Below are 72089 nucleotides of genomic sequence, written 5' to 3'. Positions count from 1 at the left end.
TTCTCACACCTCCGGTCAAAGGTGTCAAACAAATCTGCCAAGATAGCCACCACTGGACTTTCCTTGCTATGGTGATATGCGAGGAAAGCATCAATGGCGGCTAAGTCTACCAAACCGTCAACGTTCGGAAAGAGGACAACCCCAAAAATCAACAAAGCTAATATATCCGCAAACGGGCCCCACTTCTCTTGGCTTGCCATATCCCTTGCCTTGCCTTCCAAGTATTTCCGAGGCAGGCCCACTACGCCATTCCGAGTTTGCTTCATGCGATCCAACTCTTTTTTGAATCTCCAACCATAGCTGCAATCTTGCTCAAGGAAGGAAGAAAGCTGGAGAAAAGATATGGTTTTCTCCCCCCAAGAGGGCATCCTAATATTTCCTCAAACTCTTCAATAGTTGGTACCATTTGGAAGTCCCCAAACGTGAAACACCTCAACGGCTGGTCATAGTATTGGGCGAGGGATACGACAGCTTCCGTAAATACCTCTGCTGCGGTCAAATCTAGAATCTTCCCGTACACTTTGCGGAAGGCTTGCCTTTGGAGAGGTCCCATCAATCGTCCCAATTCCTTGAGGCTAGTGACATCTAGACTTTTAACCTTGACTTGATAAAACCTTTTGCCGTTTTGATTTGTCCCCATCATTTACCTAAAAAAGAGGTGGATCAAGACTCCGACATGAATGATGCAATGCGTATGCATGAAACAGAAGGAAAACAACACAAAGGGGTAATTCACACATACGAGACCGCATAGATCCAATTTTAATGCTATGTTTGGGCATGATGGCGCCTCGACGTAGCATTAAAAAGGTTACGTATTACTCTAAAGAAACCAAACACCACTAGCAAAAAACTATAAACTAGTGCTATTTATCAAAAGATGCACGAGAACAAATGGCACGGAGCGTGTTTGCTCTTTGCCCCTATTTGGGAACCTATGGGATAATATCTAGGGGTCTCTAATAACTACTTCCCAACAATTTATAACTCACACGGCCATTCTCTAGAGGTATCATCACTCAAGATAATAATATTGTGGCGGTATGGAATACCAGCGACAACACATTATAAAGAAAGAAAGCTCTAGACGAGGTTTCACTATTATCAAGCAAGTCGGAGACCTAGCATGATGATAGATTCACCTCCACTCCTTAAATTCCCATGAACCCGGGTATAGGGCCCCTTTTTTACTCAAACCCGTGGGTGCTTAGAATGCAGTGTAAAGAATGCGAAATAGACAACAGTTATTTACATTTTACACAGTTCAACAAAAGCACACATGAAGTTTCACAAATCCACAATTCCTTAAAATAGGCCTAACTCACAAAAATAGTCCCCAGTGGAGTCGCCAACTGTCGCAACGTGCCCTATTGCGGGCGAGCGAAGGCGAGGCTCACGGGTGCGCTTTCCAAAGGAGGAAAGATGCGCGGAGTCGCCACCAACGTTTATTTGTGGAAAACGTCGGGAAAAACCGAAGGAAACTGGTCAAAATGAAAATTCTAAGTTCGGGAGTTGTATTTACGCTTGAGGAAGGTATTAGCACCTCTCACGTTTGTCTCAAAGGACAACAGCCTATTTTTCAGAATTGTGGAAATTGTGTTATCTTAATTTTTAGTTCTTTTTATTTTTTTGAGGTCGACAAAAGCGAGGCTCTTGCTCCTACGTACCCCCCATCAAAGAGGAAATCAGACCTACGTAGTTCTTTCTTATGCGTGAATCAAGTGATTCTTTTTACTTGAAAGGTAATCATTTTAAGGCGTTGGACCAAAAAAAATGATCCATTTTACTTGGTAAGAAACTGAAATGATAAACTTTCAAAACCCTATTTTTGTGGACGAGCTTGACTAGGTGAGTTGATTTTAGCCTTAGTTTCACTTTAGTTATTAGTCGATTCAATTAAGAATGAGAAATCCCAAAGAGAAAACGTCCGATTGATTTTTCGCTTTATTTTACTAAAAAGGTATTTTTTGATTATTATATTATTATTTCACCTCTTTTTTGATTTCCAACGTGGTTACGGCACGACCGAACGGTCGGAATTCATTTTAACCGAAATTAACGAATACTACAATTCAAATGATCGGTGGAAATTTGTTTTATTTTTAGATTAGGCGAGAAATGACTTAAATAAATGACTTAAGCACGTCAAAAGGGGGTATAAAAAGCGAATGAAAACGAGAATAAAAATACATGAAACAAAATGTGGACCACCACGGGTACATAGAATGAATTGAAAAGCTCGGTTTGAGGTACTTACCCGTTGAAGACTGAAGAAAACGAAGAACGAACGATGAATGTTGAAGAACAGTCGAGAATCTTCGCGTAATTACTCACGGAAACGTTACGGAAACGTTACAGAAGCGCCTCGGCTTGGATTTTCTTCACGGAAATAATTTTCCTCAGTAATTTCGAGAGAATGAGAAGTGCCAAGAAGGCTGAACCCCTTCTCCCTTCACTCCTCCCCCTATTTATAGCAAAATAGGGGAGGAGCTTGCCACCCAGCTCGCCCAAGCGAGCTCAGCTCGCCCAGCCGAGCAAGGTTGCTTCCTCCAGAAGCAACAGCCTTCTGGAGGAAGAATCTGGAAGGCCCAAGTGGGCCTGATTGCTATTTGTATCCCCTCTTTTTACTAAATGCACCCCCTCTACCTTTTTTGGTAATTCTTTTTCTATAACGTTACGAAAATTTACGAATTTCGTAACGATACTTATTTTCCTTCCGCAAGGTTACGAGTCCTTACGGATTATGTATTTACTCTTTTTTAGCTTTTGAAGAAGTTACGAAAACTCACGGATTGCGAAAAATACCTCCTTTCGATTTCCGTCACATCACGGAATTTTCACGGATCGCGTAAGCCTGCTTCCTTTTGATTTTCTCACGTCTCGGGACTTCACATATTGTGCAACAAAGGGTGCCAAACATCTCGAAGCGGCCAATCAATGGTTGTATATCATCAAATTATAATCCCCGGACGAAATTAGGGTATGACAGTCGTCCAAGGTATGTTGGTCTAACAAGGATGTGATTCACCTAGGGTGCGCTGGTTGATCGTGTGGGCAGAATGTTCGTCCTTTTAGGGGCATTTCACACGAGCCTCCAACTCGTTGTGGTCAACCTTCAATTTTCTGAGTTCTTCCTCGTGACAACGTTCCATCTCTGTGATGCGGGCTTGAAGTTGACAGAGAGCATCATTGTTCATCATTGTCGTCGGGGAAGGATTAGAGTTTTCTGGAAGTGGCTCTCACCAAAGGGTAGAGCGTGTGCTGACCATGGATGCAGGTGGCCAACGGGGACATTTTACCGCGACCCCACGATGGGTGCCAAATGTACTTACCGAAATCTAGAGCTAACTGACGTCTGGGTTAACATAGTGAAGGTGGACTCCTTGATCCCCCCCCCCCCCCCCGGTTGTATTTATAGGTGTCCTTCACCAGGGTAACAAAAGGGGGACCTGCAAAAAAAGGACTCTGACGCTCAAGTAAGTATATGAGTGAGTTGTTAATGGGATGAAAATGGAAGGTAGAACTTGGTATTTTAACGTGAGACATGAGCTCGGGTCCTTGATTGTCAGGGTTGTTACAGTAGCATAACAACCTTATAGATAATTCACTACTACTAGATAAGCAGTCACCTACAATTTGATAAAGAGGGATAGTAACATTGTCAATAAAATTCAAATATATTAATAGCTTCTCAGCCCAATAGCCCGGCTGCTAAAGGAGTAACATTTGTGTTCCTGTATTAGGGCTAATGTGTATAGCTCAACGCCACGTCACTTGCCACATCAATTTGTGGACTGCAAATAGGACAATTTAGTTGTATGTTGTTTATTATATTATTTTAGTAAATACAGTAAAATGTTTTATAATAATTATAATATAATATATTAGTATATTTTTGTAAAATTTAAAATATTAATATAAAAATTATAAATATTAAATAGGCAAAAAATTTATTATATTATAATTTTTTATTATATTTTTTAATATTTAATAACTAAATTTATTGTAGTGTCAATTAAATATTGTTGGTATGTGAAAATAAACTATTTTGAATATAGGTGTTTATTGAGAGTTGAAAAAGGCACAAAATAGGCATAATGATGATATTTATTTTTGTTCTATACATTGAAAACAATTTTGTTTAGGAATGACAATGGACCAAGTTGGGGTCAGACATAGGTAGTAGTTACCTGCTACCCCACCCATCAAATAAATATACATCCCATACCCGTCTCATACCCACAAAGGTATCTATTACTTTTTAATATATGCATATATCCATGGATATTTATTGAAAATAAAAAAATAATTTTAAAATACAACTAACTATAGTTTTTATTTATTCTAATATTTTTTCAAAAAAAAAAAGTTTCAAGGTCGAAATTAAATTTAACCAAATATTTTACTCAATTACTCTACACAATTATACTAAAAAAGATTATTCAATTTAGAAACTAAATTTAAATTTAAAATGCTTTAATCTCATAAGTCTAAACAAAAGTTAATAAAATAAAATAATTTCATCTTATAAGTCCAAACAAAAGTTAATATCTTCAATCTCACAAGTCCAAACAAAATTATTTAAACAAAGTCATTTAAGTTCATTTATTAAACGAGTTTTTAATGGGTGGGTACCTTGATATAAGTCCCCACCCTATATTTTAACTAGCATCAGATATATCCATCAAAATTATCCATGGATACCCATTTAAGATCCATCTTATCCATTACAAATTTTATCGGCAGATATTTGAGGGTTCGAATATTTTTGTCATCCTTAATCTTGTTTGAGTTGGATAAGACCAATATGTACAACAAATATTCCCCTCTAAATATTTTAATGTAGGTGCATACTATAACACAATGAAGATAATTTTCCTATTATTTATATTTTATTTATTAAATATTATCTTTTGGCTTGTTTAAAATAATATGTGTTGTGGAATTGTTTAAATTAAGTAATTAAGTAAGTGATACTTTGGGTTATAATTAAAGGGGATTAAAATGGGTTTTATGTAGATGAACCATAAAAATATAAGAGTTTAGTGAACATGTTTTAACAAGTTAAGTATTGGAATTTATGTGTGATAGTAGGCTTTCCCTTATCACCCATTAAGAAAAACTATATCTTCACCCAAAGAAAAGAAGTCTCATTTCTAGCCAAAAACAAAACTCTAACTTCTCTTTCTCTTCTTCTCCTCTCTTTTGGATTGTGCCTCCATAAAGCTAATGGAGGAAGCGCTGCAAAGGATCTCTCTAGAATTGTGTATCATGATTTGAAGGAGTGCCCCTTCTTACTTTTCTCTTCTCAAGGTAAGAAGGAGTGGGTTCCCTTTTTCTTTCAAGTTGGGATTTTGTGGTGTTTGGGTATTTTACCTCTTTCTGGTTTTCTTGAAATTGACCCATGTAATTGTTGTTTGATGTTCAAATCCGTGTTTTTTAGTGTGTATCTTGCTTTGGGATGATTGGTTTTATTGTTAGGACATTCCTATGTTGGGAATTGGTGTTGGGTTGTTAAGAATCGAAGCTTAGGTTGTAGAAGTAGTGTTTCTGGATGTTGATTATGATAATAAACTTGATAGGATTAGTACAACTCTAGATATTATAATTATACTCAATGAAGGGCATAGACACATAAATAAGAAATTGCCACATCTAATGACATATGCTTCTTTTCTTCAAATTACTTTTTTCCTTGTTTGTATTACTTGTGTTTGGGTTAATTTCCATTTGCAGGTAAAGCTCAACCAAAGGTTGCTGATGTGGCTAGATAGAGGCTTAGACCTCACTTATAGTACTTTATGTATATGCTTTACTTTGGGACATAGTGCTTTGATAGACTGTAACATCGAGGTAGGAATATTGTGTGGTCTAGGGACCAAAATATTAGAAATCTCATCACTATTAACTGGCCTTAAAGATGGTGGCTTGGGGTTGCAATCCATTCACTAATTAAATGAGGTCAATTCATTGAGAATGTAATGGTTGTTTGCGCATTCAAAAAGCACCGAGTTATTTTCTTATGCGCTAGGATTTTAAAGAAAAAGACTTCAACCAAGTGTTATCAGAAATCTTTGATCTAGCTAGCTATTAAATGTTATTGGTCTCAGGTGTGTGAGAACACAACTTGGATCCTGGGAGATGGTCAAATTCATGAAATGCTTTGTTTAGTCCCTCTCGACTAATTTTTGGAGGTTTAGATGCACAAATTGTGACGATTTTTTACTACAAGGTGGGCTAAAAAAATATTTCACGAATTTGTGTACTAATAAATGCAAATTTTATTTTGAGAGACTAAACAAGATACCTCCATAAAGGCAAATATCACAAAATGGGGCATTGAGTTGTGGTTAAAAAAATTTCACAAACCTCTTTGATATAGAAAGCTATCGTCTAGTGAAGTATAAAACAAGGAAACAAAGTTTTAAAAAAATAGGCATAGTCATACGGTACTTGGCTTGAGATTATCTCACTTGGAAGTCTTCAACTTGTCTTCATCATGCTCTTGGATATCCTCTTAAAACTCTAAAGAAGACCTTTCAAGTGGGGACCACTCAACAGACAAGCTTCTAGAGGAAGTAAATAAAGATGACAGTTGTCATGAAATGATAGCTAGCAAAGTCATTCTGAGGAACTTTTCTCATAAGCATTCTGAAGAAACATTAGAATACATGAAGTAGATCCTTTTGATGAAGATAAACTATTATGTCTTTTTGAAAAAGTATAGCTTCCTCAATCTTAACACATTGTCATAGCTCAAAGTATTCTGAAGTAGACTGCCTCATAAGGTTAAAGTGAAGGTAAATTTTTGGTGTGTTAGTGTTCAGTCCAAGATTTAGATCATGTAATGTCTTTAGTCTTTCATTTTGATGCTTCGCATCAGTTCTTCTCATGGACAACTTCAACTTTCAACTTGTGCATCTTCAAATGCAATTGGCATTCAATTTCTAATGTGCCCTCAGTGAAAGTGGTGTCATATGGAAAGTGGGATGTTGTCTTATGAAGTGAATTATGAACCATTATGAAGTTCAGTCTTTAGAATCAAGTTCTTCATCATTCTAATATAGACTCTAATACAACTTCATTCTGATGTTGGATGCTCTGTTTGTAGCCTTTGATAAGTCCCTTATGTAAGACATTGTTATTTAGTAGTTTGCCAAAAACAAGTACTTGGAGGGAAGCATTCTTCACCATATAAATGGGCTTCAAGGAATCTTCTGAGTTTTTCATTCATGACAGATGTCATGAGATAACCTTTTTGAGCACCTCAAAATAAGTGGACATGTTTGCTTCTTAATAAATATAATATTGAAACATGTAAGTAGAATGTTAGTCATCAGATAGGCCCAACATCCTTACAATTTGCAATTTTAATGGTTTGTCATAATTAAAACCAGGGAAAAGGATTCAACAATAGCCAATAGCCTTTCTGTAGAAGAAATTTGTGACTAGATATTACATCTTGGCTTTCTCCTCAGTTTACTTCTTATCCTCAAGATCTTTCCCAAGAGCCTATCTAGTCCTAGACAATTTTGCTTCTAGAGCCTCAACATAAGCTCAAGAGGGTTGAGGCATAAAGGGTTTTAGGATTATACCAGGTCTTCTTCAATTATCAAACGCACCAGACGCGTAAAGAAAAACATTGAGTAAGATAGATAGACAATGAAAGAATAATCACGATCAGACTCAGCGAAATATTCTATTATCCAAGGTCTAAGTATGTTGTCTTTAGATGCTTTAACAAAACCTTGATGTCCATGACAGATGGAGAATTTTCCATTTTGCCAATGAACTATTTTTGTATAAGGCTTTTCATGAGGTTCCAATCCTGATCAGTTCCCCTTGAACTTATGCATCCTTCTCAGAGTGCACTAGTCCAAATTACTATGGTTAACAGTAGCAAACTGAATGAGGTCTAGCTTTGCTAATTCTTCCATCTTCTCCTCCCCTTTAGATTGAGTCTTAATAGATTCTAAGACAACATATTCAAGAAGAGCATCATCTATGTCCATTTTTTCTTTTTTCTCTTAAGTTTTTCTCTAAATCTTTTCAGCAAACAAAGTCTTTAAAGATTCCAGCACCACATCCTCTAGAATTTCTTCATCTTCCTTCCCAACCAAGGCAGCCAACAAAGTTTCCTTTTCTGCCTTCCTCTTTTTTTATTTTTCAAGAGACATAACCTTGATAGATTCAAGAATCCCTTCATCAACCTCATACTCCTCCTTTTTCTCTAAGGACTTATCCAGTTTGTCTTTCTTCTTTACTCCATTTAGAGGTTTGGGTAGCTCTGTAGCTTCTTTCTTGGTTGTAGGAGGGGAGACAAGTTTAAGTTCAGGTTAAGAGGGTAAGGAAAGGAAATGTGAAAGAATCTCAACCTCAGATTCTGATTGTGGAGAGGCAGGTCTAAGAGAGGACAATGCTTCAGACTGGATAGAGAGATGAATGATTTTGATTATGGGTTTATTGGTAAGGGGTTCAGAGTAAGGGGCAAATTGAGTGTTTGGAACCTTTCTATTTTGATTTGTTCTAAGGTCTAAGAGTTTTGGATCAAATGGAGGTTTTCTAGATTTCTTAGGTAGGTCTCGGGGTGGAAGTTTTGGCTTTTCTTTTGGTGGGTAATCTGGTTTGTGTTTGGGAAAGTTTCTTTTAAAGAGTTTTTTTGCTTCTAGTTTTGGGTTGCTTCCCCCACGTCTATTGAGATGTTGCTGCAGACTCAAGATCAACTAGTTGATCTTCAAATCCTTCTACATTCCTCTATAGACTGTGGTTCCTTCTTAACTTTCCTCTTGATATGATGTTTTGTCCAATCTAGAAAAATCTCAACAATCCCCATTTTGATAAAAGTGGAACTTGTGAATTGATTAAGTCCTTCAAATGGAGCAAATGTAGACATATCCACCCTAATATTTTTCATGATCTGAGTGAAGTACATGCAATAAGGGATGGGTTTCTCTTTTCGCTTAGAGTTGAAATGATCCTTCAACGCCCGCGACCAGTAGTAAAAAATAATATTAGGCAGATTAATTTTCTCCTAATCATATAGAAGTTTATCTATAATTTCTTGTGTGATAGACTTCTCCTTATCTTTGTCAAACATCAAGCCCTCTTTAGTGCATCCAGACGCAACAACAATAGTGGTTAGAGAGATAACCACTTTTGTTTTGTTGACGATGCCTTTGATGCTTCCATCTTCTTCAATAATTCCCTATCCTAATGCCAAGGCATAAGGATCATGATACCAAGAACTACGCTTTGTGGGAAAGCTCACCTATCCTGGTACATCAAAGAGGTCTCTGACAAGAAAACCCTCTTCTAGAAGCTCATTGAAGTTTAACCATCTTCAAGGGATGAAGGTGCCCACTGGAAATGTCCTTTTGGCATCTTCCTCATTTATGATCCTAGGGATTCTTGTAGATTCTTGCTTCTTAGGTGTCATTGTTCACAAAGTTCAAACCCTTATCAAAACAAAGAAGACATTTTTTAGACTTCGATTTCTCATAGACAAAAAGAGAAATAGGGTTTCTTAGAGTTCAAATTTCAAAGAGTCTCTTTGAATGTCTGCCTTGCCTTTTTATATGTTCAAAAAAGAATGAGAGACAAAAACATGCAATAAAGGTTTAAATCCCATTAAAGGCTTTTTGAAAAGTGTCATATTAATCATGACACAAAGGGCACTGCACATTTTGTGAGAAATGAAATATTTTTTGACTTTTGTAACAACTTACTCCTATCATCTGTACACTTAAACAAACATTAGTCCCAACATCAATATTTTCAAACACCATTCCTTTCACAAAATGATTTGAACTCAATATTTTCAAACTTTGTTCCATGGTCACTTCAAATAAAAGAAATACAAAACCCTTTTACATTTTGAACTCATTTACATAATATCTCAAAGACCTTGAAAGACTTATTTTTATGTGTTAGAAAGTATAGCCATGTATATCTATTGTAGTAATCAACTATGACTAAGCCATATTTTTTTCCTCCCATACTCAACGTTCTAGTTGGTCCAAACAGATCCATATGCAACAGTTGTAATTGTCTAGAAGTGGAAACAATATTTTTGAATTTAAAAGAGGTTTTGATCTGTTTCTTGCTAACATGTTTTACAGAGAAGATTAGTTTTCAAGAAATCTTAGGCAGTCCTTTTACTAAATCCTTTTTAGATATTTTCAAAATATGTTTTAGATTGACATGCCCAAGTTTTTTGTGCCAAATCCATCTTTCATCTACTCTAGATAGTAGACATGTTACATTTTGTTTACTAAGATCTATCAAATCAATCTCATGCAAATTTTTATGTCGTTTGGCAGAAAAGGATGTCTTGCCACACATGTGTCTTTGTTAAAGGAGATGATATAACCAATATCACAAAATTAACTTATGCTTAACAGGTTATACTTTAGACCTTCAACATATAAAACATTATTTATGGAGGCTAGAGAGGACATACCAATTTTACCTATACCAATGATCTTTCCTTTGTTCGTGCCTCCAAAAGCAACTACTCTACCTTCAACTAGTTTTAGGTCTAGGAACATAGAAATTTCCCCCATCATGTGTCATGAGCAGCCATTGCCTAGGTATCAACTTAAACATCGACCTTTTCCTACCAAGGATATTTGTCGTGGGAATAATTTCAGACTTTGGTACCCAGATCTTTTTGGGTTTAGTAGCATTAGTACCCATGACCTTTCTATACATTTGTTCCTTCTTGTGAATGCATCTAAACTTATAGTGTCCATACATACCATAGAAGTCACATTTGTTTGGATCAGAGTGTGATTGAGAAAAAGATGATGCATCTTTTTCTAAGCCTAGGCCAAAGTTATCATGAAGATGTTGATGGTATTTTAAAAGCATAGTTGAAGTGTTAGAACTTTCCAAAAAATTTCAAGCCTTGCAAACCCCTAAAAGTTTGTCTTCTTTTAATGAATGCCCTAAGCCTTCTTCAGTTGCACAACCCTCCCTAGCAGCCTATGAATGTGTAGCGGAATCTTGTTCGTATTCTTCCTCAAATATGTCACTTTTCCTTTACCTGATTGCAAGCTATTGATAGGATTTACTGTGCATGGATATCTTTACTAATGATTCCACCTCCTACTCCTTCCCCGACACACAAAAAGAATGCTAAAGTCGAAAATCACTCTCTTTGGTAAGAGAGGTTACTTTCTCTCTTAATTTTTCATCTACAGAGGATTTGTTTGTGGTACCAAAAGTACTTTCTTAAATCAAACTCTCTTTTAAAGTCTTGGCCTTCTCTTTTAAAACTTCCTTTTTAAGGCTAGTATTTTAGCAAACAAATTGTTTGTATTTTTCTTTATACTTTTTTCTCTATAAAGAAATCGTATGACAATTTTGATGAAGAACATCATATGGCTTCTTTTCTTCATCACTTGATGAAAAGCTACAAGAGATATAGGATTCAGAACAAGTTTTTGCCTCAACTTTTTTATCTACATCTGCCATCTGACAAATGTTAGCTTGCTTTTTTCACTGTCTAAATCATCCTAGGTGACCATCAAACTTTTATTTTTCTTGTCACCAAAGTATATTTTCTTTTTGAGCTTAGGACATTCAACTATAATCTTAGTATCTTTCTTTCTAGAAGAGTGTTAAATCTTTCCTTTCTTCTTCAACATATGCTTGAACATTTTTGGACATAAGGTTCATTTCATCATCTATAGATCCATTAGAACTATCATCTAATGCTTAACACTTAGGAAAGCAATGAGCTTTGGAGCAGTTATTCTTTTCTTCTTTTCTAGAGCTCGTTTCTCCAAACTTAAGGGCAATGGAATCCTTGTTAGTAGATGGTCTCTATTTTGAAGGTGAACCTCATGAATGCGAATAACTCCCAAACACTCATTCTAAGATAGGGTTTTCATGTTTTTGGCTTCTTGGATGGTTGTTGTGTTTGGTTCCCACATCTTGGGAAAGTTGTCTAGCATGTCCAAGTTAATCTTGGCCTTTGTGAAGGTGTGCCCTAGAGCTTCCAGACCTTTTAGGAGGACTTGTTGTATTCCAAACATATTATCAATAGATTTTCCTTCCTTCATGAAGAAGCTATCAATCATCAAAGTGGTAGTTTTCCTCAACTTGAAATCTTATGCTCCTTCATAATTGATGCATAGTGAATCCCATACTTCTTTGGTTATTTTTAGTCTACAGACTTTGTTGTACTTGTTTTTTGACAGAGTGCATGTCAGTGTGTATCTTCCCTTGATGTTGAGATCATCCATAGTCCATTCTGCTTTTGGTCTGGCAATAGGTATGTCTCCATTCATGATGATCAACCAAAGCTTACATTGTGCATACTTGACGTACATCACCAAATAGTTCCTCCAGCTTGGATAATCATCTCCTGTGAATCCTAGAGTGATGTGATCCTTACTAGGAGCGGATCGCTTGATACATCACCAAATAGTTCCTCCAGTTTGGATGATGCCACTTTCAGTGAAGGAAGATAAGTCAGGATAGACGCCATAAAGATTACCTTGATAAGTCTGAAATTGGTTCAACAAGGAACCCAGGGAGAAGCTTTCACCAAATTTTATAAAATGCCAAAAATCCCTTTATTGAAAACAAAAACCAATTCATATAGTGTATATGAACAAAAAGATAAGAATAGACATGGGCCTTCAAAACAGTTTGGGCCAAAATTACACGAAAAAGAAATTATAAATGAAAAAAAGAACATATTTGGCATGGACCTTCAAATTAGTCTGGGCCTTCAGCAACAATTAATAATAGTCTTGGTAGTGCCTCTGCCTCTAGGCCTTCATCCTTCTCCACTTGGGCCTTGTTAAGTATGTCTGCTACCATTTGTTGGAGGGTATCCACTGACTGTTTGGTCCTACTCCTGGTCATAGGTCCCTGTATTTGACCAGTTTTAGGATTCTCATCATAGAGGCCTTGTAAAAGGAAGCTCCCTCTAGAATGACTATTATTGTTTACCATCAAGATCTTTTCCTCTAGACACTGTTAGGTGCTCAACCCCTAGAGGTTGATCCATGATGCCAAACTATAAAGGCAAATATCACAAGAAAGGAGGTTGAATTGTGATTTAAAAGTTTTTGCGAGCCTTTTTGACAAAGAAAGCTATCGTCTGATGAAGTTTAAAACAAACTAAGTTTTCACAAACAAGCAGAGTTATGCAATACTTGACAGATTTTGCAAACATTTTTAAAGATGAAATCAAATTCAAAGAGTTTTATACTGGTTAACAATACATAAGAGAAATAATCTAAACACAAAAAGTTTTATATTGGTTCGTCTCTACCACTAAGACTAACTCTAGTTATTGGCAACCCACCAAGTTTCCACTAACTTTCACAAAGTTACAATTATTGTTCATTGATATTTTTGGCTCTTACAACAAGGCCTATCCCCCAAGCTTTTACAACCCAAATATTCTTTGTTCTACCAAGTTATTTCTAGCTCTAAAGAAATTAAAAGATTTAATGGTGTTTGTTTGCTCATAAACTAGTCTTACCGTCTTAAAGACAAATTTACAAATGTAGCACTAAATCTCTATCTCTGGATTTTCAAAGTGTTTTAAGAGCTTTACAATTTAAGAATTTACAAAGAGTAAGCTTGAAGAAGAAAAGGAATACATATTTCAAATTTTGACTTGTATATTCGTAATTGAAACCCTTCAAAGTTTCCTGTATTTATGACTATCTCTAGAAAGTGTCTAGTGTCTCTAAATGGTCCAAAAATTACGTCTGAGGTTGAGTCTAAAGTAGGTGTCTGTTGGTGCATTAAATGCATGTCTAATCCATGCTGGTACACCACTTTGCTTATCTTCCTTGAGCCATACTCCAATAGTGGTTAAATCACTTTAGCATATAACAGGTCTACTCATAGTAGGTAACATGTCTTTTTAGAGAACGAGACAAGTTGATCTTTTGATTGTTCTCTTACTTCCTTGGACTTCAACATGTCTTTGAATTCTTTGACAAGAGAGACACAAAAAGAATTCAGGCGTTTAGTCCTTGGCGAATTCTTTTTGGAAAAGGGAGAAGAGAATGAAAAGATGAATAGCACAAGTTTTCAAGGTTTGGAAAACCAGAAAACTTCAGAAAGCTTTTGGTACAAAGAAGAAGAAGAAGTTCAAAGAGATTCAAGGCTTGTAAAGGATTGATTAGAAAAGTAAAGTGTGAAGGAATGAATTTATTCAAATGCAAAACAAAGTCTTGCTTTTATAGACTCTTCATGTCTGGTCAAGAAGACCATTTAGAAGAGTTATAACTTTTAGAAAAACTCAAAACCAATTTGAAAAAGTCAAAACCCTTTTGAAGAGTTACATCTTTTGATTTATTCAGAAAGAGTCACTGGTATTCGATTACCAAATCAGTGTAATCGATTACATAAAGCTTTTATGTGAAAAGATGTGACTCTTCACATTTGAATTTGAACTTCAACGTTCAAAGGTACTGGTAATCGATTACCAAAACATTGTAATCGATTACAGCCTTTTGAAAATAATTGGAACGTTGTAAATTCAATTTGAAAACTTTTTCAAAACAATTTTGCTACTGGTAATCGATTACAACAATCTGGTAATCGATTACCAGAGAGTAAAAACTCTTTGGTAAAAGGTTTTGTCAAAAACTCATGTGCTATTCAAAGTTTTGAAAAACTTTTTAATACTTATCTTGATTGAGTCTTCTCTTCATTTTTGGATCTTGAGTTTTGAATCTTGATCTTGATTGAGTCTTCTCTTCATTCTTGAATCTTGAATTCTTCTTGATTCTTATCTTGAACTCTTGAATTGTTCTTGATTGATCTTGAATTCTCTTGAGTTGTTTTTTGATTGATCTTTGAGCTTTTTGTCATCACCTTTGTCATCATCTTTTGTCATCATCACTGTTATCATCAAAACACCTTTGAATCACCTTTGAATCACCTTTGATTCACCATGAAGCTTTGCTTCTACATAGACCATCAATTAAATGATGTAGAAATGAAAAACTTAAGAGTTTATAAACCAAGTTTTGAATGGTTTCATTTCTCACCAAGATATGGCCATGGATCAATGCTATGTTAACCATATGAGCCAACTGAAATGTATTTCCTAGTCTAGGATGCATGATCACACACATTCAAGGATAGTAAAGCATTAAAAATATCATATTAGACTAGTGTTTATAACTATGGAGCTTATTACAAAAGGGATAAAACTCATCATCAACATTAAGAGGTGTTACAAACATTCTTCATGTTTTACACAAGTAACTGAAATAAAAGTTGATTGAAGCCTAAGAAAGTAGTTGATTGGGTCATAAATTATTATGAAGCTTGTTTATGATTTCGAAGGCCTTAGGAAATTAATTAAATACAATTTACTTAATTAAAAGGCTTTCAAAGTGATAGAGATCGAGTTAAAGAAAGGAGAACGTGATAGTTAGAAATGGAGGCCAAAAAACAAAGAAACTTAAAGATCATGGGACATAACCCCTAGATCATGGATTCGACAGCTGTTTCAGTCGTTGTAGATCAGTTTTGGCTAAAATACCTTTTTAGTCCTTCCAATTTAATGTTTTTTTACTTTTCATCCTTGTAAAATATTTTTTTTGTTTTTAGTCTTTGCAAATTATGTTTATTTTATTTTTTTAACCTTATAACACTATATAATATTTTTTCACTATTCAAAAGGTTATCTAAAGTGTTTTAAGGACAAAAAACAAACTTAATTTGCAAAGACTAAATTTTTTTTTTTGCAAGAACAAAAAGCAAAAAAATGCTAAATTAAAATGATTAAAAAGATATTTAAACCTAAAGTTTTCTATAAATATTTGATATGTAACAATTGAAGAGGGACCTTTAACTCAAATTTAAATAAAATTACTTACCTTTTTGCTTTTGTTGCATTTGTCATTGCTTTTTCCATGATTTAAATTCAATTTTCTTGCATTTTTTTTATAGTTTTTCTCATTCACCTACACCAAACATTTCGTTAGTATGTTTGGATAGAGAATTTTAACTGAGTAAAGTAATTTATCAGAGAATTTGAATTTTTGTAATCTAAAATTCATTGTTTGGATATTTTTTTGTGAAGAATTTAAAATTTTGGATTTTTAAAACAGAATTTTAAACAACTAAAAATTTGGAATTTCAATTTCCTTCTAAAAGGTGAGAAATTGAAATTTTCTTCTTACAATCTTCTTCAAGAAACACCGTATGAGATTGTGGGCCATCGATCGGATCTGAGCATAGAGGAACACGTGTAATTAGCACACCAATCATATCTTTTCTTTCTTTTTTCATTCATTTTTTTCACCCTCATAATTTTAACTTTTTTTATCCAAACACAAAATTTTGAAAATAAAAGAATTTCAATTGAAGTATTTAAAATTCTTAGAATTTAAAATTTTTCGGAATTTTAAATTCCTCCATCCAAACACACTCTTAGTAGTTTGATAATCTATTGTTGAAGAGTAGATTTTCATCTTCAATGTCCACCACTTGATCTCTATTTTTGAAATTGTGTTGAAACTATTAGCCAATCAAATTAGTTAATTCTTATGTGACAACACACATTAAAGAAATTAATAACTAAAATATAAGTACTTTATACTCACATGTTATATTTTAATTTAAATATAAAAAGAGATATGATAAAAAATAATAATGTTAATCTATTTATAAAAATAATATAAAATAACATTAAAAATTTACTATACAACTATATAAAAATTATTTTTCTTTGCCATAGTCCTGAGCAATTGCATCCCTTTTCACCTCCAGGGTCATCTTGCCTCTAAATTTAATTTGAGAAAATAAAAACATATTTAAGTTGATTTTTTTTATTTATAAAAAACACTTCCTCGATCCCAAAATAATAATCATTCAAGTTTACATAAAATAAAATATATAAATAAATATATGAATAATAATTTTACAAAATTAACTTAATATATCATTAATTTATTTATAGATTTTGTTATATATTATTAATATTATAAAAAATATAAATAAAAAAATATAATTAATGTTACTTATACAATTATTTTAAGATAAATTTTGTTCTTATATAATAATTATAACGTGACAGTATTTTTTTCCCGCAAATTGCGAAGAATATTTTAAAAACATAAATTCTATGTACTCGGCAGAAGTGTAGTTATTAATTATTAATGAAAAGGTTAATGAAGCAAGAGTTGGAATGAGGGAGTGCTGATTGTGTTGCCATTTGCCAACATTAAAATAGGGGATTTTTGTTCCCACAAAAACAAAATAATAAGAAAGAAATAGTTCTTCATCACTGCTTGGACCGAACCAAGACGGAGTATCGTGCCGTACCTGTCTCCGAGACCAACGAAACGCAGCACCCATTGCATCTCTCTCTTCTTTCTTTCGAAGCAACGAAGAAACTAAATTATAATCATCGAGTTCCCTTTCGACAGAACCAAAACCCTCACTTCCGATCGATCAATTTTCTCCCTTTTCCGACCAATTTCCCCTCTTTTCCATCGGATTCAATTCGGAAGAAGAAAAGGGGAACCCGCGAATCGATGGATCTCGGGTTCGGTGTGAGGAGTGGAGGGTTGTGGAGGTTGGGCCCGTGATGGGATTGAAATCCGTTGGATTGATTGAAGGAAGCACTTTCGCGGTGGTGGTGATGAGAAGAAGAACTGAAGGGGCAATAATGGAATTCGAATTGGGGAAAGTGAATCTTTCTCCTCTCACTTGAATTTGGGGATCGGGCTCTTTCTCTCTGCGTTTCTTTTTCTTAATTTTGTGTGTGGGTCATGGATGGGGTCGCACGTGCGGTGGAGCAGGCTCAGTCATCATCGGGCTTGGCCTCGGGGTGGCGTCCCCGCGGCTCCGTGTTCTCTCCTTGTAAGCCTAAGGGCGAAGAAGAAGCTTCTGCTGCTGCTGGGAAGAAGCCGCAGCAACCGTTGCACGTGGTTGTGAGGAAACCTGTGAGTTTATGTTTTGATTTTGATTGCTGATTCTGGTTGCTCTTGATGCTTTGTGTGTGAGAATACGTGTATGATTGAATTGAGTTGCTTGTTTTGTGTTTCTGTGATCAAAATGGTGTGGTGAAAGTTTTTGATTGAAAAGGTGTTTCTTTTAGGGAAAATAGTGTTTGGTGTGGGTTTTAGGGATGCTAGAGGCGGAGAGTTTGGAAATAGTTGAGTGAAAAGAAACCTTGATTGGAAATTTGACATACATGCATGATCTTCAGTTGTGGTTAGTGGAGTTGGGTATATTTTGAAAGATTTTTAGGTATGATGGACTTCATGTGTTCTGTAGATATACTTTTGTTTTGTTTGTTGTTAGTGTTGTTGGATTCTCGTCGTCTTCGTTCTTCACCATGGCAACAGCTAAAAAAATGAAGAAGTGGGCTAAAGGGAAAAAGATTATGACTTTTGTAATAAATTAAATGATGGCATACCGTGCTATCATTTTGTACTTAATCCAGATCCTGTGCACTTTAATGCTCTTGTTATAGATTACGTTGATTTGCTCATTTGAAATGAGAAGCATAGAGGTTCTTAGTTCCTTACATAACTATGCTATCCATAATTTTGATATTGTTGAAGATTCCATTTTTATGACAATGGCAATGTGTAACTTATTCTACTATTTGGTGGTGCATTTGGTTGGAGCCTATAGTTTCATTTAACTTGGTAGCTAATTTGGGATAAGCTTAGGTGATTGGGGTTCTATTCAATGTTAGGCACATGGTCTTCGTAAGGTGTTTTCTGTTGAGAAGAGAAAACAAGAGACATGACTGAACCTGTGTGTCAATGTACACATCAGAATGTATTATATATATAGCATGGGTAATAAGTACATAGAAAATAATTGCCTAATTACTATAATTTTGTAAATCTTAGAATATCCTAATTACCATAATTAACAATATCCAACAGTTGTCTAATGAGCACAATAAATATATCTACAATATCTAACACTCCCCATCAAGTTGGAGCATATAAATCATATGCATTGAGCTTGTTACAAATATAACCAATTTGGGGACCCCTCAGAATTAGTGAAGACATTTGCTAATTGTTTGCTAGAATTGACAAAATTAGTGATGATGTCACCCGATTAGATCTTCTCCCTGATGAAGTGGTAATCTACCTCAATAATGCGCAAAGCAACTTGATTATCGAGTGTCATCTGTGTAACATCTTCAAACTTCAATTCTTTGAGCAACTTTTTGAGCTAAATAAGTTCCTAAGTAGCTGAAGCCATGGGTTGTTAGGGAATATGCAATATCCAGAGGTGGATCTCCTATTAGTGGGAGAGCCTGTTCAATTTGAATTTGTAGATCCCACAACTCAAGTATGACAACATCTCAATATCCTTCACAAGTAGAGTTAAGTAATTGGCTCACTATACTATCTGCAAGGGAAATATCTGGTGGGGTGACACCGAGACAATTCAGCTTCCCAACCAATTGTCTGTACCATTATGGATCTAAAAGTGGCTAATCCTAATTTGGTAGAAGCTGGGAATTGTGACTCATAGGTGTGTCAATATGGTTAGCATTCAACAGCCAGTTTTGTTCAAAATATCCATTGCATACCTCCTTTGGGAAATGACAATACCACTCTTTGCTTGTGCTACCTCTATCCCCAAGAAGTAATAGTCTACCAAGATCTTTTGTTTCAAAATGGTGGCACAAGTGTTGCTTTAATTAGGTGATGGCACGGTGATCACTACATGTAATAACAATGTTGTCAACATAAACAAACAAGTAGATATGTCCTGCAGTGGAATGGCGATAAAAGACTGAGGCTATGTTTGGTTTTCTGTTTGGGGTGCTTCAAATTCAGTATGGAGACTAAACTCAGTTTCATGACATGTTTAGTTGCCTTCAAAAGACTTGGGTTGGTTTTGCTACTCAATTTGCAAACTTAAGTTCAACTAGAATTTAGGTTTGCAAAATGTTGGAAAGCTGCCTTAATTGCGGACCTCCTAGCTCGCCTTAGTTGCAACCTTGGGAGTTGCCTGAATTGCAATCTCGAGGGTGGTGGTTTAGTCCCACATTGGCTAGTGATATAGTCAAATTAAACTATATAAGTGAGGGACAATCCTCACCTTATAAGCTGGTTTTGTAAGGTTAAGTTAGCCCAAAACCTACATTAGATGGCATCAGAACCTATTCTAGTTAGCCCCATAACCCACATTCTAAGATGATATCAGAGTCTATCCTAGATCCATTGTTGGGCTACTAGCATTTGCCATGCTCTGGGTTGGAAGTCCTGGGTGTGAGGGGGAGTGTTGAAAGTCTCCATAATTGTGGACCCTTAGCTTGCCTTAGTGGTGACCTCTTTGGGGGTTGCTTCATTTGCAACCTTGAGGGTGGTGGTTTAGTCCAATATCGGCTAGTGATATGGCTAAGTTAAAGTATATAAGTGGAGGCAACCTTACAAGCCGGTCATGTAGGGATGCGTTAGGCCCATAACCCATATCCCAAGACAAACTTTAATCTAAACATGCACTGAGTTGTCAACCTCATTTCAAGACATGCTAATTACTTAAACATGGTACTGAATCTACCAAACCATGTCTTGGGAGACTATTTGAGTCCATATTGGGATTTTTGAAGACAACATACTAATCTGAAAGACTCCCCTTGAGCAACCAAGTTAGGAGGTTGTTCCATATAAATTTCTTCAAAGAGATCACCATGATTCTTACTTGGATAAGCCAATTTGGAAATCAACTGGTCCTTCGAAAGTGAAATCTTTTGTTTAGGCTTCTTTTCTAAACCAGATTAATACCAATGATTTACTTAAAAATTGAAGACCTCTAACTACATTGTCTCCTAATTATTGTGTTATATACAGATGGATTTTTGTAAATGCTTCACATTTTTTTTTGCTTTGTTCATTAGTTTCCCTTCTTTGGAATAATTGGTTTGGTGTTGTTCTATGAAGCTCGGATACATGATACGACAAAGGTACGATATGACACAAATACGGGGATACGTCAAATTTTTTGAAATTAAGGATACGATACATCTTGGATACATTAGTCAAAAATAAAAAAAATAATTATATATTGATTCAAAATAAAATGCAATTAGTGGTGGCGTTAAAATGCAACTATGCAGATGATTTTGAGTGTTCTGCAAATATGCATATTTTGTTTTTAGTCTACAGAATAGGCAGAGGTCTTGTGAAGAATGTTGTTTTATTAAAGGTTGGGTACCTCTTGTACCCAATTTAATATAGTTTTCTTTTTTTTTTTGATAAAAAAATATATGGGTGCAAAATATGGGTAAAAAAAGATCTAGAGTGGCAAAATAAATTTATTCAATGAACAATGCTTTAAGCAAAGCTGTTTTGAAGTATAGTTGAGACTTTTAGTTTTTTATTTTAAAAATTTTGAAATATAAAAAAAAGTCAGTAAAAGGGGTCAAGCAAAATATTTTATGTAGCTGTATCCAGCCATTCGGAGCCGTATCCCAGCCATGTTGAAGCCGTGTCCTACAATTTTTTTTAAAATTAAATAAAAATAGGATACTTTGTGGGTACGTAATGGGGCATATCGGAGGAGTATCAGTGTCTGCACAGGGTCAACACTCATACATTTCCATTTTTGAAGTATTCGGGCTTCATAGGTGTTGTTGGTGAAGATTAGGTTTGCCCCAAGGATCTCCAAAAGTTCTTGTTTGTTAATTATAGAGTTTTTGCACCAATTGGGATGCTAAAAGGCTTTAGCATTGTTCTCAATTATTCAAAAAAGTGAGAGAGAGAAAGAGAGAAACTTAGAGAGAAATGAAACTGATATTATTTCAATCTGAAAAGTTAGTTAGAGTTAGTTACAACAGAGGTATATCTAAACCTCTGAACTAACAATAACAAAAACTGACTGCCTAATACTAGTGAGGTGCTGTTAGCTTAACAGCCCTTACAAACTACTACAAAACTGTTTTCACAGTTATACAATCACATATAGCCGCCCTCAAACTCAAGGGGAAGAGTTTTCAGAAGAAACTCTTCACATTGAGTTTGCACGAGAACTTCAAATCTTGCTGAAGAAAGGAGCTTGGTCAGCACATCAGCCCATTGATCTAGAGCTGGGATATGCACAATGGAAAGCTGCTTGGCCAGAATTTTTTCTCTTACGAAGAAGACATCAATTTCCATGTGTTTTGTACGATTGTGAAACACAGGATTGTGAGCAACGGATACAGCACTCTGATTATCACAAAAAAGGATAGGAGAAGGGAACTTGCAACTCTATTAGAAGAGCTTGAATCCATGTTAACTCAGTGGAAGTTTGAGCTAAGCTACAATACTCAGCTTCAGTGCTGGACCTGGCCGTAACCTTTTGTTTGCGAGACCACCAAGATATTATGTTTGGGCCAAGAAAGATAGCAGCCCCTGAGGTGGAATGCCTGTCATCCACCTTAGATGCCCAGTCAGCATCACAGAACGCGCGAAGAACCAAGGGTTTTGTAACAAGAGCAGGCTGAAGAAGTAGTCCATGAAACAAAGTACCCTTGAGATACCTTAAGATTCTTTTCATGTCTAGTAAGGGTAGCATATTGTAAGGCACCAACCACTGATCTGTATAGAGTTGGATCATGAAAGATATCAGCACCATGTTGAGATAGCTTGCAATTAGAGACCATGGGGGAAGAAATGGAATGAGCTTCAACCATGTGAGTTTTGTGGAGTAAATCACGAATATATTTTCTCTGAGTCATCAATTTAGAGTTATTAGGTAGATACTTGATTTCTAGGCCCAAAAAATAATCCAAATGACCAAGTTGCTTGAGAGAGAATGCAATGTGTAGTTTGGTTGTGAGTTGCTGAATAAGAGAAGTAGAACTGCCGTGATGATGGTATCATCCACATAGACTAAAAGATAGAAAATATGCACCTGTTGCATGTAGATGAAAAGGGAAGAGTCACATTTGCTCCCCACAAATCCAAACTGAAGAAGAGTAGATTTTAGCCTATCAAACCATTCATTGCCTTGGAGTCTGTTTTAAGCCATAGAGAGCTTTGTTGAGCTTGTAGACTAGGGACTTATCTGCAACTTCAAAACCAGGAGGCTTGTCATAAATACAGGTTCTTCAAGAAGCCCATTTAGAAAAACATTATTCACATGAACTGAAATAACTCCCACCCATGTGACAGTGCAAGGGTGAGAACAATACAAATGGTGACAGGCTTGACCATAGGAGAAAAGGTCTCATGAAAGTCAAAGCCATGAATTTGATGAAACCCCTTGGCTACCAACTTTGCTTTGAACTTGTTGATGGAACCATCAGCATTTTTCTTTACTCTGAAAACCCACTTACACCCAATAGCCTGTCTATTAGAAGGTAAGGGAACTAAGTCCAAGTTTTGTTTTTCAGCAAAGCATCATACTCTTGTTGCATGGCAACAAGCCAATCTGCATTTTCAGGGGCTTGTTTCACAGTTTTGGGTTCAAAATGGGCAAGAAATAAAGTAGGATGTAGTCTAGGATTGTGAATTCCAGACTTGGATCTTGTTTGCATAGGATGAGTATTAACCGGTATAGAATTAGGTGCTGAAACAAACTCAGAAGAGGATGCACCAGGGGTTGTGAACTCTGAAGTTTGAGGATGAATAGATGTAGAAGAAGTGGATGGATGAGACACAAGAAGAGAGGTTGTAGGTGAATGGATAGGAATAGGGGAAAAACCAGGGGGAGCAAGAGGTACAAAAGGAGAATGAGAAGGAGATAGTTGAGAAGATGGAGGCTTAGGAACTATAGAAGGTGGAGACAGGTTAGGATTAAGACTGAAATAGGAATCAAGACTCTTGATGGAGTTAGAAGAGGAGGGAAACAGGTCAGAATAAGGGAACCTCAACTCATTAAATAGAACATCTTTGGAAATATAGATTATGCTAGATGAAGACAGACATTTATAGCCTTTGTGAGAGGAGGAATATCCCAAAAATAGACACTCTTGAGATCGAAAATTGAGTTTGTGAGTATGATAAGGCCTCAGCAAGGAAAAATAGGCACAACCAAAGGTTTTAAGGAATTGAAAATCAGGATCCTTGTTGAAAAAGTAACAAAGGGAATGACAAAATTGAGGGAAGCAGTTGGAAGTCTATTAATTAGATAGACAACAGTAATAAAGGCATAATCCCAAAATTGTAAGGGTAAATAGGCATGATGTAATAATGTGAGGCCTAAATCAACTATATGTATGTGTTTTCTTTCAACCACACCATTTTGATGATGAGTGTGGGGACAGATAAGTCTGTGAGAGATGCCAAAGGAAGTTAGGAAAACAGAGAAAGGTCTGTATGTAGTGCAACCATTGATTTAAAAGCTTGAAAAACCAGAAAGTGTTTCAGCCTTAGATTTGATAGGAAATATCCAAGTGTATCTGGAAAAGGCATCAATAAAGGATACATAGTATTTATAACCAGCATAGAAAGTCAAATGAGAAGGTCCCCACCAATCTGTAAAGGTAAGTTCCAAAGGAGAGTAAACAGAAACAAAAGTGTGAGATGGTAATCTATGAGACTTTCCCATACAGCAAGAAGAACAAAAATCTGAAAATATTTTATTTTATTTTTTGATCAGCAAAGTTAATTGTATTAATATGAAATAGAGTACCAGAGGTACTAATTACAAAGAGTATGGAGTATTATATGTAGTGCAGAAGTAGTCAAATACAGCTACTTGTGTGGTGTACATCTATTGTTGTTCTGTGTGTACTACCCTCTACAAAAGCAAAAAACCTTGTCTAATATTGCTTGACCACTGATTAAAGTGGATTGTGAAATCCTTCTCAAAATGTCTAAGCCAGGTCCAGACTATAAAAATAGCATCTTCAAAAAGTCGATTAGCATCAAATTCTGCATTTGAAAACAGAATTCTATTTCTGAGCTTCCAAATAGGCCATGTTACCGCCAGCCACCAGTACCTCCATCTCTTAGCCCTTATTCCTTCAATCTGGATAGAAATGTGCTGGAGGAAGTGCTGTTTCGGGCTGAATGGGAGAGCACCTTTAATATTCATCCATGACATCGATTCCCACCAAATTGGTTGGATTTTGATACAATGGATAAATAAGTGAGATTCATCCTCCACAGCCCCTCTGCAGAAAGGGCATAATAAATCCTGGATCTGCATTTGTCTCCTGCATAGATTCTCTTTTGTCGGCAATCTGTCCCTACATAATCTCCATGCAAATATCGCAATTTTGCTAGGGATCTTTATCTTCCATAATTCCACACACCATTCCTCCTGCTGACCTCCAGCAATTTCCTCCCATATCAGATTATAAGCACTGTGAGTAGAATAATTACCTGATGGATCTCCTAACCACTCCCAAACATCAGTTTGCTGTTGCTGTATACTCTTTCCTCCTACCTCCCTAAGGAAATTGATAGCTGAATCGATTTCATTATCGAACAACGGTCTTCTCCATAAGAAATTCCACTCCCAGTCCATGTCCTTGTGAAATCCCATCTGTCTAATAGTGTGATTCTGCTGTGATGATATGAGAAACAACCTGGGATATCTTTCTGCTAGTGTGTCCTCTTGGTGAATCCACTTGTCTTTTCAAAACCTAATCTTATCTCCACCTCCTACCTTCCATCTCATGTTATTTTGAATGACCACTCCCTGGTGTGATTGATTAAAAGCTTGTTTTAGATCCCTCCACCAAACAGATTGATTTCCTGTGCTCCCTGATTCATCAAGATTCCTCCATCCACCATATTTGGATTCCAAAAATTTGGTCCATAACTCCCTTTTTTCTTGCATTAATTGCCGCTTCCATTTACCAAGCAATGCAAGGTTAAATGTGTCAATATCCTTGATGCCCAAACCTCCCTTTTCTTTTGGTAAGCATACTGACTCCCAATTAATCCACGCAATCTTTTTGTGGTATGGTCCACCTCCCCACAAGAATCTTCACCTCAATAATTTGTCCACCACTGATTTTGGCACCCTAAAAAAAGAGAAAAGGTAAATTGGAATTGATGTTAGCACATCTCCCACTGCAATTATTTTATTCCAGAAGCCAATTCAACATGACTCGGCCAAGCATGTAGAAGTTGACAGACATTTTATAAAAGAGTAGGTGGATGTAGGCTTAATTTGTATGCCATTTGTTCCTACTTCACAGCAAGTGGTAGACGTTCTTACGAAAGGATTGCTTAAACCTAATTTTGACTAATCTATAAGCAAGTTGGGTATGCTGGACTTCTAGGCACCAACTTGAGGGGGATGTTGACTTCTAATTTAAATTTACAATAAGGATTTTAGAAAATTCAGGAGGCTAAGATCAAGATCAGATTATTCAAATTTGATTGGATATTATTCTCCATATTTTCTCCCTATCTTATCTTTGTGTTTATTTTATAATCAGGGTGGTTAAAACCTCTCGTAGTCGTCATCTCTGCCTATATATTTCTTTTCCAATCTGTGTTGGTGTTTTTTTACCTTATTACTTTTCTATCTTATTCATTTCTAATTACTTAAACATATAGCTGTAGAATCATTTTGATTTAAGATGGAAATTTGATACATTATTAAGTTGTCATTTGTATCTGGTTGTTTGGAGCTTATGGTACCTAAAATTGTGAACTGATGCTCACCTTCTAATCGACAGTTGGTGGCTAGATTGACCAAGGAAATAGTTGAAACATACCAAATATGCAATCCACAGTTTAAATATTCTGAAGATCTAAATCCAAAAAGATTTTTGACCAGCCCGTCTGTTGGAGTGCTTAATGATGGCTATGATAATGTAAACTCGGATCTGATTTTGACAGTGAATTTTGTCTTGATCCATTTAGAGAAAAATAAAAGGTTTGTCATCCATATTTCCTTCTTTTGTTTCATATAGTCATGATATATATTTGTTTATGAATACCAAAAGCTAAATGTTGATTTTCAGTTGATACCACCTTACCCATCTGACCACCTTATTATCTTCTTATAAACTTTGCATTTTGATGTGGTGCAGATATATTGTCAAAGATCTCCTTGGCCACGGGACATTTGGACAAGTGGCTAAATGCTGGGATTCAGATACCAACAGTTTTGTTGCTGTGAAGATCATTAAAAATCAACCTGCATACTATCAACAGGCGCTGGTTGAAGTAACTATTTTAACAACGGTAACCTCCTGTTGTTATTATTAAGATGCTTGTTATTTTCTTGGAAGTCCATGAGAAATTACTCATGTATACTATTTTTATCCTGCAGTTAAATAAGAAGTATGATCCTGAGGATAAGCATCACATTGTTCGTATATATGATTATTTTGTATATCAACGACATTTGTGCATTTGCTTTGAATTGCTGGACACAAACTTGTAAGTTCTGGACTTTTTTAAATTTTTTTTCCATTTAGAATTTGTCATTGAGAACGAGACTGCATTTAAAGCTTGAATGGTGTTCACGTTCTACTGAACTAAAGATATTTGGTTTGTTTTGCAATGTTGCTATCCTAGATTTGTTATTTTCTCTCTTGTCTATTTTAGTGTTGACATTGTGTAGTATACAGGTATGAGCTTATCAAGATGAATCATTTTAGGGGATTATCACTTGGTATTGTTCAGCTATTCTCTAAGCAGGTATGTCAATTCTTTGTATGACCTTTCTACTTGGTCCTTTTGTTGGTTTTGTTTTCTTATCGTAATCTATTTTCTTAAATTTGTTGCAAGATTTTATATGGACTGGCTCTACTAAAAGAGGCTGGCATTATTCATTGTGATCTGAAGCCAGAAAACATTCTTTTATGTACGAGGTTGGTTTCTTACATGAAGGTGCTCATAAAGAACTGTATGCAGTAGCTATTTTCTTAAGGATTTAACACCTCTAAAGTGAGGGTGAGGGATTCACTTTAGAGAGTAAAATGAAGATTTATAGCTATTGATTAAAAAATAAACAGTTGTGTTGAGATTTAAATAACTACATAATTTATTATATACATGAGCATGCATTTAATCACAATCTCAATGGTTACTTTTATAATCGATGGTTATAACTTTCACTTTACTCTTAAGTCTAAAGTGAGTCACTTTAGAGGAATCAAATCCTTTTCTTAAATTTTCTGTGTATGCTGCAGGCTTCAACTATTTTATTGTGATGTTTGATGTAATTATGTTTCATATGTAGCACTGTGAAGCCAGCAGAAATAAAAATCATTGACTTTGGATCAGCATGCATGGAAAACCGCACCGTTTACTCTTATATTCAGGTTTATGTTTACTGTAGAAAGTAGGATTTTATGATAATTCCTATTGTAATTATAGTTGTCTGGTACCTACTCTTATTCTCTGTTTTTATTGCAGAGTCGATACTATAGGTCACCTGAGGTTCTTCTTGGATATCAGTATCCTAATTGATGAAATCAGTAGCTGATGCCTTTCTTTTCAAGCATTTTTGCTTTTTCATTATTTTATTGCTTTACCTTTCTGTTAGCTCGTCATCTTTCTACATGGCAATATGTGTGGAATTAGCTTAGTATTCTTAATGGTTTTTAATGTAAAAGTTGTGCTGCAGCAGGTGCAGCTATAGTTTGAGTTGCCTTGGCATTAGACTGGAAAGGAATTGAACTTTTTAAAAATGCTTTATCAAATCACAATTAAAGCTTCTACATTTACTTGTTGCTAGGTATTTTACTTTTATGACTTGGTTCGGGAGAATTGTTGAAGAAAACTTTAAATTTTAGATTAACTGGAACTGCAGAGAGAGGATGAGAGAAAGAGGTAGAGAGAGAGAGAGAGGGCGAGTGAGAGAGACAGAGAGAAGGCGAGTGAGAGAGACAGAGAGAGAATCAGAGAAAGCGAGAGCCGGGGACAGCGAAAGGGAAGGAAAGAGGACGATCTGGTTTAAGGGATCATCATGGAGGGAGAGCAGATGGCAAAGTCAACGCCCGTAGCTGGAGTGTACAACGGAGAAGAAATAGTGAGAATGCGGATGGTAATAACACCATAGAGGACGATGGCCAACCACATACTCGTGACAACCTGCAGGAAGGACAATGGATTCAAGTGAAGAGTAGAAGAAAGGCACCTTCGAAGATCTTTCTAGTTATCCGAAGGGCTATAGATGAGCTGAAAGCCCCTTACCAGGCCACCGCGAGAGTAATGCAACCATCATCGTGGAGGCACAAGCCGGATATAACTTCCTTCTACTTTTCCTGATTCCCTGAGGAGGTCCGTGAAAAAGACCCATGGAAGATTTTCCAGGAATGGGGAAAAGTGTGGGAGGTCTTCATACCACAGAAGAGGAACAAACAAGGCCACAAATATGGCTTTGTGCGTTTCAAAGGGGTAGAGGATGGAGATAGGTTGGAGAGAATACTCGATAACAACATATACATACAGGGGATTAAGATGTTTGTTAACAAGCCTAAATACCAGAGGGGAGGTAACAGGGTACATAAGTCAATCGCAGGCCTTCATAATAGAACAGATACTAGACCGCCGGAGTCTGACGCGCTTGAACTGAAGAGCAACCAAGTTCCTATGGCCACGAAGCTGAAATCATACGTGGATGTGGTCAAAAATCGAAAGAAGGAAGGGGAGGAGAGGCAAGGACCCACGTCTGCAAATGGGTTAACAGAGGTGAATACAGAGCCCATAAATATCCAGACGACCAAGGAAAAAACAAAATGGCTTGATAAGGCTTGGGTGGGGCATTTAAAAAACAAGGGCATTTTCGACAGGGTGGAGGAGGAGCTTCAGGGGGTGTTCGGGGTGGAGGTGAAGACCGCGTATTGGGGTCACGACATGGTCATTCTCTATGACCTGGAAGAAGAAGCAGTTAATACGCTCAATCACAAAGAACAAGTGCATGGAGGGTCTCCATTCTTCTCCTTACAGAGATGGACGCCGGAGATGATGCCTTCATACCGGCTAACATGGCTTCGTATTTGGGGGGTGCCCTTGACTGCTTGGGACGCAGAGAACCTAGCAAGTATCGTTTTGGTCTGTGGAGAACTCATCGAGCTCGATGCGGCGACGGAGGACAGGTTGCGGGTTGACATTGCGCGGGTCCTAGTTCGGACGAACGACAAACTGCCAATAGCTCGTACGGTGGTGGTTAAGGTGGGCGGAATACAATACTCCCTGTATGTGCGAGAGGAGTTGGAGTCTAGGTGGGGAAGAGGACAACGGGTGGAGGAGGAGGAGGAGGAGGAGGAGGATCGGTTTCCGCCGTCACCTTTTTCTACGGCCATAGTAGACTCCGACAGTGAGCCAAACACCCATGGTCCACAACGATTTTCTCCCGGAAGCATCTCTGTCAGCTCTGTCGGCGGGTTGTCCACCAGGTCGCAGTCGTGCATGGTGGAGCGTCGCCGGAGATGGAGGAACTCAGGAAACTCCCCCAACCGTCATGGGTATGAGACCCCGCCAAGTGCTGACGTGTCACCCCGAGGATTTAATAAAAGCCAATAACCCTTAGGTACAAGGGGATGAACCCTCAGTCATTAGCCCCAAAGCCTCTTTAGGGGTCAAACACGGGTCAAACCCCATATGTCCTTACGAAAGGTTTTCTTCAAGCCTGGTGGAGGGAGCCTCGGACCACAATTTGGGCCTCGTCAATATCAGCCCAAGTTCTAAAGGTATCTAGACCCCTTCAGCCTTCAAGGTGTATGTTAGAAGAAAGGGGTCTGCTGCAGTAAACCACTTGGCCCAAGAAAACTGTAACCCAGGTTGTTATAAGGCTGACATTGTTTCGTGGACTAAGGACACTGTGATTAATCAAAAAGAATATGGGGAGGAGATGTTCTTTCAGTCCCCAGAATTAGTTGGGAGGACCCCTAAACAAGACTGTCCCTCACAAAGCCCTGCCACTAATAACAGCTTCAATAATAGTGATTTTGAGAATGAGGAGGATCTCCATAGGAAGATTGTTAGAGAGTTGGGTGTGTCCTATGCTGATAAAAACACCTGTAAGGACAAGATGAAGCATGATGTTATTAACAGTAGCATTTTCCCTCAATCAGCAGTAGTGATGGGAATGGAGCAGAATGACCCATGAATATTTTGTCACTCAATTCTAGAGGGCTGGGCAGTGGTGTCAAGAGGTCAGCAATTTGAAAGCTAACCATGGCCAATAATGTTGATGTTCTCTGCATACAGGAAACTAAAAGGGAGTTCATTGACAAAAGTCTATGTCAATATATGTGGGGGGATGGAAATGTCATCTGGGAATTTGTCCCTTCCAGCAATGCAGCTGGAGGTCTGTTGAGTATCTGGAATAATGAGTCTTTTGATGTGGATAGAAGGGTAGCTGGAAAAGGATTTATTTTGTTAGAAGGCACGTGGACTAAAGAAAATAAAAAGGTTTGCATCATCAATGTCTATGCTCCTTGTGATTTACAAGGAAAGAGAGAGCAATGGGATGAGATAAAACACCTTAAATCCTCTTCTCATGTTGGCCTTTGGTGTATACTGGGTGACTTTAACTCCATAAGATATCAACATGAGAGAATGACTTCATCCCAATCAGTGGGGAGCTCTACTAGCATCACTGAGTTTAATTCTTGGATCTCGGATATGGAGGTTGAGGAGGTTAGGTCTGTTGGGAGATTCTTCACATGGTGTAGACCCAATGGGTCTGTCATGAGCAAATTGGATAAGTTCTTTCTTAATGATGACTGGCTGTCCCAATGGCCAGATACTACTCAATTCGTGTTGGATAGAGATTTCTCTGATCACTGCCCCATCCTATTGAGGTCTAGAGCCAATGATTGGGGACCTAAACCTTTCAAGATAATGGATTGGTGGCTGAAGGAAAAAAGCTTTCAGAATACGGTGGTTCACAACTGGAGTAACTATCATCCTAGTGGTTGGGGTGGTTTTGTTCTCAAGCAGAAATTAAAGTTCATCAAAAATCACATAAGGCAGTGGAGTTTACAAAATGGTGGTATTACATCTACTAAAATCCAGAATTTAAAGAAGGACCTGAATGCTTTGGAGGCTGGAGTCAATGGGTCAAACATGTCTCAAGCTGATATGGAGCTCAAGAAAGCCTTGCAAGAACAGCTGTGGACAGCAGCTATAGCTTATGAATCTATGAGGAGGCAGAAATCTAGAGTGAAGTGGATAAGAGAAGGGGATACAAATTCAGCTTATTTTCACAGATTGATTAACCATAGAAGGAGGGTAAATGCTTTTCAAGGTTTGTTCATGGACGGAGAGTGGGTCCATGACCCCAGTAGTATTAAGAGTGCAGTACTCACATTTCAAAGAGAGATTCTCAGAACAGAATCATAATAGGCCAACTCTGGATGGGATTCAATTCCCTTTCCTTGACCAAGGTCAGAATGAAAGCCTTGTCGCCAGATTCTCTGAAATGGAAATCAAAGCAGCAGTGTGGGCTTGTGGGGGAGATAAAAGCCCTGGTCCGGATGGCTTGAATTTCAACTTCATCAAGAAGTTTTGGGAAATTCTGAAACCTGATGTAAGTAGATTCCTGGATGAGTTCTACATCAATGGAATATTCCCCAAAGGAGGCAATGCTTCCTTCATAGCCCTCATCCCCAAGACTAATAACCCTCAATCCCTTAATGATTATAGACCCATATCCCTTATAGGGTGTGTCTATAAAATACTGTCCAAAATTCTGGCTAGTAGGCTTGCTCATGTCTTACCTCATCTCATTGATGAAAGACAAACTGCTTTTATGAAAGGAAGGCACATCCTTCATGGAGTGATGATTGCTAATGAGGTTATAGCTGAAGCCAAATCCAAAAATAAATCTTGCATGGTCTTCAAAGTTGACTTTGAAAAAGCATACGACTCAGTCTCTTGGGGATTTTAAAACTACATGATGTTGAGAATGGGATTCTGCGAAAGATGGAGAAATTGGATCTATGGCTGCTTGTCTAGTGCAACCATATCTATATTAATTAATGGCAGCCCCACTACAGAGTTTGTGCCTGAGAGAGGTTTAAGGCAGGGAGACCCCCTTGCACCTTTCCTCTTTAACATAGTAGCTGAGGGCCTTACTGGATTGATAAGGACTGCCATCTCTAAGAACATGTTCTGCAGTTATCAAGTGGGGAGCCAAAAGGAGGAGATTAATATTCTGCAATGGAGATGGAACCTGATGCAGCAGCATAATGATCTTTGGGTTAAGATTCTCATTTCTAAATATGGAGGTTGGAGGGCTCTAGAGGAAGGAACATCAGTCACCAATGAATCCATATGGTGGCAGGATTTAAGGTCAGTCATCCATGAACAAGCTGTGCATGGTCTGTTTCAATCTGCAATAGATTGGAAAGTGGGGTGTGGGGATAAAATCAGGTTTTGGGAGGACTGCTGGCTCATGGAACAGGAACCTTTAAGGGTGAAATACCCCAGATTGTATAATATATCCTGTCAACAGCAGAAGCTTATTCAGGACATGGGATTCTACTCAGCAAATGTTTGGGAATGGAAGCTTGAATGGAGAAGACACCTTTTTGACAATGAGGTGCAAGCGGCAGCCAGTTTCCTGGATGATATCTCGCGGGGTCATATTGATCGGTGGACATCAGACTGCTGGGTTTGGAAACCAGAACCTAATGGCCAGTTTTCTACAAGGAGCGCATACCGTATGCTACTAGAAGGAGCAGCTGATCAGACTGTGGATGAGGCTTTAGAGGACCTATGGCAGCTCAAAATCCCTTTAAAAGCATCAACATTTGCTTGGCGATTGATCAAAGAGAGACTCCCAACTAAAGGGAATTTGTGGAGAAGACGGGTTCAGCTGAACGATTTGATGTGCCCCTTCTGCAGTAGACAAGAGGAGGAAGCCTCCCACCTGTTTTTTAACTGTCCAAGAATTCTCCCCTTATGGTGGGAATCCCTAGCTTGGACCAAAACTGTGGGAGTATTCTCCCCCATTCCAAGGCACAATTACATGCAGCACACGCTTATCTTCAAAGGAAAGCATCTGCAGGCTAGGTGGAAATGTTGGTGGGTGGCGTTGACCTGGTCAATATGGCAGCATCGAAACCGGATTGTGTTCCTAAACGAGGCTTTTAATGGATCCAAGCTAATGGATGAGGCTATTTTCCTGGTTTGGTCTTGGTTTAGACAGCTGGAGAAAGGATTTGTACAGCCCTACAACTATTGGTCTAGCAATTTATCAACAGCATTTTTTGAATAGGGTAGCAGTGCAGGGTTATTGTATTCCCTTTTGATTGGCACCTGATTCGTAGGACCTATGGTTCTGCTAGCTGGCTGCTGTATACCTTGTATTTTTAGTACCTCTGGTACTCACAATTATTAATACAAATTATAATTTTGCTGACCAAAAAAAAAAAAATATTCTGCAATATGCAGATGATACTTTGTTTTTTGGTTCTGCAACTACTGCTAATGTTAGAGTTATGAAATCTATCCTGAGAATCTTTGAGATGGCTTCTGGCCTCAAGATCAACTATGCTAAAAGCCAATTTGGTTGCATGGGCAAATCTGAAGCTTGGTGTAGGGAGGCAGCTCTTTTTCTCAACTGTGGACAGCTGCAGTTTCCTTTTTCCTACCTTGGAATTCCAATGGGGTCGAGCTCTAGAAGCTGGAATGTATGGCACCCTCTCATCAACAAATATGAAGTCAAGCTTGCAAAATGGAAGCAGAGATGTCTTTCTATGGGAGGCAGGATAACCCTCATCAATTCTGTCTTAACAGCCCTCCCTATCTACCTTCTCTCTTTTTTTAGAATCCCTAAAAAAGTGGTGCATAAGGTAGTTTCTATTCAGAGGAACTTTTTGTGGGGAGGAGGTTCTGAGGCAGCCAAGATACCGTGGGTAAATTGGGATATTGTTTGTCTTCCCAAGAATAAAGGAGGGCTGGGGATTAAAGATATGTCCAAGTTTAATGAGGCCTTGATTGGTAAATGGGGATGGGACTTGGCAAATAACCAGAATCAGCTTTGGGCTAGAGTTTTGATGTCCAAATATGGTGGGTGGAATGCTTTATGTTATGGAAGAAACAGTGCAGACTGCTCCCCTTGGTGGAAGGATCTAAGAGCTGTTTTCCAGCAACAGCATAGTAACAGTTTCATCAATAACATGAGGTGGAAGGTGGGTGATGGGGTCAGGATTAGGTTTTGGAAGGATAAATGGAGAGAAGGAGACTTAACATTACAAGCCAAATACCCAGCATTGTATCAAGTCAGTACTCAGCAGAATCATTCAATCAACTCAATGGGCCTCCTAGTTGATAACAGATGGGAATGGCAATTCCAGTGGAGGAGAAATCTCTTTGAGCATGAAATTGGTATAGCGGCAGCTTTCATGGCAGATATTGAAGATGTTCACATACAACCTTCATATAGGGATCTTCTTTTATGGAGTGCTGACTCTGGTGGTTCTTACACAACAAAGTCAGCTTACACTCTATTAAAGGCTGAGGACAGACAAGCTTCTGAAGACAGTGCTTCCAAGATTATTTGGAGTTTGAAAATTCCACCAAGAGCAACTGCGTTTGCTTGGAGAATCTTCAAGAACAGATTATCTACCAAGGATAATCTAAGGAGGAGACATGTGGAGTTGCCTTCTTATAATTGTCCTCTCTGCGATATGGAAGAGGAATCTGTTGGTCATGTCATGTATTCATGTATAAAAACTAGGAATCTTTGGTGGGAGATTTTGAGTTGGGTCAATAGAGTGGGTCCTTTCCCACTGGAACCTAAATATCACTTTTTGCAATTTTTTAATTGGAGTGGGAAACCCTCAGTAGAGAAAAGGTGGCAAGTGTTATGGGTAGCTCTATCTATGACTATTTGGAAGCATAGAAATTCTCTGATATTCAAAAATCAGACTTTCAGCCCCGAAAAAGTCATGGATGAAGCTTTATTCCACACTTGGTCATGGTTACGTTGTATGGAGCAAGATTTCCATACTCATTTTAATAAGTGGTCTGTTAGATTGAAGGAAGAAATGTCGTAGGGTTGTTTGACTGCTGGGTACCCAGCTACTGTGCTGGTATATATAGTAGTTGGGTTTGGCAGGTTTTGCCTATGTATCTAATTGTTATTGTCAGTACATCTAGTACTGACCTATTATTAATATAATTATTTTTGCTGTGCAAAAAAAAATTATCCATCACATTGTGCCATGTTTTCCTTCCATTTGTTCGGGTGCAGGGATTGAATTTGGTTGATTCTCTGAAACCTTGGCTTTCTTTAACCTTTTTAATGTTTCAATCTTGCTAAGATCATATGACAGGTTTGTTATACTCACATTTGGAAATGGTTTTCAATATCCTCATGCTTCATTACCAATGAAATAGTTCAAATATATAGGATACTTAAGAGCACAGAGATGTTTCACATTCTTAATGCGTGTATTCTTCAGAAGTTTTGTTTCCTTTTTAATATTTATTTTTGTGTACTTGCTTCATTTTAGTCCTTAACTCTTATCAGATACACAACAGCTATTGATATGTGGTCCTTTGGGTGCATAGTGGCGGAATTGTTTCTTGGATTACCATTATTCCCCGGGGCTTCAGAATTTGATCTTTTGAAAAGGATGATTGAAATACTTGGGTATGCCACTCTCTCTCAAGGAGGAAACATTTTAATTATGTAGCTATACAATTTATGTAGCAAAAAATGTGATATCACCTTGAAGATATTTCTTTCTTTGCCCCTCTAATTTATACTTTTCATGTTAGCCTAGAGAAAGTTTGTCAAAGGAATAAGTATCCATTTTCATATAATGGGTTTTCCTGGGGTATGTCACTTTGTTTCAAGGAGGAAACATTTTAATTATTTAGCTATCCGGTTTATATAGAAAAAAATTTAATATCACCTTGAAGATATTTTTTTCTTTAGACATCTAAATTATACTTTACAATTTACATGTTAGCCTAAAGAAAATTTGTCAAAGGCATTTAAGTATTCATTTTCATTTAACTGGGGTTTTCCTGCAATGATGTATGGAAGCAAAATGGGTCCACATTTTCCAAAGTAGGGGGGTGGGGGGCACTTTTGAGGATAAAAATGCTCTTATAGTTGTTGGTTAGATTTAGAACACCAATGATTGTGGTTGTAATAATTTCATAATTTGTTATACATTGGTGAAAAAAATTTAGTCCTCCAACAAGGGGTATGCCTTCCTTCAATTAAATTAATGACATCTAACCTGTCTAACAAAGAAACACCCCTAAAACATAAATGAGCAGAACACCACAGACTAGCTAAATAAATAACCCTTTCCCAAATGCTGACTTGAGATGAAGAAGTTCCCTTGTAAATTATAGCATTCTGTTACAAACAAAGACAACAGAAAACAACAAAGACAGAGCATTTCCATAGGATCTTAGCTTCTTTACAAAGGCTGAAACCTCAAAATTTAATAAGGAGAAACTGGTGTAGGTCCTCAGGGCAGCTCAATTCTAATAAAAAATCCCAATGTCTTATTCCGAAGAAAATTCTCAGCAGTTCAATGCATAAAAAGATAAGTGGATTATCCTTAACTTGGTTGATATGAGATAGGGCTAGAGAGCTGATAGAGATCATGGAACTCACATTCGGCACCAATCATCCATCCTGCATTGTGGTCATTCAAATATGTAGAATCTTTAGTGAAAGATATAACTCAATCAAGGAAGCAGGCCAAACGATTAACGGAAAGCAAATTAAATGGGGAACTCAACATAAAGAACAGAGCCAACAAAGGAAAGTGAGGGGGTGGGTAGTACCAACTCCATGGGATTGTTTTATGTAACTTTTAGCTATGTTGATTGAAGATAAATCACTAGAGGTAGAAATGGAGGAGAATAGAGAATTGTTGATGTGATCAGTGGCACCTGAGTCCAAGACCAAAGTAATTGGGTATGATGTTTGGGAGAAGCGAGCAAAGGAATTACTAGTGTGTGTGGCTAAGGCAATGGTACTAGAGGATTGGTGTCCCACAAAAACTATAGAAAGTCAAAATAGGGAGTCGAGGGTGGCTTTGGAGGGTTTGAGAAAAAAACAGATTTTGAGGAAGGACCTGTGCAACATTCTTAGTGTGAAGAGTTTGACAATGTAGAGTCCAACACTTGTCAAAGGTATGACTCAACTGGTGGCAATGGTCTTACTTGGGTCATAATTTCCCAAGCTTACTACTTATGGAGGAGGAGGAATATCTGACTTAGAGGGCTGCTTTGTCAGAATCCAGAGTAAAGTGTGTTACAGTTATTGTAATAAAAGTCATTAGGGTTTAGTCTTGAGTATATGGGCTTGGACCACATGGTCTTATGTATTACACTGTTAACAACATTGGTAACCCAACAATGGATCTATGATAGACTCTAATACCATCTTTTAGAATATGGGCTTAGGGTTTAACTCAACTCCTCAAAACCAACTTGTAAGGTGAGGACTGTCCAAATCTAGGCAGTCTGGGACTAAACACACCACTTCACATTGAATACAATGAAGGTGCTAAAGGCTGCAATTATGGTTGCCCAAATAGACCGCAATTGAGCTGACAAAAAAAAAACTGATTCACAAGTGACATGAGCATGAAAAAAAAATTATTCATCGATGGCTGAACAGTGGATTTGATGTTGTTGCAGAGTTGGGTATCGATCTTAGTTCACCTGGTATAGGAGTGCTCTACAGCAGATGCAGTCAACGTTGGCAGTGAGGTGAGCAGTTTAATCTTACCAGATAAGCTACAAGTTAATATTCAAGGCCCAAACATCATAGTTGCTATTATCCAACTTGTTGGTCGACTTGGCCTTTAGCGGTTCCTTAGAACCATTAGTGGGGAAATTCCAGCCATGTGTCATAAATTCAAGGATTTATAATTATCCTAATTAATGCAATTACTCAACACATAATCTGCCCTATTTACATTGTTTCTAACATGGGTTGTGTATTCTCCTAAAGCATAAAAGTCAAAATTACCCATCTCTCCTGAACTCTCAATAAGGTTAAGACTGAAGATGTGGAGAAGTCATTTTTCTCTTGGAATCAGAACTTGGCTTTGAAATTGAAAGTCTCACAGTGACGAATACAAGGGGAATGAAACAACTCCATTGAATCTTCCATCTTCTCACAATGCTTCAGGATCTATGCTTGCTGCCTGCCCCCCACCCCAAGCCCCATCCTTATCCCGGCTTCCTTTCTGGTTGAACTTTAGATTTCAATCCAGTTAATGATGGTGGTGGTCATTGATATATAATGGAATATGCTCTGATGCTTGTGCTGTTGATCTCAACTTGTTTGATTTGTCTGTCATCAATTAGGGTTGGCCGATGCTTGTTTTCTTTTGTCTTTGTCCCTGATTATTTTTTTTTTGTTAATAATATGTGGCTCATTTGTTTCTCTAAAAACTGGCAAGTCACTGGTTTTGCAAACATTTGGCAGAGTCAGACTTGTTAGCACTGGTTCTTATGCAATCTGATCATTGTGTTGTTTGGACTAGTTGGTTGACTGGTTTGCCAGTTCACCAGTCAAACTGCCTGGTCTGAGGTGAGTTTCACACCACTGTTTGTATGCCCAAAATAAGTCCCGAATTAGACACTGGAAGACTATTTTAAATCAATGCTGTGGATTCCATCAATGACATCACATGGTGTCTCTTACTTTCTCCCACGCCAGAAGTCTTTTAACATCTTTAGATCCTTCTGTCTCTTTCTCTCGGACAGAAATGAACCCCTTGTTTGGTAGGAAGGAAATAGGAGGGGGGGAGAGGGTGGAATTAATTTATGAAATTTAGAGGACAAGAAATGAGGTGGAAATAATTTTAAAAATAGTGGGACCCACTGTACTATTTCCACTCATGTTTCCATCTCTCTCCTCATCTCTATTTTTTTTCAACCAAATACCTTTAATTTTCACTTTATTTCTTACATATTTCCACTCATCCTTTTTATTTCCATTCACCCTATTTTTCTCATCTCTACCAAACATGGCCGAAGGGTAGTTTTTAGATTTTGAATATGAAACAAAAATATTAGATTTAGCTCTCGTATGCAAATTAGTTGGTTTCATTTATTTTTTTACTACTTTAATTAATATTATAGATGTTGCAAATATATTGTAGTGGACAACCACCTGATTATGTACTAAGGGATGCCAAAAACACAAGTAAGTTCTTCAAGTGTATTGGGAGTCTCCAGAACATTGAGAGCAGTGAGAGTTCTAAAAATGGAAGAAGTGTTTATCAAACATTGACAGTGGAAGAATATGAAGCTGTAAGTTTTATATGTTACAGTTTTTTCTGTAGTATCTTTCTCCAACATGAACAGTGTGGCATCTCTTCAATTCCTTTTCTCTTTTTTGGTTTCTTTTTTGAGTATTACATGTTTATTGTCGTATCTCTGGTTCCTGTTCAGAGAGAATTGAAGAAGCCATCAATTGGAAAAGAGTATTTTAATCAGTTGAACCTTGAAGCAATTGTTACAAATTATCCCTACAGAAAAAACCTACCTAAAGAAGATATTCTCAAAGGTTAGCTTCCCAAGAAGGCTGGAAATTTCTGCTCAACTTGATTTTGCTATTTTTTTCTGTGCATGTGTGCATGCTTTATTTCACTTATTCAACTTGATTGAACTAATGAATGCTATACATATTGAACTTGTAATAGAAAGTCAAATACGACTGGCTCTTGTAGATTTTCTGAAAGGGCTTGTTGAATTTGATCCTGCAAAACGCTGGTCACCCTTTCAGGTAATTGACTTTGTCTTATTGTCCACATTGGCGCATCTTTCAAACTAAATTTGGCTTGGTTTAATGCAAAATTTAAGCTGTAATTACTTAAAATGGTAGTTTGGTTTCTTGCAGGCTTCAAAACACCCTTTTGTAACTGGGGAACCTTTTACACACCCTTACAAGCCTCCTCCTGAGACTCCTCATATGGTAAGTAAATCTTAATTTTAAAGCATTTATATTTTTATGTTTAGGTTAAACTGTTATTGACAGTCCTTTAGTTATTCTTTGAATGCTTCACTACTCATGCAAAAATAATATTTGGGTACCTTGTTTTAGATGTTTAATTAATTATTCGTATGACATATGCATCATGAAGATTAAACTAGAGAAGATAAATCTGAATTCTGAAATGATTTATATTTACTACGGATGCATGACAAGGGCTGTAGTTGAACATATACCTTCTTATAGTGATAAATGCAATATGGAAATTAAATTGTGTAATTAGGATTCATGTAGATGCATATTTAGTGAGCTCCCATCTCTATTTCATCCAGAAAATCCTGTTTCCCTTTTTATTTTGGAACGACCTAAAAAACTTTGAAATAGGTTGAAATGGACTAGTTTAGTCAATTCTCCTTTTCTTTAGGTCAGAACAACTTTGTTTTGGCTGACATAAGTGTGACCTTTCTAAGGGGGAGCTAGGAGGCCACAAGGATAGAGTGATGTTCAAGAAGAGCTTGTTGCATCAGACTGATCAGAGCATGTTTCTGCTTTGGTCTCTGATTCTGCAATTTTCATTCCACTATCCCTCTATCACCCACTAGATTCTTCTCCAGTGGAATATGTGCTAATCTTGTTGCACTGCAGATCTATAAAAGAGTCTAAGAGAATTCAGAAATCTAAAGTGAGGTGAAACTGTTTATTGTATTCAACCCGAGAAGAAGATGGTTACATCTCAGCTTATATAGACAGTTACACAACTGTAATTGTTAACTAACCTGAGTTAGTTAATGGCAGCTGTCAAACAGCTGTCCTAACATATAACTAACTATAGACTAACTACTAACTGTAGTTTAGCCTTTACAGATCAGTTAAAAAAGAAAACTACCTCACTGAGTAAGTATATACTTTGACAGAAATTTTTTTAGAACCAAACATGGTCAATTTATAACCCCCAATCATAGGAGAAGAGATAGGATTTGATTCATCCATTTTAGTCTTGGCCAAGAGATCTCTGATATACTTTGATTGAGTTAAAATGAGAGAACCATCATTCTGTCTTTGAACTTCAATACCCAAAAAATAGTCCAAGTCAGCAAGATCTTTGAGGGAGAAAACAGAATTCAGCTTTGAAACAAGAGAAATCAAAGTGGTGTTGTTACTCATGATAATGATATCATCGACATAGACTAAGATGTAGAAAACAAACTGATTTCCAGAAAAAACAAAGAGAGAATGATCACATTTGCTTGAAGAAAACTTGAAGCTGAGAAGAGTAGCTTTTAGTTTGTCAAACTAGGCTCTAGGAGCCTGCTTTAGGCCATAAATAAGTTTATGTAGTCTGCATACTCGAGTCTTATTGGAAGACACAAATCCAGCAGGTTGAGTCATGCAAACCTCTTCCTCAAGAATGCCATTAGGAAAGGCATTGTTGACATCAAGCTGTTGAAGGGGCAAGTTGTGAGAAATAGCAAGAGAAAGAATCAACCTCACAGTCACAGGTTTGATTACAGGAGAAAAGGTCTCCTTATAATCAAATCTCAACTGTTGGTGAAAACCCTTAGCAACAAGCCTAGCTTTATACTTGTTGACTGAGCCATCCAGATTTTCCTTTACTTTAAACACCACTTACATCCAATTGCTGTTCTAGTAGGAGGGAGACCAACCAAAGTCCAAGTATCATTCCTTATTAAAGCATCATATTCAGATTGCATAGCTGAGTACCAAGAAGGATCAGTAAGAACAGTTTTGGTTGATTTGGGTTCAAGATGAGCTAGTAAAAAAGTAGGATTAATTCTGGGTTTAACAATTCCATACTTTGCACGGGTACATATAGGATGGGTATTAAGAGGTCTGTCTGGTACTTGTAGCCTTTGTGTGAAGGAGAATAACCCAAGAATACACACTCTCGTTTGGTACTTGTAACCTTTGTGTGAAGGAGAATAACCCAAGAATACACACTCTCGAGATCTGAATTGAAGCTTGTGCTTGTTGTATGGCCTTAGCAAAGGAAAACAAGAACAACCAAACACTGTTAGAAAAGAGTAATCAGGATGTTTACTGAATAGTTTCTAATAAGGAACTTCATTATTGATAGCAAATAAGGGCAATCTGTTGATGAGGTAGATGCTTGAGACAAAAGCATGATCCCAATAATGAAGAGGTAGCTTGACTTGAAATAAAAGAGTGAGACCCAGCTCCACTACATGTCTATGCTTGTGTTCTACTACATTTTGGTGATGAGTATGAGGACATATTAATCGGTGGTAGGTCTATGGTGCATACTAGGAGATTTCAATAATATCAGAACTCCATTCGAAAGAATGGGTGCTTGTCAGAGGGGGTTGGAGGACAACAACATCAAGGAATTCAATGAATGGATTGTGGATCTGGAGGTAGAAGGGGTGCTATGGGTGGGGAGAAAATTTACTTGGTTCAGACTGAATGGATCTGCAAAGAACAAGCTGGACAAAATTTTTGTATCTCTTGAATGGCTTGCTAAATGGCCTAGAAGTACACAATTCACCTTGGATAGGAACTTCTCGGACCATTGCCCCATACTGCTCAGATCTAAACACATTGATTGGGGACCCAAACCTTTCAGGATCCTTGATTGCTGGTTTCAAGACAGGTCATTCAGGAAAGTTGTTTAGGATTGTTGGGCATTCAATGAGCAAAGGGGATGGGGAGGCTTTGTGCTTAAAGAAAAGATAAAACGACTCAAGGAGAGGTTGAAGGTCTGGAACAAGGAACACTTTGGAGACACTTCTAAGAAGTTACGGAAAATTGAGGCTGATTTAAACAAGTTGGAAGTAGATACAATTGATAGACAACTATCGCCCCAAGAATTGCTGACCCGGAAAAAACTACAGGAAGACCTATGGCTGCCCAATCACATGAGTCTTTACTGAGGAAGAAGGCGAGGTTAAGATGGATTAAAGAGGGCGATTGCAACTCACGCTATTTCCAAATGTTGATGAATGTGAATCGTAGAAATAATTCTTTGAAAGGAATGATGATTGACGGATCTTGGATTGATGAACCGGGAAGAGTTAAAGAGGCAGTCTGGCTGTTCTTCTTGCAATGATTTCAAGAATCTGAGCAATGTAGACCACAGCTGGATGGTATCAGTTTTCAGACCATTGGACAACAACAAAATGATATCCTAGTGGGGCGCTTCCATGAGGATGAAATAAAGAAGGCTGTATTGGAATGTGGGAGTGAGAAAAGTCCTAGTCCAAACAGACTAAATTTTAAGTTTACTAAGGAGTTCTGGAAAGTAATCAAACCCGACGTTATCCGGTTTTTGGATGAATTCTATGTCAATGGAATTTTTCCAAAGGGCTGCAACACATCTTTTATAGCCCTAATCCCTAAGGTGGCTGGTCCACAAAACCTTAATGAATACAGACCTATTTCGCTAATAGGCTGTATGTACAAGATTGTGGCTAAGTTATTAGCTGAAAGATTGAAGAAGGTGCTGCCAGCCATAATAGATGAAAGACAGTCTGCATTCATAGGGGGCAGACATTTGTTGCATAGCGTGATTATAGCGAATGAGGTGGTTGAGGAAGCTAAAAGGAGTCAAAAGCCATGTATGGTGTTCAAAGTAGACTACGAAAAGGCATATGATTCAGTCTCATGGGATTTCTTGATATACATTTTGAGGAGGCTAGGTTTCTGCTCCAAATGGATCCAATGGATTGAGTGATGCCTAAGATCTGCTTCTATTTCAGTATTGGTGAATGGAAGCCTCTTGACTGAATTCATCCAACAAAGAGGACCCAGACAGGGGGATCCACTAGCGCCTCTTTTGTTTAATATTGTTGCTGAAGCTTTAATATTATTGCGCACAAACAATGAGGAAATCAGCATCTTACAATATGCTGACGACACAATATTTTTCGGTGAGGCATCAATGGAAAATGTCAAGGCAATCAAAGTCATTTTGAGGACCTTTGAACTCGTATCAGGCCTCAAAATTAATTTTGCAAAAAACTGTTTTGGGGCAATTGGAATGCAGGAACAGTGGAAGAAGGATGTTGCAAAATACATGAATTGTAGTTTGTTGTACATACCGTTCATCTACTTAGGCATATCAATTGGGGCAAACCCAAGGTGATGTGAGTTGTGGGATCCTATCATTAACAAGTGTGAGAGAAAGTTAGCAAAATGGAAGCAAAGACACATTTCTTTTGGGGGAAGAGTGACCCTTATACAGTCAGTCTTAACATCTATCCCTATTTATTTCTTCTCATTTTTCAGGGTTCCTAATAGAGTAGTGGACAAGCTGGTGAGTATACAACGCCGATTCTTATGGGATGGTGGAATTGAGCAAAAGAAGATTGCGTGGATTAAGTGTGATACAGTGTGTCTGCCAAAAGAAAAAGGAGGCTTAGGCCTCAAGGACATCAAGACCTTCAATCTAGCATTGCTTGGCAAATGGAGATGAAATCTATTTCAGCACCAAGGGAAATTATGGGCCAGGGTATTGGATTCAAAATATGGTGGCTGGAGGGGCATGGATGATGTAACAAGAGGCAGCAATGAATCTTTATGGTGGCAGGATCTAAAAATGATGCTTCATCAATCGCAACAGGGCAATGCCTTTCAAAATAGAATAGTGTGGAGGGTAGGGTGTGGAGATTAGACATGGCAAGAAAACCTGTACCCGTGGGTACCCGCCTGAATCCCTCCCGACTTTGACGGGTAATACCCGAGTTGACCGGGTATGGGTTTGGGTTTTTTCCGATAATCAAAAGTCGGGTACGGGTACGGGTATGAGATTACTAGATCCGTCCCGAACCCGAACCCGCCCCGCCACATTTTAAATTTTTTGCATAATTTAATCAAAAGGCATGAATTTTTATTACTAGTTAATTTTATTTTAGAATTTTTACATAATTTAATATTATTTTCTTAACTATTTTTGTAGACACATGCGTTATAATAAATTTATAGATATATAAGTGGTTAAAAATAAATGTTTAACAATCAATTTATTTTTTCTAAAATCAAATTTTTAATATTATTTTACAAAAAAAATTATTTTTCTAATTTGAACTGGGTATAGGACGGGGTCGGGGATACCCGATACCCAATGGGTACGGGGATGAGATAATAAACTTTAACCCGTCGGGTATCGGGTACGGGCATGGGGATATGTTGGGGAGTCGGGGTAAGGGATTGGGGAGACAAGACTCAGAAATATGGAGAAAGATTTTGTAATCCATTTTAATCAATGGTCGAGTAACCTTAGAGAAGGTTTTGTAATCAGGAGAGGGTAGCGGATATAGGATCTGAGTAGCCTATAGATTAAAATGTAACTAGCTTTTGGTTCCTATCTAGACTGCTTCAAGTCTGATAGTTGGAACCAAATGACTGGACAATCCCAAACATGTAACTTTAGTATCTCTGGTACTCTTATATATATCTAATTTATCTTTGCTGATAAAAAAAAATCAGTGGTGAATACCATAGTTTTAAACAATTTAAAGATTTCTAAAGTGTCACATTTATTTTTTTAAGTATGTACATCCAAGTGAACTTGGTATTAGCATCAACAGAAGTAACATAATACCGAAAACCAGAAGATGGGGATGGGGCAGGCCCCCAAAGATAAGATCAAAAGGTTTTGCCTAGACAGTATGAGAAAGAGAAGAAGGAAGTCTATATGACTTTCCAATACAACAGTTATTACAAAAATCTGTTGGTTCTTTATTAATATTTGGAATATTACAAAGTCGAAATACAATTTTCATAGCAGCAACACTAGGGTGACCAAGCCTAGAGTGCAATGTTGCAAAAGAAGTAGCACTACTTGTAGCCTTATTTACAACATTCTTATCTATTTTCACATTCCGGTGGACCTTTCTGCTCGTCTTCCCATCTTCCGGTGACCTGTTTCCGCGTTCTAGTGAACTTTTATGTCGCTGTCCTTCTGGCGATTTTTCTCCTCTTCCAGAAGCTGCAGCCGGAGCTCTGACGAGCTTTTCGTTTAGTGACTGAGGTGCACAAAGCCCAGTCAGTTTCGGGCCATTTTGGGACTCGTTTGCCTGGCCTTAATATTGTTTCTGCTTTCATTTATCATGGCCTCTGCTGGTTCAACCCTCTTCCCGGTGAACAATACCGTGTGGCTGCTTTACCCTCTTTTGGCAGACTTCCCAACACCTTTTCTTTGGAGCTCTCACCTTCGATCGTTGTTGCCTATCGCTGAAGACCGTCACACTGTCCATGTGTGCAGCCAACTCAAAACACCGCTGCACATGGCCCCACGCAGGCCTTGGCGCATGAAGTTTATGCACACGACACATGATGCATCTATGGGTATTGTCATATTGATCTTCTCTTCTCTGCTTCATGGCATCCCCGGTGGATCCTCTTGCTTTTTTCATGGGTGAACAATACTTGTCGCCATCGGCGCAGACCGTGACATTGTCCATTTGCGCAACCAGCGCAAAACACGGCCCCATGCAGGGTCCTGGCACGTGAAGTTCGGGCACATGTCACCTGACACATCTTTGACCAGCGTCCTACTGATCTTCTCTCCCTCTGCTTCACGGCATCCTCAATGGATCCTTTTGCTTCTTTCACGGGTAAACAATACCTACTGCTAGCGTCGAAGACCGCAACACTGTCCAACTCAAAACACCGCTGCATGTGACCCCATGCAGGGCCCTAGTGTGTGAAGTTCATGCAAACGACGCATGACGCGTCGCCAACAAATTACCTTTAGTTTCTATCGTGTTGATCACATTGGTAACAAGCTCGATTCAAATGACATTCTCGAGCTTGAGGGGGAGTGTTGGATTACATTTATCTTTATATTATCTTGTGTTTATTATTACATAGAAACTGATGATTCTGATTGATATTTAATTGCCTAATAATCAGTAATTGATTGATATGTAATCAAGCTCAAGGGGTGAGGGTTGCCCCTCACTTATATACTTTAACTTAGATTTATTTTTAGCCAATGTGGGACTTGAGTTTTTCCCAATACACCTCCTCACACTCAACATTTCTTGGGCTTGGTGCGTGAATAACAATGGTGGGTGACCCCTTCGGATTAATCTTGGATATGCTCTGATACCATTTTACATTCTTAGAATGTGAGTTTAGGCCTACCTCAATTCCAAAAGCTAGCTCAAGGGGTGAGGGTTGCCTTTCACTTATATACTCTAACTTGACTTTATTTTTACCCGATGTGGGACTTGGGTTTTTCTCAATACACATAATTCTTAAAAAACTTTCTTTAGGGGCAGTGGGTCCACTACGCAGGCACGATTTTTTAGATACCTTTGTCAGGCTTTGAATACCATGTTAAATTAGAAACAGAGGAATAATTGATTGAAAATAATTTGCCCGAACTACACAACGGAGTCTGTTTTATATAGGATAAATTACATTAATTAATGTAATTAGTCTATATAAACACTCATTCGCTGTGTATTCAAGCACTCGGTTTTTCAGTCAGTTATCCGTTTGTTTCTTGTATTTTAACATGGTATCAGGGCCTGATAGAAAGATCTCAGAAGTCGTGTCTGCCCGGTGGACTCATTGTCCCCGAAGATAAATGCTTTGCAAACCATGTACCATTCTAGTTTGCCTATCCTGCCGCTGTCCTTTTCAGGCTGCTGCCCCCTGCTGCCTTGTCACCGACAAGCTTTCCAGCGAGACCACCATCATCAGGATCAGAATCTTCCAATGTATCTATCCCCTGCTCCCTGATTTTTGCTGTGCCAAATAGCTTCCACGCCAAACACTTTCTGGCACATCCAGCTGTCATTCCAGCAGTGCTTCTGGCATGGTGGTCACCCCTAGCAGCCGCTCCTACCCTTGGAGTCTCGTCTCCAAGAAGGCCCGTTTGTAGGTACTCCCTTTGTAAATCGGGGTTTAAGTCATTGTTTGGTTCCTGTTTTTGTCACTGTTTGTCTTCATTTTTTTGTTCAACAATGGCTTCCATTGCCATATCTTGTTCCGTAAGCAAGTTTAAGTAATTTGGGTTTCCAACATTATTGGTTTGAAGCTTCCAAATGTGGTTTCAAAAAGAACGGACCTTGGTTTGCTTGCCATGAATTTTCTCTCTCACAGTGGTCACCCCTAGCAGCCGCTCCTACCCTTAGAGTTTCGTCTCCAAGTGAGCCCGTTTGTAGGTACTTCCTTTGTAAATCGGGGTTTCAGTCATTGTTTGGTGCCTGTCTTTGTCACTGTTTGTCTTCGTTTCTTTGTTCAACAATGGCTTACATTGCCATATCTTGTTCCATAAGGAAGTTTAAATAATTTGGGTTTCCAACATTATTGGTTGAAGCTTCCAAATGTGGTTTCAAAAAGAACGGACCTTGGTTTGCTTGCCATGAATTTTCTCTCACACTGATGGTCATTGCAACTATCTGGGAAAGATATATTTTTCTAGCATTTCTCTCCAGCTTCTCCAACATCCTTGAGTTGCTTTTCAAACTATTGTTTTTAGTGAAGCTCAACTTTTTATGTTTTCTATTTATTTGGGATTAAATTTTCTTGTAACAAGCTGAGAGCTTGGTAAGCTTCAGCTTGTCATCTTGAGGGGAAGTGTTGAAAATTAGAATATAGTATTCTGATTTATTAATAATAGTGGCTTATAGGAACATAATCTTTGATTTAGAGGAAATAGAATATTTTCTTTTTATCCCTCAAGTCACACGGTTTAAATATCTTGGGTCTGTAATACAGGATGATGGAGAAATTGAAGGGGATGTGAATCATCGCATTCAAGCAGGATGGATGAAATGGAGAAAAGCATCGGGGGTGTTATGTGATGCAAAGGTACCGATCAAGCTAAAGGGAAAGTTTTATCGGACTGCGGTAAGACCGGCGATTTTGTACGGAACAGAATGTTGGGCGGTCAAGAGCCAACATGAGAATAAAGTAGGTGTAGCGGAGATGAGGATGTTGCGGTGGATGTGTGGTAAGACTCGACAGGATAAAATTAGAAACGAAGCTATTAGAGAGAGGGTTGGAGTAGCGCCTATTGTAGAGAAGATGGTGGAAAATAGACTTAGGTGGTTTGGGCATGTAGAGAGAAGACAGGTAGACTCTGTAGTGAGGAGAGTAGACCAGATGGAGAGAAGGCAAACAATTCGAGGCAGAGGAAGACCCAAAAAGACTATAAGAGAGGTTATAAAAAAGGATCTCGAACTTAATGATTTGGATAGAAGTATGGTACTTGATAGAACATTATGGCGGAAGTTGATCCATGTAGCCGACCCCACCTAGTGGGATAAGGCGTTGTTGTTGTTGTTGTATAATTAATGTAATTAGTCTATATAAACATGCATCCGCTGTGTATTCAAAGACATGGTTTTTCAGTCAATTATATCTGTTTCTCCTATTTTAACAGTTATTATTAATAAGTAAAGAATATTATATTCTGGTTTTCCACAATAACTCTGTTGATCACAATTTATAAAAAGATATTTGTAATCTTAACCAAAAAGAAATATAGGTTTTGCCTGAATCATAATCAGTTTTGGCTAACTGTATCGGTAGAAGCATCTTTGCTAGAACTCAAAACTAGTATTGACTCTACAATAGCTTACAATTCAAAGGCATCATTACTAAATTACTATCTTATGCTAATTGTATCATTCTCCTCTCTACCGTTTACCATCTTCAGAAAAAGAACAACTTCTAAGTTTGATTCATCAAGAGACAACTCAGTCAATTTAAGTAGTCCAGCACCATCATCAAATGGATCTTGCATATCCACTAATGTATGACAACTTCGTTACAATTATACCCTTCATCTTTTTCTAGACAAAAGTCGAAGGTTGGACTGCTCATAAACCAAATTCAGCCCTTTTTGGATCTGTTTTGTTTCCCTTCAAAGAATGAACGAGTATGAACTCCAATTCCTCCCACGGCATGAGGAAGAACATGGCTGCACAATTTTTTTTAAGGCAAGCTTTTCAAATACAATCAAAATACATGTCCGGAAGTATCCAAGCCATATCCTGGAAATAAAAAATTAAAAAAATCAAATTAAAAGAGATCGAATACCTTTCAGATACGTCCAGAAGTATCCTAGAAAAAATATATAAAAATTAAATAAAATAAGATTGGATAGATTTGGGATATGCATCCGGAAATATCCGATGAGTATTGATGCCCAACCATTTTTAGAGTATCCGGGCTTCATAGATATGTATTATTCCTAGCTTGGAAGTTAGCTTTTCAAATTCGTTTCTTGGTTGAGAAAATCAACTGTATGAAGACTTGGGAGTGTATATCAGTTTAATGATTCCTTCTTCAATCTTCTATTGTTTGGTCCTGTCATAATAAACTGTATTCTTAGCAGTGTTTATTGAAGCCTGATTGTCAAAAGTATTTTATTGACCCTTCATTTCATCAAGTAATTTTTTAACCAGATCACTTCACATATGCTATGTGTCAGTATTTGGAATTAAGCTGTAGCTCTGTTGCAAGCTATGACCAATTGCTTCTTGTTTCTTCAAGTTACCAGATTTTCCAATATATAAGTACAACAGCAAGAATTGGATATGTGAGCTGTTATTAATCCTGCCTAATCTGCATTTGAATTAATGGCTGTATCTCATGTTAAAATTGTGTATCATTATGTCTAGGTTCAATGTATCATGTAAATATAGTTTGTAGAAAATTGAATGTATATTCTATGAAAATATTGAGTTTGTGATGTAGATAAAACAGTTTTCAGCATATGCTTTTCTTATTTCAACACCTATTTTCTTTCAAATAGTGTTTGATTAATGTTTCGCAAAGGTCATTCATTTACTTTTGTTCTCTTCATGTTATTAATTGCTATATTCCCATCATTTAATCGGTCTATTTTACTTGGATGTTGCTGTTGTTGTATCTTGCAGTTAGTTATTTGATCAGATCAATACATAAATTCCAATATCTTCCATCATTTAAAGTTCATCTTATTTATCGGTGACTTTACAGCCAGTAGTTCAAAATATCAAGGTGGATAATCATCCAGGAGGAGGACACTGGTTTGCCGCTGGTCTATCACCTAATGTGAGCCTGCTACTACCTTAAATATTACTGTCTTTATCTTCTCAAGTAGTGAAGTTGGATACATTTATGATAACTTTCTTAACTTCTGATTGACATGAAAATAATGATAAAAAGTTTTCAAAGAGAAAATAACCTTGTACACTAGATGGGCTCAAGACCTCATCTCAAACTGGATTCAAAAAGAAGAGCTTCCCCCTATTTTGTTCCCACTTGACTATATTTTGTTCCTGCAGGTTTCAGGCAAAAGCAGAGCTTCCCTTTATAGCAGTCCACATTTTCAGATGGTTCAACATCCGCCTGCCAATAGTTATGGCAGTGTAGGAAGTCATGGGAGCTATAATGATAGTGTTGGGCTTGGAAGCAGCTATGGAAGTTACGGAGAGAGCAGTAACATGTTTGCTTACTATTCACCTATTGGTCCATCTGGTATGAACATGCACAATCAGGGAAGTATGTCAATGCTTGGGAATAGTCCGGATGCAAGGAGGAGAGTTAAGTACCAACCTGGGAATGGGCTGGGGATAAGTCCGTCAGCTGGAAATTTTGCTCCCCTGCCCCTTGGTGCCAGCCCATCTCAATTTACTCCACCAAGTTCCTATAGTCAGGTTTCAGTCAGTTCTCCAGGACACTATGGACCTACATCTCCTGCAAGAGGAACTTCTCACGGATCACCTTTAGGCAAGACAGCTGCAGTTAGCCAGTTTAATAGAAGAAAAAATTGGGGACATTCTGGAAGTCCTCAAACTCAAGAAACATTTTCTTCACATTGGCCAGGTCAATATCCTGACAGCACAAGCCATACTGAGGGAACATCACAAGCTCTTGGCAGTTCACCATCATACCTACAGTCAAATAGTAATCCTGGAAACTGGAAGCAGCGAGGAAGTGGAGGGTTATCTGCTAATCAGAACATTTCATCCTTAATGAAGCCCAGTGCTAGTATGAACCCACAATCAACAGAAGTGGTTCATGACAATGCGGAGACAGGCATTTCTTTGCCTGATCCTGGTGATTGGGACCCTAATTATAGGTACACAATTGGTTCCCCAACAACTTATTTTCATTGATTATTTTTTAATTAAAAATGATATATTGGATGCCTGTTGTGTGTTTCATGTAACATTATTATAAATATGACTATCATGCCTGCATGTTGAAGATTTTATTTGTTTATAAAAAACTTCGTACCCCATTGCCCAGAGGCTCTTCGCTATGCGAAGGTATGGGGGAGGGATGTTGTACGCAGCCTTACCCTTGCATATGCAAAGAGGCTGTTTCCGGATTCGAACCCATGACCAACAAGTCTCCAAGGCACAACTTATTTGTTTATAACATGCAAAAAATTAAAGAGGACAGGGTCAGCTAGGAACAATTCTTTTTTAGATACAATGGGACCTAGGCCCAAAGCAAGGAGCATTTAACAAAGGGGGTTTATGTGAACAATTAGTGGGAGTGGAGAGAATAAAGAGGAATCTGGATAAGGGGAGAGGGCATGAAAAACTCAATTACTAATGTCACACTCCTTCCTGGTCAAGGGGAGCCTCTGCCAGATCATTGATAGAAATAGGCATCTTGTCTATAAACTCAACTACCATGTATTAGAGTATTGTTTTACTCTACTATTTTTCATTAGTTTATACTTTGTACAGCAGCAGTTAATAAGACATTTTTCTATTCTGTTTCTCCTCTAACTAACTTAGAGTTTGTTAGAGCTTAGAGCCTCTAAGCTGTCTCATATAAATACTCCTATAATCTCTCTTCAGATTGGGTTGAATTCATTTCTTACAAAATACAATTCTCTCTTAATTGTTTTTCTTTGAAATCTACTATGCTATCAAGAGCAGGGTTCAAACCCTAGATCTTCTTAGAATCTTAGAATGTGAGTTTAGGCCTAACTCAACCCCAAAAGCTAGCTGAAGGGGTGAGTGTTGCCCCTTAATCATATACTCTAACTTGGCTTTATTTTTAGCCAATGTGGGACTTAGGCTTTTCCTAATACACCCTCTCACGCCCAGCACTTCTTGGGCTTGGTGTGTGATAAAATTGGTGGGTTACCCTTTGAATTAATCTTGAATATGCTTTGATACCATCTTCGATAAACTGAGAGGAAAACATAGAACAGTTGAAGTTTGAATTTGTGAGGATATGTCACTCATTGACTTCTTAACTATATATATAGAGTACAAAAGAGTGGGAGACAACTGTTTACACTGACACAACACAGCTGCTCCTCAATGAAGCAAAACAATAAAACATAGACTTTTAACACTCCCCCTCAAGTTGGAGCATACAAATTATATGCACCAAGCTTGGAACATATAGATTGAATCCTAGTTCCCCTTAAGGACTTGGTTAAAATGTCTGCTGGCTGGTCATTAGAATTGATGAACTTAGTGATAATCTCCTTGGACAATAATTTCTCTCGAATTAAATGACAATCGATCTCGATGTGTTTAGTCCTCTCATGGAAGACTGGATTTGAGGCAATGTGAAGATCAGCCTGATTATCAGTATAACTTCATTTGCACCACTTCACAAAATCTCAACTCTTGGAGAAATTGTTTAATCCACATAAGTTCACATGTAACCATAGCCATAGATCGATATTCAGCTTTTGCACTGGATCGAGCAACAACAGTTTGTTTCTTGCTTTTCCAGGAAATAATATTCCCTCCAATGAAGACACAATATCCTGATGTAGATCTCCTATGCATGGGACAACCAGCCCAATCTGCATCACAATATCCAGATATTTGTCCAGGAGCTCTCTTTACATATCTAAGAATACGCATAATGGCATTCCAATGATCAACATGAGGATTTTGCATAAATTGGCTAACCACTCCAACAACAATGAAAATATCAGGTATTGCAATGGTGAGATAAATGAGTTTTCCCACAAGTCTCCTATATCTCTCGGGGTTAAGATAAACTTCACTTTGATCTGCCATGAGCTTCAGATTTGGATCCATAGGGCTATCAACAGTTCTACAATTTTGCATGCCTGTTTCCTCTAGAATATCAAGAGCATACTTCTTTTGAGAGATCACAACACCATCTTCTGATTGAGCCACCTCAATACCAAGGAATACTTCAAAAATCCCAGGTCTTTGATCTGGGAATGGCTGAATAAGTGCTCTTTTAGCTGGACAATCTTAGTAACATCATTGTCTGTAATCACTATATCATCAACATAGACCATTAGATAAACACACTTTCCAGGGGATGTATGACAGTAAAAAATAGAATGATCGGTTTCACTTCGTTTCAGCCCAAAAAGTTGTACAATATGACTAAATTTACCAAACCAAGCTCGAGTAGATTGCTTCAACCCATAGAGAGATCGTGTAGCTTACACACAAGACCAAGACCATATTCCCCCTGAGCAACAAACCCAGGAGGTTGCTCCATATAAATTTCCTCCTCAAGGTCACCATGAAGGAAGGCATTTTAATGTCAAGCTGATGGAGGGGCCAATGATGCATGACAACCATAGCAAGAAACAGTTGAACTGTGGTGATTTTAGCTACAGGAGAAAAAGTATCACAATAATCAAGGCCATATATTTGAGTGTAGCTTTTAGCTACTAATTGAGCCTTAAGCCGATCAACCTCACCATTGGGTCCGACCTTAACAGTATAGACCCATCTACAACCCACAGTTTTCTTGCCAGGAGGAAGAGGAACAACTTTCCAAGTACCATTATTTTCAAGAGCCTACATTTCATCAATCATAACCTGTTGCCATCCAGGATGATCAAGTGTCTCATGAATATTAGAAGGAACAGTAAGAGAAGACAATTAGAAAACAAAGGAAAAATATGAAGGAGACAAACGATGATAACTCAAAAAGTTATAAATAGGATGAGGATTACGAGTAGATCGAGTACCTTTCCTGATGGCAATGGGCCAATCTGAATCAGAGTGATGAGAAGAAGTGGAAGAAGAAGGATCCATGGTTTGAGGATCGGTTGGAGGAGGATGAGAATCACGAGGAGAAGATTCAGGCACTATAGAACCAACTTGCCGTGTCCTGCATTGATATGTAATAAGAGGTGGAGGAGCAACTTCAGTTGAATTTGATGGAGAAGATGGGACTCCACTAACATTTTGGTCGGAGTTACCTAGTGGACAAGGAGAAGGAACTGGAAGGATTTGTTGGAGAGAAGGAGAATAGTCCATGGAGGGTGAGAAGAAGGGTGTGTCTTCAAAGAAGGTTACATCCACAAACATATAGTATCGTCTTGTGGTTGGAGAGTAGCACTTGTAGCCCTTTTGAAGACGAGAATAACCCAAAAAGACGCACCCAACCCTGACTTCGCCGAGAGAAATGGTGGCCGGAGACGGCGGCGGACGACGACGACAGACGACGGTGGACAGTGGCCAGAGAACCCGCTCTGATGCTAAGTTGAAGTTTGAATTTGTGAGGAAAATGTCACTCACTGACTTCTTAACTTTATTGCTTTCAAATAACATATATATATAGAGTACAAAAGAGTGAGAGACAGTTGTTTGCACTGGCACAACACAGTTGTCTCCTCAATGAAGCAAAACAATAAAATAGACTTTTAACAAGAACAAAGCTGATTTTATTGATCTGAAAAACCAAGTTAGAGATAGTTACAATCCAGGTTTTTATAAACCTATATACAACAAAACTAACTATAACTAACTCTAATAGAAAGTCAACTAATTCTAACAAAAAGCTAACTAACTCTAACAGAAAGCTAACTAACTGATCCTATTGAGGTGTAGTTAGAGAAGCCCTTGTACTCCCTGAATTACTAACTAACACGAAATGAGTGTTGTTAGCAAAAGCTAACAGCCCTTAAAGTAGATATTCGGTACAGAATTGGTGCTGTTAGCAAAGGCTAACAACTCTTACAGACAAAATACAAAACTGTTTTCACAATTATACATTGGCATATACTGATACCCCCCCCCCCCCCCCCCTCAAACTCAAGGGGGAGAGTTTGCATTGGAAATACTCTTCATATTGAATTTGCCTCTCAGAGCCTCAAATCTTGATGCGATAGGGGTTTAGTTAGAATATCAGCCCACTGATCCAAAGCTGGAATATCTTAGAATCCTTTTCACCACTGTCCAGTGAGAATCCAAAGGAGCAGCCATAAATTGGCAAACCTTATTGACAGCAAAACTAATTTCAGGTCTAGTGAGAGTAGCATATTGTAATGCACCAACTGCAGACCTATAGAGAGAAGGATCATGAAAAACATCAGCACCATGTTTAGACAACTCGTAGTTAAAAACCATGGAAGAAGAGATTGAATGAGCTTCAGCCATGGGAGTTTTGTGAAGCAAATCACGAATGTATTTACTCTGGGTCATTAAGATAGCACTGTTGGACAGATATTTGATTTCCAAACCCAAGAAATAATCCAGATGACCAAGCTATTTGAGAGAAAAAGCAGTATTCAATCTGTTTGTGAGCTGCTGAATTAGAGTGGCTGAGCTACCTATGAGAATTATATCATCCACATATACTAGCAGATAAACAACATCCACTTGATGCCGATAGATAAATAAGGAAGAATCAGTCTTGCTGCCAACAAACCCAAACTGTAACAGAGTAGACTTGAGTCTGCCAAACCATTTCCTTGGAGCCTGTTTTAACCCATAGATAGCTTTATTTAGCCTGCAGACCAGTGACTTGTATGCAACTTCAAAACCAGGAGGTTGTATCATAAAAACAGTTTCTTCAAGAGTACCATTTAAAAAGGCATTATTCACATCAAGTTGGAACAGTTTCCATCCATAGGACAGAGCAAGAGTAAGAATAATTTGAATAGTTACAGGCTTGATCACAGGAGAGAAAGTTTCACTAAAATCAAAACCATGAACTTAATGAAACCCCTTAGCTACCAATCTTGCTTTGAATCTATTAATTGTTCCATCAACATTTTCCTTCACCCGGTAAACCCATTACAGCCAATGGCCTGCTTGTTAGGAGGTAAAGATATCCCAAGTATGATTTTTCAGCAACGCATCATACTCCTGTTGCATAGCAGTGGGCCAATCTTTGTTTGCTAGAGCTCGTTTCACAGTTTTAGGCTCAGAATGAGTGAGAAAAAGTGAAGGGTGTAGTCTAGGATTGTGAATACCAGATTTAGACCTTGTTTGCATAGGGTGGGTATTGGCTGGGATAGAGTTGGGTATAGACACAGACTTTTTAGTGGATGAAGTAGGGTTAGTAGACTCAGAATTTTGTGGCTGAATAGGGATGGATGCAGAAGAAGTGAAGGGACAAGGTACAAAAATAGTAGTGATGGTGAGCAGGTAAGGGTGAAAAACCTGGAGGAATAAGAGGAACAGAGCTTGAATTAACAGGTGATGCTTGAGATGTCTAAGGAATAGGGGCAACAAAAGGTGGAGAAAGGTTAGGAGGCTAAAATAAGAATCAAGATTTTTTGATGGGTTTGGAGCAGAGATAAACCATAGTTCATGGTGTGGATGGTGGGTTGCTCTAACTAGTACCATATGGCAGCATAGGAACCTCCTGATATTCCAGGACAAACCTTTTGATTCCTCTAAAGTCATGGAAGATGCTTTGTTCTTAGCCTGGTCTTGGCTAAAAGCTAGAGAAAAAGACTTTACCACTAGTTTTAACCACTGGTCTTTCAATATCTCGGAATCCTTTGGTTAATTTGTATGGGGTAGCCTTTCTAGTTGGGTTAGCTTGGGTTCTTTGGAGGGCAGCACCAGTGGTGCTTTGTATTTTCTTTTATCCAGTACCCCTTGTACTGTTTTTGATTATACTAATAATATATATACTTTTTGCCTTCCAAAAAAAAAGAATCAAGATTTTTTGTGGTATTAGAGGAAGAAGGAAAAAGATCAGTATAGGGAAATCTCAACTCATTAAATTGAACGTCCTTAAATATGTAAATTCTACCAGAGGATGACAAGCACTTGTAACTCTTGTGAGACAAGGAATAACCTAGAAACAAACACTATTGAGACCGAAAATTGAGCTTGTGTGTATGATATGGCCTTAGTAAAGGAAAACATGCACACCCAAAAGTTCGAAGAAAATGATAATTAGGCTCTTTATTAAACAAAGTAACAAAAGGAACAAAAAACTTGAGAGAAGTAGTGGGAAGCCTGTTAATAAGATAAACAACTGTAGTAAAGGCATAATCCCAAAATTGCAAGGGTAAAGAAGCATGATGCAGCAAGGTTAAACCCAAATCAACTATGTGTCTATGTTTTCTCTCAACCACACCATTTTGGTGATGAGTGTGGGGACAAATAAGTCTATGAGAAATACCAAAAGAGGCTAGAAGTCTATAGAAAGGTTTGTATTCAGCTCCCCAATCCGACTGAATACTCTTGATTTTGGTGTTAAGTTGTAACTCAACCATGGACTAAGTTTTGAAAAACAAATGGTTCCAGCCTTGGACTTTATAGGAAATATCCATGTATACCTAGAGAAAGCATCAATGAAGGAAACATAATATCCAGCATAAGAGGTAACATGGGAGGGTCCCCATAGGTCAGTGAAAATGAGTTCCAAAGGTGAATAAACAGAAGTTGAGCTGTGAGAGGGTAACCTATGAGCTTTACCCATACAACAAGAGGAACAAAACTCTATGATGTTTTTATTCAGTTGAGAAATATTACACTGTTTGAGAACAATTTTCATTACATGATCATTAGGATGACAGACATTGGCAGTGTGCCCATACTTAAGGCAGATTTGGCACTGAAAATTGGCAAACCGGCCACCTCCACGGTCACTGCCAGAATCACCGTTACCACATCCAGAATTTCGATCAGAAAAGGTGCCGCGACCACTGCCACGACCATACGAGCCTCGAGAGCCACCAGGATCATTGTTTTTGTAAGTGTTCGGCTGCGCATAACCTTGGGTCTAGTTTAATGATGCAAAACGAACCAATTAAGCATTTCAATTGTATCGTGTGAGTCTGGTTTCATGACCATAGAGAAGAGCTTCAATTTCTGCAATTGACGAAGTACGCTTCTTACTCTCAATGACAGAAATTACCGGTGCATAGTCAGATGGTAATCCTTCAAGGAGCGCATCAACATACTCCTCATGCTGAACAGGAACACCTTCACCAGCCAGTTCATGTATGTATCCTTTGATCTTGTGCAAATATTCATCTATCGATTTTCCATCAAGATTGACTGCATGCATCGTAGTGCGGAGTTGACGCGCACGGGATTTAGTCTGGAGACTGAAATATTCAATGGATTTTGTCCCAAACTTGATAGGAATGGTTGGAACCTAGAACTCTTGACAACACAGACTTCGAAAACGTAGACTGCAGCCAAACAAGAAGCATTTGGTCTTGACGCAATCAGCAATGGATTGACGTGATCAGCAATACGATCATCCTCGGTGAGATAACAAGGCAGAACGACGGGATTAACGACAAATTGCTGCAGCTTGTACGATTTGATCAGTGGTTCAACATGTTGTCGCTAGTGGAGATAATTCAAATCATCAAGCTTCTTTGCAATAGAGTTAGGGAACGACTGAGAAATGAGATTTGACGGAGCGGAAGCCATGAAAGCACATGATAGGACCTTGAAGAAGCACAATAATTACAAAAAAATGGCTCTAGATATCATCTTAGAATCTTAAAAAGCTATCTCAAGGGGTGAGGGTTGCCTTTCACTTATATACTCTAACTTGGATTTATTTTTAGCCAATGTGGGACTTAGGCTTTTCCCAATAGATCTCATCCATGGCTTCAATTTGCGATTTCGATCATTCTTCTTTCCCTCCATCTCCTCCACCTCTTTATGCTGATCTGGTTTCATCTTTTCCTCTAACGACTGGGATTATGTTCTCACACCATATCGTAAAAAATGGACACCAAGAACTATCTTCTGTGGTGTCAGCAGGTTGAACCTGTAATCAAGGGACATTGTCTCCACCATTATCTTGTGAATCTGACAATACCTCCAAAATTTTATAATGGAAGGGAGAAGTAGAGTAATAGAAACAGAGATAGGGTTTGCAGAGAGAGAGAAAAACAGAGAAGAACTCTTAAGGAAAAGGACAAAATGAATTCTCACTTAAGAATATACATGTACAGCTATTTATAGACTGCTGAGGAATGACTGCTGATTCAGCAATCAGTGACACAATTACAACTAACTATTGAATCTCAACAGATTATCTAACAGTAGCATATTATATCCCTAATAAAGGGGAGGGAACATGGGCAAGAATGAGGGTATGCCTTTCGAATATCCTATCTGGCCTATTTTCTGTTTCAATTCTTTATTTTCTTACCTTAGTCCACTACAATGTACCTACACATTGATATCAGTATCCACAGAAGAGTAATACAATATACTCGTCATAACTGTGTTTTCTCCTGTTTCTATCACTTGGGCACAATTTTGTGGTTTGAATGAGGTTTGGATGATGATATAGTCTTGACTGAAATAAGAGAAAGTATCTTATGAAGATGGAATAAGGGATTAATTCACTGATAATTTTGCGGAGACATTTTTATAATATTAAACAAGATTGAATAATGTTTGACAGTATCGAGAAATAAGGATGTAATTCTGGTGAGCAATATTTATTAGTGCGTCCTAAGTCCTAACCCGAATTATTTGACCTAATGTGTAATTAGTATTAGGTACTGGTACTTTTTAATTTTTAAATGAAATAAGAATGAGGAGGAGATCAAGATAAGATGGCTTGAACCAGAGAGATGTCCTATAGAAAAAACAAACTACTAACCGAAAATATGAAACAAGAGATTAAAGATGGAAATAAAACTGAATACACACAGGTGAAAAGATAATAGTGTTGTCCTAAGGATGAATTGAGACGGTATTTTGCAAGTATATAATTATCTTGAATAAATTCAATATTTCTTTATTTTCGGATCACCTGATGGAATTGCATGAAACTTTTTTTTTTTTTTTTTATCAGCCAAAATAAGTATATATATATTAGCAAAGTACCAGAGGTACTAGAAGTACAAGCTAAAATTCTGGTCTAGTTCAGCACCATAACAATTTGGTTGCAGACCAGAATAAGTTTCATATTATAAGACTAATACAATTATTGAACCTAGATTCAAATCCTCATCTGCGGAAAAATCCTTCAGTTAGGTTTGATGACCACTGATTGTAGTGGGTTGTGAAATCCTTCTCTAAATTTTTGAGCCAAGTCCATAACAGAAATACCGCATCATCCACCACTTTATTTGCGTTGAAGGCAGAATTGGAGAAAACTATACTATTTCTGTGCTTCCAAATAGTCCATGTCAATGCTAGCCACCACCCCTTCCATCTGTCCAGCTGTATTCCTTCAAATGCTCCATATATGTGCTGAAGAAAATGATGTCTTGGGTGATGTGGAAAGACACCCACCAGATTTACCCAAGACAGCATTTCACACCATATAGGAAACACTTTGCTGCAGTGAAAAAACAAGTGACCTGCACTCTCCTCTATTGTTCTGCAGAAAGGGCACATAAAATCTTGTAACTCCACATGCTTTCTCCTCAAATTGTCTCTTGTTGGTAACCTATCTTTGAGTAACCTCCATGCAAACACAGCTACTTTAGATGGAACCTTCACCTTCCATAGCTCCTTGAACTCTCCGTCCTGGTCCTCCTGTAATAAGTCCTCTCTAAGCACATTGTAGGCACTCCTAACCGTATAGTGGCCACTAGAATCTGCCACCCATACCCACTGGTCAGCCCTGTGGGACCGAATTCTGTTCCCCTCAAGTACTTGTAGAAATGATACCGCCATATCTATCTCATTGTCGAACAACGGTCTCCGCCATTTGAAGTCCCATTCCCACCCTGAATCTTTGAATTCTCCCATTTGCTGAATGAAATAATTTTGCTGAACAGATATACTATAAAGCCTAGGGTATTTCTCTAGTAATTTGTTATCTTCCCCTGTCCAAGTGTCCTCCCAAAATTTAAATTTATCCCACGTCCAACCTTCCACGCTATCGAACTATTTAGCAATTGACCCTGTTGAGGATGCTGATCTACAATCTTCAAGTCCCTCCACCATGTAGATTCATTATTGGCTGACCTTGCTTCACTCAAATTCCTCCACCCGCCATACTTTGACTCTATTACCCTGACCCACAACTCCCCCTGATTCTGAAAAAGCTTCCATTTCCATTTTCCCAACAAAGATAAATTAAACGAACTGATATCTTTGACCCCCAAACCTCCATCTTCTTTTGGCAAGCACACCGTTTTCCAACGGATCCAAGCTATTTTGTTTTGCTCCGACGCACCCCCCCATAGAAAATTCCTCTGCAACCTTGTTAACTTGTCCACCACTTTTTTGGGTACCCTGAAAAATGAGAAAAAATAAATAGGAATAAATGTGGAGAAATTCAACTAATTTTGGCCAATGATGGTAGTTGAAAAATTTATGAAAATTCCTCCACATCTAAATTCCTCCAATAGATGTGAAAATTCCTCTGCAACCTTGTTAACTTGTCCACCACTTCTAGTTGTCATTCCCTGAAGTTAATTACTAACTAAAAAATAACATGATGATGAATTGAAGATATTAATATTCTCATCAATAATTTTATTTTCATTCCAGTGATGAATTACTTCTTCAAGAGGATGGTTCAGATGAAAGCAGTTTGACAACTGAGTTTGGCAGAAGTATGAATCTTGGTTCTACTGAAACATGGGCTGGATTTGGAAGGTTCAATCATGTTTCCAGCACAAGCACTCCAATAATCATGCAAAGGTGGGTTGCTTACTGTTAACTATTTTGTCATTTTTCTGTACTTTTTCCATGGTTCTTGTGGTTTACCATACTGTGTTTTCCTTGGCTGCAAATTAAGATATGCAGATGAATTGCACTGCCTTTAAAAATGCTTTGAAAATAGGAAACAAAAATTATTTCTCTGTATCAGCATACCAATACTTGTGAATGTCTTTCATTTTTTAAACACAAAATTATTTGGGTAAACTCTTAAGGTTTTTTTAAAATTATGGGAAAATAGATATTATTGCAATTTATGTGGTTTGTATTATTGCAATTTATTGCAAAATCCTTGGAATATTTCCTTTCCCTTATAATTCGCTTTCCAGTTAAAATCTGAAAATCCTTGTTTTACTATTATTGATCCGCTTTACCTTGTGCTTCAGACTAAATGCACCAAGTCAAGCATTTACTAATGTTGAGATGGGTAGCCTTCCAACTCATGATCTTCAAACAACATATGTACCCTCTATGTCTAAGCATTTTCATCTCATGCCTCATATTTTACAAAATTCTCCAAGCCGTTTTGGACACCAATCTGTTCAAAGATTCACACATGGTAGACCCCCCCAGGGTGCCGAGTGGAATCAAATTAAGATTCAGGCTACTTCTTCTGGTTTCAGCAGTGTGGGCCCTCGTTCTCCTAGGAATAACTCATTCACCAACAGTATGACATGGGGTATATAATTCTTGCTCAATTTTACTGTCCTTTATTGTATGTTATTTGGATTATTACGAGTAAAAATTAAATTGTATTTCTCATTTATGGAACCAATACAATGGGGTAAAAAAATAGAGATACCAGGCTTATTTTGTACACTGATTTGGATCTAAGAATCAGGATAAAATAATTCTTCCTATAAATGTTGTACCTAACAAAGGAAAAAAATAACAGATCTTAATTCTTGCTGTCACAACAGAATCACATGATTCTGTTTGATTGCTACAATCATCTACACTTCCCCTCAATCTGGGTTAGGAACTTAGGATGTCTGCTGTTTGATTGCATGATGGCACATGGGAACACTTACCAGGCCATGATCAATCTTCTACTTAATGAAGTGTTCGTCAATCTCCACTAGTTTTGTTGTATCACAGTGAACCATATATTCTTAGCCATTCTTATTGCTGCCAAACTTGTCACGTAGTATATTCATTGTGTAGTTGGTGGGAATTGAGTTCTGGTAACATTCTTTTCTGCTAAATTCCTTCACAAATGTCATGTACTATGGCTCTTAGTTTGTTTGGCTTCTACTCTACTCTTGACCCCCATGGATTGCTTCTTACTTCTCCAAGTATCCATGTTTCCCCACACAAAAGAGCAATATATATAGTAGACTTTCTATCAGATGCACAACCAGCCCAATCTAAGTCTGTAAATACTTCAATGCCTTTGTTTGAGTTTTTTTCAAAGACCCCTGTCAGTGTACCTTTGAGGTACTTATAGGATCCTATTCACAACTTTTCATGAGTATCTGCGAGGTTTGACATATGGAGACTTGCCACACTTACCAAAAAACCAATGTTAGGTTAATTTTCCAACTAGAACATTGTACGTGGTTTTATCAGCTGGGGACCCTTCAAAGTCGTTCTGTTGTATTTGTTCTATGGGAGTTTTGGCTGCCTTGCACCAAAGCATCCCAGTATCTTGAATTCGGTCCAGGGTATACTTCCTTTGAGACAAAGATTTCATCTTTTGTTCAGAGCTACTGCCATCCCAAGGAAGTACTTGAACTGTCCCAATTCTTTAACTTCAAATTCTCTAGCCCAAAACTGCTACAAGCCCCCAATCTGATTATGGTCATCTCTTGTGATTATAATGCCATCAGCATCCACTTCTGCTTTCTTCTATTATCAAATGGAATGGACTATCATTTTTACAATTTTTTGTTGTTGAAAAAAAGCCTATTATGATGCATCTATATCAATCTAACTTGGCTGGTATATATATTGTAGGGCGAAGAATGAATCCTCCTGTCTCAAGCATGCCTCCAACATCCCGCGCAAGAAAAGATTATGCAAGGATAGACTAGCAGGGCCCAATCCAATGGTTCATGTTTTTCATTTTTATTTTCTTTGGGGGGGGGGTCATGACAAGATTAGTCTGTGTAGATGGGAAGAAAAGGAAAGTGAAAAAAAGGAAAAAGAAAAAAAAAAAAGGCCAGTACCCTATGGTTTCGTTAGCAAACCCTTTTATATCTTTGATCAGTTATTGTGCTTGCGCTTAAAATTAATTTGTGGTTATTGTTTGCATGCCAGTGATCATTTATTGGGGGTATTGGTATTTGCCTATTTGGTAATTCAAAGGCTCTATATATGCGCTGATGTACCTTCTGGAAGGCTTGTGCTTAATGAAATCCAATGTTGGTCGCGTGCAAAAAAAATTAATATTCAGTCTTGCCTTTTATAGTTCTGTAGCTATTAGAGCCCTTGTAGGCTTCTAAAGTTCTCTCTTCCAGATTAAAAAAAAAAAAAGGTTCTCTTTCTATTAGTTTGAAGTTTTTTGAACTATTTAGTAAATTCCATTAAGTTCTACATAAGTTTTGTGATTTGTCTTTTTCTAACTAAATTCACGTTTGATATTGTTATATTTGATCTATTACATTAACAACACGATATTCGTGCCTTGATGCTTCGAATGTGAAGTGCTAAAAAGGGTCATTTTATGTAGATGTTGACGGTAAGTTAAGAGATTTCCCATTACTAGATTTTGGCAGGATTAGACACACGTATAAGAATCGGTCCCTATTGAACTTGAGAACCTTAGATCAGAAAGCAATTAATCGTTGTGCATCAATCAATGATGCTATTCACACGTGATTTAATCCAATGGAAACATTAACTGGGATGGTTTCATCAAAGCAACAAATATCGCTCCTTGCCTCATAAATTTATCAAGTCAACATAAAAAAAACCAAGGTAAATAATCTTAATGGAAGCATACAAGGAAAAGCAATTATAACGCAACCCCTCTTAAGTGGGAAGATTTAGCCTAACATGGCCGTATAAAACAAATAAAGCTAATTCAATCATAAGAAATGGACAGAAAGGTTTGCGTAACGTCTTGAATCTCCTTGATCTTCCTCTTGAATATTGACTTCAAAGCATAATCTCTATGCAGCTTTATACCTTCAAGATTATTTTGGGGTTCCTGTTTACACCGCTATCTCTTTTTGTTCTCACACGGCGTGTCTAAAATATTAGAACCTACGGCAAAAAGGACTTGATGAAATATTAATTATTAATTTTTATATTAATCTACTAGTTTTTTTAGTTGCAAAAATAATTTACCAATGTTTTATAATCAAGTAGAGATAAAATATGTTTGAATTCCCTATAAAATTTAAGAATTATTAATTTTGTCCTAAAAGAAAATTTGTATTAATTTGGTCTTATGAAAATAAAATATATTTTGTTAGTTCTCAATGATAATTTCATTAGATAGTTCCTTGATATGACTAACGAACTTAATTACTTCTCTCTATCTTTTCAAGCATACTCGGAAGATTTCAGAAGCTACTATTGCTTAATCTTTCTCCTAATCTCATCATAAAATGCGAGAAAATCATTCACGAAGTGACAAAAAATTGTAATTTTTGAGTGTTTAGCTGTAAAAAATTATTTAATTTATTTTAGAGGATTTAAATTGTTACAAATTATTTAATTCATTTGTAATCAAATTACATGTGTAGGTTTGTTAATCACATCAAATTACGGTCTAACGGAGTTACCATCAAGAATTAGTAAAAATATGTTTATTTTTAAAAGAATCAAATTAAAAAAAAAATTATGACGACAAAATCAATGTTTTTCAAATTTTACAAGGACCTCACATATTTTATCCATCAAGAAATTATAGTGGATTACTATCATTAGATAAAAGGTTAAAATATGTTTCTAGTCTCTATAAATATGGAAAAGTTTAGAATCCATCCCTACAAAATTTTAGGTAAATTTTTAGTCATCCCAAAATTTAAATGTTTTATTTTTTGGCCCAAAATTAAACTTGAATTTTCCGAACCTACATAACAAATTTTTTTAATTTAAATTTTCAAAATATGAGTTAAAAATCATCACAAATTACAATAAATTTCTTAAAAAATCAAATCACACAAAATATCCCTTCCCACGCATAGGCGCATAGTAACCATACATTAAAAGTTCCTTACAAGTTCAACGACAAGGTTGAAACTTGGCAGCGGTGAGGGGCGGAAGAGCGCATTCGGTGCGGCGACGGTGAAGGTGCGGTGCTGAGAATGCCAGAAGAACCACGTCATGAGCTTCGGCGGCCATGCCGCCAACGACTGTTGCGAGTTCTTGGCGGCCAGAGAGGATGACACGCTGGAGACCGTCATCTGCGTTGCCTGCAACTACCATCGGAATTTCCACTGCAAGGAGATCGACGACGAGATTACCTCCATCCACCATCGAGTGCAGCCTCCCCCGCTGTCGATGCACTAGCACCACCACCACCAATTTTCCTCGTACTACCACCATCACGTCCCAAAGCACCCCGCCGCCACTAGCTACCTCCACCACCACTTCATACCTCCGATGTCGTAGCACAACCCGCTTGTCCTCTTAGCCATCGCCTCCGACGGCAGCCTAAGCCACGAAGAAGAGCTTGCATGGAGTAGCCAACGTGCTGTACAACCCACCACAAGTTACACATCTTTATTTTCGGAGAACGATAAACAAACAAAATTTTGCAGGACTAATAGAAATAGAAATCATTACTTGTTAATATTTGAGTGTTGCTAAGTGCACCCAACATTATTGCAGGTGCACCCAGCATTCTAACAAAATGACAAAATTGCCCCCTGCTTGTTTTTCCTCTTACGGATCACCTTGATCCGTAAGAGGAAAAACAATAATTTATTAATTATACATTTAAAGATATTTATTTTATAATATAATTTATACAGATATTTATTTTATTAATTATATTATATTTATAAATATTGATTTATTATAAATAATTAATTTTTTATTTTCATTTCTACTATCCCCCTTTTGTTTTTTGTGCTTCAGACTTGTGTTCTTCGTCTTAGTTTTTAGTTGTTGAGGTATAAACATTGGCAGGTATTTGGAATTGTTTATTCTTTGCTGCCACTGCTTCTCACTGTTATCGTTGGTAATGTCGTTGTTACATTAATTAATTTGTTATATATAGTAATCTATTTTTTTAGTTGAGATTCTTGTAATTGAAAACGATTATGCAATACATGAATTCAAACAGTACATTAACTTCAACATAGTTGAACGAAATTAAATTTGCATCAAATACTACAACTAACTCATGCTAATTTTGCGACAAGGACAACTCGTCTTCCATTTGCGGTACAGGTTTACTGAAAACAGCTAAAATTTCTATTGGCCCAATCTTTTTCCAGTAGTTAGACTCAATGAGCACCTTCATCACGTCCTCGTTGGTTTTGAGTTCAATTATTTCAAATTTTATAACTTTTTCTGAATACTCATGGTGACTTAGTTTTCGAAAAAACAATCGCCTTACCATTTATGTTTCATCAACACCATAAAGGGGAATCCCACGAGGCGCAACTTGCTTTATCAAATCCTTTAGTTCATCCATTGTGACACCCTCTACCCCACACATATATGTACTAATAATAAAAGAAATAATTAAAAAAATAAACTTAATTCAAGTTTTTAAAACATATTTAAATACAAGCCTTTCAAGAGGATAGCGGACTCACATTCACCTTTCTAACATCATCATAAAACTTTTCTAAATAAATAATAAATTCACTTCGGCTCAAACAAGGCCGTCTATAAAACCCTATACCCCAATGCCACATCCTATCAGAGCGTTGTGTCTCGACGTCCTTCAGCACATGGTTCCTTAAAGCAATCCACCTAGTCATCTGCTCCCCGAAACACAAAGTTCAAGATCATCACAGGATCCAAACACAAACAACACACGGGGAGTGAGTTATCACATTCCTAACTAATAGAGAAACAAGACAACTAGATACACATATCATATAAACCAAATAAAACTTAGTTACACGTAATTCACGTAATTCCACCACTTTGTCATTCAAAGTTCACTTTTTAATCATCAATCACATTACACAAGAATCACACGCTCTAATCAAGACATAATAACACATCGATTTCATAATAAACAATTAGCAAGAGCATGAGATAGTTATGCTAAGACTCAAGCCTATATGCAATGTGGTACCATGTCAGTGAAAAACCACCATGGGGCGCTTAGGAGTACATAACAAGACACACCAAACAATGGGTTTGTCAGGTCACTCTCACTAAGTAAGATCATAGGGAGACCAGTCAGGGTCACGATGTTTTGCGAGAATGCTCCAACCATATGGGATCAGCATAGGCTTAAAGGAGCACTCAAACCCGGTGACCCCCAAGGCCTACACTCCGAAGAGTCCGTCAGGGTCTCTCCCTCCTGATTCAGGTCCAACCCTAAAATCATTTTAGCACACAGACACTGCTCGTGAATTATACAATATCCATGACCTCACACTCGTGTGTTAAACATGTACAACATATTGCGTTACAATTTAACACTGGTTCCTAAATAGGAACCTACACTTTCTCTTTAACACTGCGCATTTACACTTTTCTCAAGATAACACTGGTCGGGTTATTGTACAATTCACAGCTTACAACACAAATAATGTCACATCAAGAGTTAATCACACACTTATTCACAACCAAAACTCATTCACAATTTCACATCTCATAATGTCACAATCCGCCATCACATGTTTTCACGTATCTCACAATTCAACACATATTCTACTTTACACTTTTACTCAATCTCAATAACAATATTATAATCTCAAGGCAACATATTATTCCATAATTCATCACATATTTCATTTATAAACACTGCTCATGAATTATACAATACCACGACCTCACACTCATGTTTCAAACATGTTTAACACAATTGCGCTACAATTTAACACTGGTTCCTAACTAGGGACCTACATTTTCTCTTTAACACTGCGCATAAACACTGGTCGGGTTATTGTATAATTCATAGCTCATGATATAATTAATGTAACATCAAGTGCTAACACATCCACTTATTCACAATCGAATATCATGTCCACACTTTAACATCTCATAACATCACATCAACCATCTCATAACATTCCCAATGATATTCATAAGGTACAACATACACATGTTCATGAAATTTAACCATAATATTCTCAAACACTTAATAATTTTTGGAATCATACTATAACACTCTACAATATTATTTACATAAATTATTAATATAAATAACTACCTCTATATCTATAAACTAGCATACATCATATTGAATCACAAATTTCAAAGTAACCTTTCAATGCACAAATTCTAAATAATTATATGAACACTTTGGTCAATTTCATTTATGATATTAATTTTTTAAAATTATATATAAAAACCTAAATAGCAAGAAAAAGAGAAAATACAAAATCAATATCTCTCTCTAAATTTCTCCTTACTTTATTTCATCAATTCATATTAATTAGAAAAAGTACTCGATTTATAGGGTTCACGCTCAACACAATAGCATATCAATTTCACAAAAATTGGCCTGTCAAACATATATAATTCACTGTAATAATTATAAGGATAAAATGAAAATTGCAAAAACACCCCAAAACCCATTCCAATTGATATCTCTAAGGATCCCTACACATGTTCTCCCTAATTCCCAATTGTGAATAACTCATCCCTTACCTCTGAACGGACTCACGTGTCTTCAGCCAGCAATAGTAACATCTCTAGCAGTTCCCTGAGATTCCTTCAGTTATTCCTCCGACTCCGATAGAATTCCCAAACGTCTGAGAGACGGAGAAGAGATTGAAACCTCCACTTGTACTGTCTTCATGCGATTCCTTTTTCTCCCTCCACGAATGCTATCTCAAATATCCCAATGGTGGAAGTGTGCACAATTGAATTTCGAACAACAAATCCAAATTTCATGAAAATCAAACGGTTAACGAAACCGGGATCGTAGCTTTACCGAGACAGTTTTGGGTTTCTGCGGGAAATTAAAATGCTACAATGCGAAGGGTTTTCCTCTAATCTCAGATATGATTTTGAAATTCCCAACGGTGAGAATATTCGAAATTGGATTGCGAACGTGGTACTCAAATGTCACGATGATCCAACGGTAAATGAGTCCGAGATCGTCATTTTCCTGAGACAGGTTCGGTGAGCTGCGGAAAAAAGAAAGGGTTTTGAGAGGAAAAGGGGAAAAACGAAAATGAGAGGCAAAAGAGGTTGAGGAGTCAGTCTGAAAAACCTAGCATGTTGCTATTTATAGCTAGGGGGATTTACGACCTATTATTTACTCTATTTATTTATTTTTATTATTTTTACTAAAAAACTTTTTAAATTTATTTATGAAAAAAATGGGATGTTACATCCGGTGGGAATGTCAAAGTTTTTGGGATTTTTTCCTGTGAACGAGTAACCAACAAACTCATT

The 72089-nt window shown here is 37.5% G+C and overlaps 1 protein-coding gene across 2 annotated transcripts; it reads left to right on the top strand.

The window, feature by feature from the left end:
• Window positions 1-17192: 17192 nt before the first annotated feature.
• LOC114390594 (dual specificity protein kinase YAK1 homolog) lies at window positions 17193-66142 on the top strand. Of its 2 annotated transcripts, XM_028351390.1 has the most exons (18): window positions 17199-17936; window positions 26594-26793; window positions 26951-27104; window positions 27193-27302; window positions 27494-27563; window positions 27654-27736; window positions 28108-28189; window positions 28284-28324; window positions 36358-36480; window positions 39974-40124; window positions 40266-40380; window positions 40517-40599; window positions 40714-40788; window positions 51766-51840; window positions 52074-52870; window positions 63432-63584; window positions 63989-64281; window positions 65559-65986. In XM_028351390.1, the coding sequence occupies exons 1-18, from the start codon at window positions 17763-17765 to the stop codon at window positions 65633-65635; spliced, it is 2856 nt and encodes a 951-aa protein (XP_028207191.1). In that variant the 5' UTR covers window positions 17199-17762; the 3' UTR covers window positions 65636-65986. The 2 variants fall into 2 exon arrangements, with proteins under 2 accessions (XP_028207190.1, XP_028207191.1); XM_028351389.1 differs by lacking the exon at window positions 63989-64281 and having other exon boundaries at window positions 17193-17936; window positions 65559-66142.
• Window positions 66143-72089: the final 5947 nt, after the last annotated feature.

The sequence above is a fragment of the Glycine soja genome, chromosome 16 (assembly GCF_004193775.1).
Source record: "Glycine soja cultivar W05 chromosome 16, ASM419377v2, whole genome shotgun sequence".
In the NCBI taxonomy this organism is placed as follows: Eukaryota; Viridiplantae; Streptophyta; class Magnoliopsida; order Fabales; family Fabaceae; genus Glycine; species Glycine soja.
Note: the sequence above shows the minus strand (reverse complement) of the source record. Positions and strands in the feature narration are given on the sequence as shown.

What these genes read in the sequence shown, in the direction of transcription:
- LOC114390594 (XM_028351389.1), top strand. Translation starts at nt 17,763, where the DNA reads ATGGATGGGGTCGCACGTGCGGTGGAGCAGGCTCAGTCATCATCGGGC. An exon ending in ACGTGGTTGTGAGGAAACCT is followed by an intron (nt 17,937 to 26,593) that starts GTGAGTTTATGT and finishes TCTAATCGACAG; the next exon opens with TTGGTGGCTAGATTGACCAA. An exon ending in CTCCTGAGACTCCTCATATG is followed by an intron (nt 40,789 to 51,765) that starts GTAAGTAAATCT and finishes GTGACTTTACAG; the next exon opens with CCAGTAGTTCAAAATATCAA.